Raw genomic sequence first — 71,031 nt, forward strand, 5'->3', positions numbered from 1 at the left:
TGTTTTTCAATTAAAAAAGTAGTTTGTTGTAATATTTTAATTTTTTCAAATATTTTTTTTTCTGATTTGAGATTGCCTTGTAGTAAAGACAACCCACCAGTAAGCACATTTTAAATATAAAAGTAAAGAATAAAACCATACCTGCTACTAGCGTTTTCCAAACTGGTCATTCCTTGAAGAGTATTGACGATGGCTGCCTTTTCTGCGTGACAAACAATCCATTTGTGCATTGTAGATCTGTCTAAAGTAAACCCAATAACTCCACCAGATGTTTTACTATCTCGATAATCCATGGTCTGTGTTTCTTTGCACCGTCCAAGTTGATTCAATGTGTGAATGTGTAACTATATAAAACAAAAAATGTTTAAAAAAAAATTAGGTTATGAAACTAGTGAATCTTTCACAATGAATGATCGTTTCGAAAAAGACATAACTGATGTTGACTTGCAGGAATTTTGACATAGCTATATTGTAAATAACGGCAGAGAGAAAATTGAATATCTTTATTTGAATAACAAAACTCTACTCACAAGGATGTGTTTTGGATAAAGTCTTCATTTCAATCAGGTAGCATGGCAGATGACGAGAATAGTTAGTTTGATCAGAGACAAAGAACCATGGAAGCATCAATCGAATAGTTTGGAGATGTAGATTCCAGTTAGAAGTCCTTGTTGCTTTGATGTATAGCAGTAGCAACTTAACCATAGTGATATAAGACGACCAAAAGTGAAAAGTCGGGTTCAATTCTGATTGCAGATCAATGTAGGAAAGATAGGCGTCCACGATTTCTGTAAGACCATCTGATGAATTACTGGAATAGTCAGCAAAATCTAGAGTTGAAGAAATTTCATTGATTTTCACCTTCATATCTTCTCCAGCTTGATTGATAAAGGACTGGATACGCAAGCGTTGGAGCGCTTCATACATCAATTTATGGGACCTTACACTTCTGTTGTATTGTTTTCCCAACATCACAGTGTTGATTGAGCCGAGAGCTATAACATCTGATTCTACAAGAATGTCCTGAATAAAATAAAGGTTTAATGAATTGAAATTTGTTTCTTTGGCTGGCATGGTCCCAAAAAACTAAAACCTCCATGTTAATTCAATCATCAAGTGTAACTATTTTCAAATAGTCTTCTTGTTTAACAAAATCATTTTACATTTTTTTGGGAGAATTGCCTTACCTGTAAACCAGCATGTTGGAATATCTTAGCAATTGCACTACAAAAAGACATGCAGCAATGAAAATCGTTATCTGATATTCCGATGGCGTATTGGCGGCCGCCCACGCTAAAGCTCTAAAGGAACGGGCCAATATACCATCGGAGAGGAATAGTATTCGTCCATTGATTTGATTTTTAACTGTACTTATCACTCCCTGAATATTAGTTACTTGTAATTTCTGTATGTGCACCAACCCAAAAAATGTGTTTCTACCACAGAAAAGTTGATAACCATAACTTTTGTTTTTGTTTGTTTTGATGGCTGATTTTTTCTGCACTTTCTCAAATTTTATACCACTCAAAGATCAAAGAAACTAAAGCAGGTATGTTCCTATGGGCTTAGGTTTTTATCAGTAACTTTCATGTTGTTATCTATCTTAGACCGTCCTCCAAATATAACTGTTGTCCACCGGCCCACAACCGACTGCAGTGTTCCAGAACTGGAGTTTTTTGGATAAAAACTTTATCAAACTTCACAAAAGTGTTCATTGAGGGTTAGTATTCATTTTCTATAGCTTTAGTTTTTCTTTTAGTGCTATTATAGATGATGATTATGACTTTTCTCTTCTTTCAGGCTTTTTTGTGTACACAATGTTATTTCTATTTTGTTTTTGCTTCTGTGATCAGTTTAAAGAAGGAAAAATACTTATTTGAGTATTTCTATATGCCCTCCTTGTGAAAATAATGATAATATTTTGCATGATTCCTTCTCCAAAAAGTTTTGTATTTGAATTTATTTCATGAAACCTTTTGAAGTTTTTTCTGACCCAAATTTTGTCGGCCATGACACCTTCCCTGTCCAAATTGCACTCGGGCCCATTTTTCTAAAAAATTACGCGGTCAGGCGAAATTCCGTAATGTATTTCTTCCAGATGTTGAAAATTTTCCCGACCTTCAGAGCTTTAGCGTGTCGGAAGAAAATTTCTACATCGGGTGCCAGATAATGAAAATCGCCAAGTCTGATCACAAGTCGCTCTTTCAAAATAGTGTTGCTCCATCTAATCATTTGGGCTTTAGCATATAACGCCTCATCGAAAACAAGTGTGATGTCAGGAAGATTGAGCTTGTCACAGATGGATACACCTGAAGTAACAGCAATGGATATACTATTATAGTAATTAAAAAATTTATCAAATTGAATTCTACCTAGACAACAAAAGTTTTTCTTTTCTTGAGTTTCTGAGATCTTAAGTTCTGTTCCAAAAGGTTCTTCAGTAAAGCCAAGTAGTAATGCTAGAAAATGTTTCAGCTTATTGGGAATGGTCTGTGCAGCATTTTCATATTTCAAATCGTTACTGTCGGGTGGCCAAGTTAAGCCTGTTTCAATTTTTGACAGTATACTTTTTAGAAACATGGCAGAATGGTATAGTTCTCTATTTTGCATATGTGAAAGAGGAGACAGTGTTTCTTCATCCTGTGATTGCTCATCTTGTGATTGCTCATCCTTAGACGATTCTTGGGAAGTGATGTCCTCAGGAACAATAGAAGCTTCAATCACATTACCCGCAGTGAGACAATCATTATATACCAAATCACTTTTAGATTTACATCTTGACTGGTGAAATATGAGTGATGGGTACTTCAGCTGCAATTTCTCTTTCAGTCGAGCTGTTCTTATATTTAAATCATCATTTTCATCATAATGTTTTAACAAATCAAGAAGTTTTTTTAAGGTAAATATTTCTTCACCACCGATGATTCTTTTTTCAACGACATCGATACAAAATCGGTCAAAGGGGGTATCATCTTTCTTTAATTCATTACCTTCTTTTTTGCGTTTTGCTAGCATATTAGAATAGTCTTTAGTATAACTATCCATGCAATTTCTATGATATCTAGCCTCGATACAAGAACAATCCTGTCCACGAATATACAGCAATATGGTTTCGTCTTTCTTGAAAACAGCTGTATCATATAAGAGTCCAGCGGTTGGAGTCATGGCTTTGCTCAAATCTTGACGCTCTCTCTTATTTGTCTAAAAATATAAAAATCATGGTTCAGTGTCAGTTGGGGGTTTGAATATTACAATAACCGGTTTGGAGGTTACAATACCGTATTATGTGACAAAAAATAAGGCTAAATACTGTCACCGTCTGATTTTAAAATAACCATTTTCAAGTCTTATTTTTTCGTCAAATCCTGTACAGTAACACCGTACTAACAAAGGGCCAATCAAGTCACACTGTAAAAGTACAATTTACCCAACCCTCAGTGGCATCACTGCTAAAAAGATATTTTGGAATTTTAACCCAAAAATTTCTATGCCTATGGATTTTGAAGACAAAAACATATATACAGAGTAAAAACACTCGGTCAAAAAAGTAACTTTCATTAATGGTGACTTTCATCTCCATCAAATTTAATTCCAGACCCTCCGTCCTTCAAGGCAATTCAAAACTATATACTTTCGGGTTGGCTAATCCTAACCCCTATGTAATTCTGACCCTCCCTTCCAAATTTATATGTATTTTATATATCGGGCAAGTAGATTAGTTCTTGTTCACTTCATATTATGTAATTAGGTTTGTAAAGTAAAGACAATATTTTTCTGTATATAAATTAGATAGTAGGGGGTTCAGGATGAGGAGAAAGAGCTAGTCAGGATTAGCCAACCTGACAATCTTACATCAAGAATTTTACTTACCCTTTTATTAACCACATATATTGGATCATAACTTTTACATATCAAACATTTCTTTGGTAAAATATATGAGGAAGATGCACTGCGTAAAAGACATCAGATTACTGAGTTGAACTATACAGGGGCAACTTAGTTATCCTTAGTTGTCCCGCCTAATTCTTGTCACTGTTGACAATGCGCGGTCAACCGTGGTCAACTGGTTGTCCGACTGTGGCAACTTTGTATTCCTTATTGACATTTTTCGTCACAGGGAAACAGTTATCCTGTCAAGGTCAACTAAGTTTTACATGTACGGAATAACTAGGTTGTCCTTCGATTACTCGGGCAACAGTTATCCTGTCAAAGTCAACTGAGTTTTACATGTACGGAATAACTAGGTTGTCCTTCGATTACCCGGGCAACAGTTATCCTGTCAAAGTCTCAACTAAGTTTTATATGTAATTTTATATGGTACTTAATAACTAGGTTGTCCTTCGATTGTGGAAAGCTCACTGACCTGTGTTACCCAATAAAAATGCACCAGTTAGAGATTGAGAATCTAAAAATGTTTGTCTTACAACAAAACAAAGGCGCACAAATGACTCTAAAGATTTGGTGGAGCAGAAGAAAAACAAGTTAAACATGATTTGACTTACCTGAAACTTTCTGAAAGCTTGCTTAGGGAACCATGATAAGAAAAAGTCTAATTGCCATACTTATAATGTCTAACGTTTTTTGTTTGACATTGTCAAAGAAAGATTCTTGTCCTATTTTGAGAGCGACCCAGTCTCCCAGGCCGAAAAATATAATTTTGTATTAAAATGAAAACATCCTATTGATATTCTCTCCAAGAAGGATAAAAAATATCCAATTTCATCCGAAACCCATCGAACTTTAGTAGTGATTAATTTTTGCCGTATCGAATAAGATCACGTCATATAAACGACTCCAGTCTAATCGAACTTCGGCTCTCAAGACAAATATTTGATTGATTTTAACAAATATTATAAAAAACATATTTTTAAAGATGAAATTTTCAACTTAGACAATAATTTGTTTGTTTTTAAAACAAGTACTTAATAAAAACATCTAAAATTATAAACTTTAATTTGAAGAGAAATACCCCCTAGATAATCACCAAATTATCAAAGATACTATCAAATTTGGATTTTCTAGAGAATAATTTCTTTCGACAGCATATTCTTATAAAAAGTTGAATTTATGTGTGTCTGCTGGAAAATTTCGCAATGATATTGAAAAAAGGTAATTTCCCGGTAAGGGAATTCCCCTAAAAGTTAAAAAACATCATTTTTAGCCGAATAGATTTTTCTGGGAAAAACCTTTCCGGCCATATTTTAGAAGACCTTATCCTCTAATGTTAAGCAAAAAATCAGGAAAATTAATGAAGCAATTTTGCATAAAGCCCTATTTTAGGCCATTTTTGACCCAATTAATGATAATTCTTTTCTTCAAAATTGGTCTCCGTCACATTTTGGACATTACCATTTTGTGTCTTTGTGCCAAAAATGGAAAGAATCTAAAAGTCATTAAATACATTCTATAGTCAATATAACAAGTAGGATTTCCATTTTCAGTTGATATCTTTAGGATATTTCAATAATAAAATATATAATCTAAAAAACATTGTTATGTTTTAAAATCAAGAAGGTTTACAATAAAAAAAGCAATATTTTTCAAAAATTATTTAATTTTTGCGGGACTTATTTTCGCGAGGACGGAAATTGTAAATTTTCGGGAGAATTAAATTTCGCGATTTTCGCGAGAAGTGGGCATTTTTCGAAAATTAAAAACCTGAAGACTAAAAGATCGAACAGTAGACCAATAAAAAACTTCGAAACAGTTGAGATTTTGTTAAACAATAGAAACTGTAGAGCTCTTTTCAAACACAAATAATGAAGAATAAAGTGTATTTAGATATGTTTTGTTTCTAAAGATGTCGTAGGGGAGGGCAAATACTCAGTGAGAATAACGAAGCAAAAACTTATCTTTCGCAAATTTCGCAAATCCAAAGGTTTTTAAAATTTTCGTGAGGATTAATTTTCGCGAATTTTCGGGAAAACTCGCGAAAATTAACCCCCTTAAGGTACTCAGGCACGCGCTCATGGGGATATTAAGTTGATGAAAAATTCTATACACTCTTAATGAGTGCGTTGAAAGATAACACCGTTTTTAATAAAAACGAGATCTCCACATTGCAAAAATAAGCACAAAATCCCTTATTTCTTAGTGTCACTTCTCGTGGAATCCTCCATAAATTCTAGATATTTTTAGATATTAATGAATGGTATCCTTTTACCTATTGTCTGTCCAAATTTTAAAACGGCCGCTGCTTTAGACATAAAAATTTTTGTGAGTTTCAACTCGCAAAACACATCACACTTTAGTTCTTATATTAAATTTTTGACTGATTTTGCTATCACGGATTTGATTTCAAAGAATGCCGATTTGAATAATATTTATATAGAAGTTAACGATCATTTAGGCAGTTACGGAGAAGTTGATTCTCCATTTAGCCTTAAAGCCTTAAAAAATGTTCTTAACGCTTCCTATACTTTCTCTTTTTTCGACGATATTTCAAAGGCAGAAAAATTTGTTCAGCGGTTTCATAAAAAAAAATACAATTAACTGTTTGAACTAAACAACACCATTCCCTTTGGGACCCTGTGTTAACACATTTATAATTGTGGAGAAATTATGATATATTCAATTGCAGTCCAATTAAATATCTCTTACAGAAAAATTTTAATAAAGAGATTTTAATTGGCAGAAATTAAAGGGGGAAAGAATTTGACTTGACTTGATTTGTCACGAAATCTTGTAACATGCTTTCACGCGAACTTTACAGTAGGCCAAAGTGTGAAACAAAGGTAAGAAGTAAAGACTTGGCGATGAATATGCGTCAATAATGCTAAAGAGGCCCTGCAATGATCATGTAAGTACACTTTTTTAGTTATTTTTGGAATAACCTGTCTAAAACGCATAATTTCTTTCTTTCATCAAGTTATTTTCAATTTTAAATAAAGATAAAGGGCAATCAATCTGTTTGATAATCTTGTTTAAGAAGTAGAGTATAATTTTATCATTTTCTCTCAACAGAAAATCGAAAAACGTATTGCGAGCCCAGCGGACGGAACCGAAACATCAATTCTCTGCAATGTCAAAGACGTGTGGAGAAAACTTATCACAGAATGAACATCGTCTCATCAGAAGACAAAGAAATAAATGGTAATAAGAAAAGGAAATAAATATAATAACAAATTTGTTTCATCCAAACTAGCTGAAAGTCCTACCGGGTCTATGAGAAAGGGGTGTCAAAAATTCTAGTTCTTCTTCTTTGCGAGTGTTTCTATAAAATATGCTGTGTTCAGGAGCTATAAAATTCTTCATTTTTAATTATTTTCTGGTCGGTACATGATCAAATATTTTTGATTTTATAGGATTACTAAATAAAATTGACATAAAATAGCATAATATTAAGACAAATTAGCATAAAATATCATAAAAGAATTTGGAAATTTTGGCTGAGAGTCCCGCATGGACATTTCTTTCCTTCTTCTTAAAATGGTTGGGATTTGTAATTGTAATGAAGTTTTTTCTCTCAGAGCACTAATTCAATTCAATTCAATTTTAATAATTCAAGTGACTCTTTAATAATAACCTATTTTTCTTTTTTTAGCTACTCAACAAACGGAAAGTGGCAGCAATATAATCAACAAACTGTTGCCAGAATGCATGACCGATGAGGAGAAAGAAGATGCGGGTGAATGTGAAGAAGAAGTATATAAGACTCGACCTGTGCCGTGGCTGATAAATGAAGTAGTCGCACAAAGTGCCACGAGAATTTTAAATCGACTAATTTTTCTTTTTTATTTATTATTTTGATATTTATTTTTCTACTAACATTTTGTAAAAATTTTGTAAAAATATTTAACCTACAATCTGTATAATACTTTCTAAAGTAATTCAAGAAATGAACTATTACTAAAATTGACAAACTGACTAAATTTTATCTCAGTGTCCTACTGAAATGATTATCAAAGTAAAGTTGCATTCAACGAGAAAAACCCAGAATAGCATCCCAATTATCCTATGTTCGATTGATTAGCATAAACTGGCACACTAGGTAGTACACCTGAAATTCTTTATTCTTATAAAAAAAATTCCGTAGACTCGACCAATCCATTTCCTCGTTGTATATTGTTGTCCTGCCCACTAAAACACGGTTGAGCATAGTTGACCTGAGTTATCCTGTTTGATCACTCGACACGAGAGAAAGTTGTATATAGTTGACCTAATCTATTTTCTAGTTATAACATGGTTGTCTCGCTTGGATTCCTAAGTTATCCGTGGTAGGATAACTGTTTTCTATAGTTATAACATGGTTGTCCCGCTTGGATTCTTAAGTTGTACGGATGGGATTCCGAAGTTATCCATGGTTGGATAACTATGGTACAACTAGAGTCCGATTTTCGAGGTTGAACAGCTTGTGTTCAACTTGGTTGCGCGCCCTGTATTACCGTGTAATTCCTAGAGTATCCTTAAGATAACAGCGCGTATTCCAATGACTTTTACGCAGTGATGGCTCAGGTTCATTTGCATTGAAATTGGCTTCATGGTCTTGTCTGAGTTGAACCCTCAGGGAACGTTTAGGAGCGGGTGGGTCATATGATTCAAGTGTTTCAGATCGACTGTGAATTTGAACTTGTGGAGGAATTTCAATTGAGCGTCTTGCACGGTTTAGCCTTTCCTTGTTGGTAAAAAGTTGATAACATGAGATGTGGTATACTTTATTTTTCTCATTTAAATCTTCGAACCTTGTATTAGATGGAATGATATCTAGAGTTTTTCTCGCAACAGTCGTAAAATCTTTGTAATCTCTTTCCAGGGACAGCCATTCATCTCTTTTTGATAAAAAAGTTTGATACGAGCTCTCAGTAAATACACGTTTAGGTCCACTCTTCTGATCAAAATGTACGACACAATCTTTTTCTTCAGTCATGGTTTAAACTTTTAACAGCAACACCATAATACTTGTATTTTTGATTATTTAAATCATTTTCTATATATAGTAGGGGGAAATTTGTAAAATCGCTCGATTTTTTTAGTCAAAGCACTTGTTATACATTTTTGGAAAGCTAAGGGGTAGGGGAATCAAAATAACTTAGGTGCCAATTTTGTTTCGGACACTTTGGTATGATTTTCGGACAAATACGACAGTCTCGGGCAAAAATCATAGGGTGAAAAATTAGTGAAAATTTTAACTTGAGAAAACGGGGACCTGTTGTATATTTTGGAAAGCTCTCAAAAAATTAAGATTAGTGATATATTGCGAGTATAGGTGATTTCAGTACCTAACTCGAGATATTGAGCTTTCGAAAGCGCTAAAACTGGACAAAACAGCTGTTTTTAGCTGAAAAAACACTGAAAAAAACACTGTTTTAAGGATTAAAATCTCGAGTTAGGTAAAGAAATCACCTATACTCGCAATATATCACTAATCTTAATTTTTTGAGAGCTTTCCAAAAATATATAACAGGTCTCCGTTTTCTCAAGCTGAAATTTTCATTATTTTTTCACCCTATGATTTTTGCCCGAGACCGTCGTATTTGTCCGAAAATCATACCAAAGTGTCCGAAACAAAATTGGCACCCAAGTTATTTTGATTCCCCTACCCCTTAGCTTTCCAAAAATGTATAACAAGTGCTTTGACTAAAAAAATCGAGCGACCTCAAAAAAACGAACAAATTTCCCCCTACTAATAGATTTAGAAAATCTGTCACAAAACAGCACAAAAAACATTCCTGTATATTTTCAGACAAATTAAAAAAATTACAATAAAAACAAGATTGGTTTTTAGCAAACACAACTCTCACATCACTTTGAGAACTTTATTCATTCATAGATTTAGCTTTGTTTTACGACGAATGTTTCTCTTTATTTAATCAGAATTCTTTCCTTCACTTAAAAAAGAGGCCAGCAGAGGAGAGTAGATGTCTTGAACAATTCATAAAAATAATAACAGACATTATTCATATATCATTATTCAGTTAAAATTCGAAAACCAAAGTCAACAAAATCCAGCCAAACAGCATCTTCCCTTCGCTATCCTCGTTTTTCTCCGCACCTTATCTACCATATTTGTTTATAAACTCTTTAAAAAATCTCAGAACGCTGGTAAAATAAGAGCGCTGTTACGGAATTTGCCGTTCCTCAAAGTAGACTTTTTTCGTTTTTTGTAAAGTCGATTGATTCGATGTTAATCGAAAAGTGTCAAAATTGACACTTTTAAACTCAAATTGTGCATGACTTGCACACTTTTAAGGCGGAAACTTTTTTGATTCGTAATTTACACATCTTAATTTACCAGTTTCCATCAATTTCTTTTAGTTCTAAGAGATGTATCACAAAAGGAAACAATTTTCGACCTCAGCAGCGGGACTATTATGCATCATAGCAATACAATGACTTTGTTCAATGAATGAAAATTGATAATTATGAAAACAACAGCACAATGACTTCATTTTTTTCTTTCTTTGATTGGATGTGACGAAATTATGTAAATTTATGCAAATTTTGGTTACCGCAAATTTGAGGTAACTCTCGGACTAGAATTTCATACACGATACGCATCCCCTATAAAATAAATCCTGGGGATGCGCGCAGCCTACATTCGAACATTCGTAAATCGAACAATCGAAAAAAAAGTGCATGTGAGCTGCATAATGGAAGACAGAAAAAAGAAACAAAAAGCACAAACTGCTAATGGCTGGGAATGAATTGAAGTTGTTCTGTTGTTCTCCTGGAATGTTATTCTAACTTGAAGACCTCTCTATACAGCTCATATATAGGATCTTTTTAATATTAAGAAGGGATCAGGTCCGGTTAGCGTGGTACACGGGTACAAACTATACTTGTGAAAGCTACAACTATCCTTTGTACCCGAAACTATTTTACTGACCAGATCGAATTCACTAGTATACTTTGTACCCATTACAAGTATACTTTACACCCGCGATCAAGTATACTTTGTACCCTGATCAAATATACCTTACACCCGTGATCAAATATACTTTACACCCGCGATCAAGTATACTTTGTACCCTGATCAAATATACTTTACACCCGTGATCAAGTATACTTTGTACCCATGATCAAGTATACTTTGTACCCATGATCAAGTATACTTTGTACCCATCACTAATATACTTTGTACCCCGATCAAATATACTTTGTACCCATCACTAATATACTTTGTACCCCGATCAAGTATACTTTGTACCCATGATCAAGTATACTTTGTACCCATCACTAATATACTTTGTACCCGGCACTAGTATACTTTGTACCCTGATCAAGTACACTTTGTATCCCCAGAATCTGCAATAAATCAGTTATGGTCAGTAAAACTCGAGTGCACCACTTGACAATCGAATTTCTCTCAAACCAGTCGAATCGGTTAAATTGATAGAGCGAAATGATGTTACAAGGTATGTGGCTTGAACCGCATATGCTATTAGCCAGACTTGAGGACGAATCATTGTTTAAGATTTCATTTCATGTCTCAGGTCTTTAATTACGAATTTTTAAACTTTCATTAAAATGTTTGTGAAAAAATAAAATTCGAAGAGATAAGTTTTTAACCAATTTTGCTTGTAATTTTTGGTGTACTATTAGCCGACCGCTATGCTTTTGAATATCCTATCGACCCTTTTTGCGCACGCCCTTGTCTTTTGGTGTAATAAGGATCGGCTTAAAAAAGGTAAAACTTAACGTCATTTTTTTGGTTCCTGAACACACGTCCATTAGGTATACCCTACAAGTCCACTTGGTGCCCCCTTCAAGTTCACATGGTACTCCCTACAAGTCTGCTTGAGACCCAAACACAAATAACTCGGTACCTGAACACAAGTCCACTTGGTACCCCCTAGAAGTCCACTCGAACATGGGTATAACTCGGACAATACAAGCGACTTTCCCCCCGCTTCGTGCGAAAATCAATTTTACGGACCAAAATATTCCCCTTCACTTTCAAATTTTCCGTTTCTAAATTAACAAACACCAAAAAATAAAGCGAAACAATGAATTACTTGGCATGTTTTCTTTGTTCTGTGAAAAAGGTGTTCAAAAAATTCAAAAAGAATCCTTTAGTTATAAAAAATACAAAGATTTACAACGTTGTCTCAACTCTATCATCATTGCGGATAGTCAATATTTATGCAATTGATGATGTGGTCAAATGTGTATACAATAGACTTTTTCATAAATTACGTCACGAACATCACTTGCCTCGTTTTGAAATTATTGCCAAGGTGATTAACTCCCAGCGGATTTTATTGCTACTACTTTCTATTCATAAGAAATCTTTTAATGTCTCAAGGGATATGATCACCATGGAAATTGTTTGAATACGAGGCAAGTGATGTTCGTGACGTAATTTATGAAAAGGTCCAAGAGCAGCCGGCGACTAGAAAGCACAAAATAACTGTTCAGAGGCTACTCCAGAGCTGGAAAAAAAATCTGTTATTTTCACTTTCGGCTCCTGGAAAAAAACATCTGTTCAGTGTGGAAATTCTAGCTCCTGGAAAAAATCATCTGTTATATGGGGAAATTCCAGCTCCTGGAAAAATTCATCTGTTATATGGGGAAATTTGCGGCTCCTAGAAAAAAAATCGAAAAAAATTCGCAGGTCCTGGAAAAAAAAATCGAAAAAAATTCGCAGCTCCTGGAAAAAAAATCTTGACTCTTCTCGCCTACTCCCTCCCATCCTGCCTTCCTGCCTGGAAAAAAATTATTCATCTGCTAGATAAATTGGGAATTTTGCAATTTTGCAGGTCCTGAAAAAATGGACAACTAGTTGATTCCTGGATGGAAAAAGAGGCAACTCACTCTTCATTCCTCTACTCCCTTCCTGGAAACTAAAACTAAACTAAACTCTGCAATTGTTGGAAACGAAATCGTCAAAAATTGCAAAAACAAGTTATGTTTAAGTAATTAACTTCATTTCTGCCCGCCCGGCCCAAAGGTAACGTTCTTTCACGCTCACGTGCGCGCGGCGGGGATTTGATAAGAAACGGGCGGAAGACACAGGCGGTCTATACACACGGACGGGCGGTTCAATCTAATCTACATTGCTGTGAACGACATTCTCGTGCCCATTTCCCTTTTTCATTCACATGGTCGTATGGTCGTCGGCCATTTTGAAAATAAACGAGCTGGATGAAGGATGGGATACAGCTTCGAAAATTTAAAAAGTTGACAAACAAAAAGAAGAAGAAAGAAGCAATAAAACAAACACACGACGACTGTGAAGAAAAAAGACATCAGGTATTTTCTTTTCCTTAACTAGTATGTTCTTATGCTCAGAAACTATTCTGTGGCCCTATTTTGACCTTGGTTTCTAATCAAGTTGATTAAAGACATTTTTTTTCCAAAGGATTTTTTTTCGTTTTCAACTTCTTTTCTTGTCAATTAATAATATTTTTTCGATGTTTACAAGGTTTTTCATCTTCTACAAGGTCTACAGCCTTCGTTCAAAGTTCAAACCAACGGAAATTTTTTAAATTTTGACTTTTGGTGTCTCTGAAAAAAAAAAGGCTACTTTTCACTTTGCTAGGCAACATTACTAATGTATTTTATTGATAAAGGCCAGATTTTTAGATGTAGAAATAGAGATACAAAGTGCAGGGGAGAGGGAATAAGTGGCAAATTTTTTGTCCAGAGGGAATGTCAATTGAAGCCAATCGAACTCGATCGTATAGTCAATCAAAGTTTGATTAGTCAAAATAATCAATATTCTTTGACTGGTTTCGATTGGTATACGATTGAATTTGATTTGCTTTGATTGAATTTTATTGGTATACGATCGAGTTCAATTGGCTTTGATTGTTATAATTTTCAGCTCTAAATTCAATTTGTTTTATGATTTTCAAAATGGTAAAAAAGCATATCAAGAAAAAACTTGCTAACTAGCCTGATATTAAGGAATGAAATATTTTACCGATCAAAGCCAATCGATCTAATACAATCAGCAGAGAAAAAATTTAAATATTTGATTGGCTTCAATTTTTTCGATCAATCACTTCGACTTCGTTGAAATGGTTTTTGTACATGCTCCTGCATGCTCGCATCTTCAAAGTGCATGCAACAGATCCATGCATCAAATTTTTACATATTTTTCTTGATTAATCCGATCACATTCGATTAGTTAGCCCCCCTTTGATTATTTCAAATTCAAGGTAATCATAGTATAATCAAAATTTAACAATTCTGGGTGGGTTCAAATAATTTTATTAATCGAATTTTAATTTTTCCAATGACTTCGATCAAATTTAATCGATTCAACTGGTGTCTGTTGGTTTGTCCGTCGGTTACCAGCTTTTCTGAGTGTTGACTTTTTGCCCCTATTCTCTGTTTCATTATCAATTGCAATATTTGGAACTAGGCCTTCTAGGATGCTCCGAGTATAAATGATAATGTATCTTTCCCTCCTTCTCTGCAAAGAGTACATTTCAAGTTCCTTCAGTCTTTCCCAGTAGCTCAATGCTTTGACATCAGAGATTTGTCTTGTAAATGATCTTTGAACAGCCTCGATTCCTTCCGATTTGGATAGTTGTTGAATCTTACTTCATTCTTTTAGCATTTTTCTTTTTGCTAATCGCTTAATGCTTTCGCCACGTAGAGGCAACCACTGAGGGTTTTAAACGGTGGTAGGATGCTGTCTGGCCATCACCATTGTGTGAATGTCTATATGTGGAAAAGCATTAATTGAATTAGCAAATCGAGCAATGTTATTATAATGATATTCGGCGTCACAGCTAAGAAAGTTTTGTTCACTCCAACTTGGGTTTGTTTTTGACAGTTGTTGATTCTTACTTCATTCTTTTAGCATTTTTCTTTTTGCTGATCGCTTAATGCTTTCACCACGTAGAGGCAACCACTGAGGGTTTTAAACGGTGGTAGGATGCTGTCTGGCCATCACCATTGTGTGAATGTCTATATGTGGAAAAGCATTAATTGAGTTAGCAAATCGAGCAATGTTATTATACTGATATTCAGCGTCACAGCTAAGAAAATTTTGTTCACTCCAACTTGGGTTTGATTTTGATAGTTGTTGATTCTTACTTCATTCTTTTAGCATTTTTCTTGATAGATGCTGATTCGTCCTTCATTATTTTAGCATTGTTCGTTTTGCTGATCGCTTAATGCTTTCACCGTGTAGAGGCAACCACTGAGAGTTTTAAACGGTGGTAGGATGCTGTCTGGCCATCACCATTATGTGAATGTCTATATGTGGAAAAGACTTAATTGAATTAGCAAATCGAGCAATGTTATTATACTGATATTCAGCGTCACAGCTAAGAAAATTTTGTTCTCTCTAACTTGGGTTTGTTTTCTATTGTTGTAGAACGCGTCATATCTCCTTCGTTCAGAGCGTTAACTCCTTTTCTTCTGGATATGCGCTTTGTTCATAAAATGAATATTGAAAATTGAGATCTCTCGCACATGCGCATTAAGATTTCATTTTGAAACAGTAGAAGTAAAACTAAACTTTGTGAGCTAATCAGTTGGGATAAACTTTTTTTGTTTTTGTTCTATATCTATCAATCAAAGTAATTATTACTTCACATTTTATATGAGATTGTTTACAAATCCGGGGGGGGGTCATTATTGGCCAGGTATTTGAAAACCTATAGACCAATAGGAAGGCCTAAAACTAAAAGCTTGGAGCTGTCTATTGTGTAGACTAGATTGTTGTTGAAGTGGACTTTTTCAATAATTTGATTTGCTTGATATTTTAAATTTAAATTGTTTGATGACTGGACTCAATTAAGCATTATCATTATCACAAAACTGGTTGAATGAAACCAAGAAAACACTAAGACAGTTGAATTTTGTGGGATTTTTATCTTAATACTTTTTTGTATTTTAGGCAATGGAATCTCCATTTGAAAATCTTGTTGCTTGGTTCCATGAAAATCTTTTTAAAAAACCTGATAATTTATTATCTCTTGATGAATTGGTGGAATCTTACTCAAAATATGCCTATTTAGATCATTTGGATAAATCCTCTTTTTTAATTGCTTTAAAAGATAAATCTCTCAGCATTTACCCTGAGTTTGTGAGGAAAAAGAAGAGAGGTCAACGATTTACTGCCTTAGAAGGGTTTGAATTTGAGAAAGAAATGAGTTTACCTAGTGAAAAAGGCACAAAAAAATCATCAACAGTTTATAGCGGTAGTGTTGAAAATTTTAATGAGGCAAACCAGCAATCACATCACATTTCTGTTATTACTCACTCAAAATCTTTGGAGTTGTTTTCTGATTCAATGGGTGTTGACATGCCAGTTGACCAGTCAATCACTTTAAATTCCAGTGTTTTATGTAGTGATGAACAAAACAATTCTAATATTGAAGTGCATGAAAATGATAATAATAGTTCCAATGATTTTTAAGATGGCTTTGAAGACTTGATACAAAATGAAAACAGAACAAGTTCACCAACAACCAAGCAGGACGAAAAGTCCCTTGAAGTTTTGACAAAAAATGAATCAAAATCACAAAAAACGTTGCTGGAATTTTTTGAAAAAAAACAAACAGAAACCAGTTACAATGATAAAAAAGCTGCTGTGACTTATTTGCCAAAGAACTTCAAATTCCGTGAAGAATCTAAAGAGTCGCCATATTATAATAATTTGATTTTTTCGCGGCACTTTCAAAACTACAAAAGTTCTACAATTGTCAATTTGCCAAGTCCTCATGATTCATTTGAAAAAAAAATTAGAAAAAAGTTTTGAAGTTACTCATGACCAGAGTAATGAAATGAAAGGTTTGGTTAACAGGGCAAGAAAAACTACCAATCTCTTTGAGCAAAAGCTTACAGCATTCTTGTGCTCTTCCTTTACTCCGATATCAGTTGGTAATGTGGCAGCCTCTGTTTTTAACTATTTAACTGAAGGAGACCACAATTCACTGTTCTTGGTGTTCGAAAAGCAGCACTCTTGCTTTCTGGACCCAGAATTGGCAGACAAGTTTTTAGAAAAGACTATGCTACAAAAACTCAAACTAAGGAACACTTGAACAAACTCGAAACAGAGAACAAGGAGTTGAAAAAAACAATAAAAAAGATGAAAAGAACTAATTTTGAGAAAAAGTCCTGGGAAAATATTTTGTTTGAATCTTGTGATGATAATGATATAACTAAGTTAGCTGTTGACATGGTCAGCTTGGTTCAACGACATGATGGCAAAAACTCAATTCAATTTGAAGTTTGTAGAAATTTAATCGGGAAATTGAAATCAAAAAACAACCACAGGTACGTTGATATAGTCAAGGACATTGGCTCAAATTTGATTAATCATCTGGGACAACATGAATATTCTTTGTTCCAAAATATATTTGGCCTTCCAGGTAAAACCTGTGCAAAAGATCATGTGAAAACCAGTAACTTGAAAATTGGGTTAAATGATTTTTTCGAAACTGCTGAAATGATTTATGAAGGGGGTCTAGTGATCGATTCGACTGATGAAGCCCGTATTTTGAGATATATTTCACCTGTCTTAAATGAAGAAGGGAAAATAGAATTAGTGGGAGAGTCATTTGATCCCGATTATGATCTTTCGGGTAATTGCAATGTTCTTCTTGAAAACATTATTTCTGATCCATCTTTTCCAGACGAATTTTCAGCTTTAAAGTCATATGTTGACAGTGTCATTGATACTAATAAGTTATCAAAGGACGCTGATGTTCATAATTTTTCTGCCTTGTCTGGTGTTTACAGTAAACCCCTGGTCTATCTTGTTTGGCCTACTCCCAATAAGGGCTATCAAGGGAAACACTTGTTAAAAATTTGGGATGTTGTAAATGTTTTTTTGATGAAACAACTGGAAATTTGAAAAATAACCCTGTTAAATTGGTCGGCCATGCAACAGACTCTGCAGGTTTTCAACTTACAGCAGCAGTTTCTCTCATGTCTCCCAACCCAGAACTTTTGAAACTGAAAGTAAAATATTTAACATTGGGTATTGGTGCTACTAAATTTGCAGCTCCCTATCAGGGTCCACTACCTTCAATTTCATATCTAGATTATGATCATTGTCTTAGGCTATTCTTGAAGTGTTTGAAATATCCAACTTTAGACCTAGATTTGTTCCCTTCCAGTTCATCATCCTACAGGGCTTCTATTGACCATTTGAAAGAGTTAAAAGAATTTTGTGATGAATCAGGCTACAAGTTAGGCTTTTCAAATAATGATTTGCTGTTTTCGGTATACTTTGATCAAAATGTTGATGCTGCATTAAAGATCTTCAAAGAATCAGTTGCTGATCAACTGGAAATAAACATAGTTGGTTCTAAGGGCACTGTGTTGTATATAAGAGCTTTAATTGCATTGTTTAAACCATTCTTAGAACCAAGCTCGAATCCCCTTGACATGCAATGTAGTATCAGCAAATGTATAACAGTTCTGAGAATATGGGAAAAATCATCCGACTTAAGGATAAAAGGGTTCACGCTGTACGTTCTGCAGCAACAGATCCTAGTAAGGGTGGTAAGTTTGTGACCTATGGTTGTAATCAAACTGCTGAAATTCTTTTTGCTGCAGCAACATACCACATGTTAGCCATGTTTTCCCACTTCAAGGATTTAACTCCTTCAGTGTTGTCTCCTTTTAAATCTGGGACTAAAACTACTGAACGTCTGATAATTGATTTACAAGGGAAAACAAATGCACTCCAATCTCTGGATGCCCAGCCTGTTTTATCAGATCTTGTAAACAAATTATCCAAAGTTCAAAGCAACCACACAACTGAAGATAGGTTGAAAGCTGCAGGTGCGACGAAACAAAATACCACAAGTAGAAGGAGACTTCAGGATAAGTTAGCTCAAGTTACCATGAGCCCTTACAAATATCCAGCAACGTATGAGGAATTCTGTAAGTCTCTTATTGCAGCTTATGAAAAAGGAAAAAGTGAAGGAATTGAACTGTACAGAAAGTTTTGTCCTGAAGGTATTGCTTTTATTGAATCTAATGCTAAGTCTAAAGATTTTTTCTATGTTTTGATGAAAAAGTCCCAGAGGAAAATCAATTTAAAGCATTTGTGTCATCACAAGCAACTTTAAATACAAATGAAATGGAACGTTCCAGCAAAACGAACGAAATGGAACGTTCTTGAACGTTTAGGAACGTTCTAAGAACGCTAAAGAACGTTCCTGAACAATCCTGAACGTTCCTGGTCATTTCCTTTTATTTACTAGTTTAAGGATGTCTTAAAACGTTCGGAAGCGTTCCTGAACGTTCCATAACGTCCTGAACGTTCCATAATGTTCTCAAACGTTGTTATTGAGTTAATATTAACCTTTGGACTCAAAGATCGTTCGCGAGCGTTCCGGAACGTTCTACAACGTTCTCTAGCGTTCTGGAACGTCTCTGAACGTTCTTGAACATTCAGAAACGTCCCTGAACGTTTTAGAACGATCGAGGACGTCTCAAGAACGCTCCGTTTTATTTGTACTTCAAATTGCTCGTGATGACACATTTGTAGATGAAGAATACAGTCTTAAAATGTTGAGAGACATCAAACCAGCTGAGTATTTATCTAAAAAAACAAATGAAAAAGAAAAGAAAATATCTGATTTTTTTGTTGCTGAAAAAGATGAGGAAGCTACTGCACTACTTGATGACCTTGAGGAAAAAGCAGAGAAGGAAACAGATTTATAACCTTTGATTTAGAATTAACAAGTAATAATAAATCTGAATCTGACAAGTGGTATTACAAAGCTTGAGGGAGGCAAAGTGACAAAAATTCATGTAAGAACTGCACTGAAGATTTTTACACCTCGTGAACATGTTTCTCGAGAAAGGTCTCGTCGTCACATTGCCAGCAACTTTCTGCCAGGTAAAACTGCGATCGATCCTAAACATGTTGTAATAGCTTTTCGTTTTGTTATTGCAAATGTGGCAGGTCAAATAGTTGTTTCTAAAGTAGCCTCAATTAAGAAAAATGGCTCTTCTGTTCCGAGTGCTACAAGTGATGATGACTCAGTCCGGTGTAGATTAATTCCCTTGAAAGAAACCGAAGAGGGTTCTTTTATTTTTGATTTTCCTGAAGCTCTTGTAATAACAAGTGAACTGAAAGCTTCTCACATACTGGAAGAAATAGCTATGAAGCCAGTCAATGAAAATGAGTCAAAAAAATCTTTTCAAATATTACCTCATTTCAAAAAACGTTTGACTGATCGTAGGAATGAATTAAATGAATCAAATGATTTTGCTGTTGCTAAACAGGTTTCCAAATCCTTAGTTCCCTTAGAATTCCAGGAAGTTGAAAATATAACTAAACAAAAACTAGATCCTAAAAGTCATGAGTACTTGTATCATGTTAAATTCAAAAATTCTGAAGAAACGGCCTGGTTGAATTATTCTTGTTTTGATCGACCAGTTCGCTACAGTAATAGATCTGGAATAACCACCCCTCTCTTTGCTGATGTAACTAAAATGAATGATCAAGAGGGTGGTCAAGGCAAAAAGAGGCAAATATCTCTTGAAACTTCAATTTCTTGTAAACCTTCAAAAAACTGAAGAAAGTGTTTCAATTGAGACTACCCCAAAGACAGAGGAAAAAGGGCCACAACTGTCCAAAAGAGTAAGCCTCTAAGTAAAATTATTGATTTCAATGTCCCTGAGAAAAAGAAAAAAGTAACAAACACCTCCAGAACCAGAGCTGCGAAAAGGTTGGCTATGTTTGAAATGTCCAAGGCCAAGTTAACTGAAACAAACTGGCTCAATGATGAAATAATGTCGGAGGCTATTACGTTGTTACGTAAAAACTTTCCACAATTAAAAGGATTGCAAGACACGCAATTTTGTACCAAAATCTCAGACAATGTAAAAAACAATTTAAAAGCAGTTAGTGTTGACTATGATACTATCCAAATACACCATGTACGAGCCAACCATTGGGTATTGTCAATGGGTAGGGATGGCAAAGTCTTTGTTTATGATAGCATTTACTTACAAGCTGATGCAAATTTGCAGAGACAACTTTGCCAGATATACCAGTATTATGTTTGTGATGGTTATCTGGAGGTCACTTTTCCAAAAGTTTTGAAACAAAATGGCTCTAATGATTGTGGCCTCTTCTGTTTAGCTTATGCAGTCGATATTGCAAATGGGGTTTTGCCTGACAATGAGTGTTATCTCCAAAATGAATTTAGAAACCATTTGAAAATGTTTTTGGATGTAAATGATATGGAACGATTTCCTCGGAATAACATAGACCATCTTGATAACATGAATTTTAAGGCAGGGCAAGTGTAACCATTCCTATATTTTGTGATTGTATGACCCCAGCTACTGATGAAATGGTGAAATGCTACTTTTGTAATGAAAAATACCATACTAGATGCCTTGCAAAGATTGAAAATATTGATATGGAAGAAGAGATGTTTGAATGTTACAACTGTAAAATGTAAATTGTTGTTTGATTCAAAAAAATTTTGGCAGATTTTGGCAAATTTTATTTGTTGCTCTACTTACAGGCAGATCACTAAAAAATTATGGAACGACTTCAAGTTCCAGTTCTACTTTAAAGGAAGAAACTTGAGTGATTTCGTGATTTTTCAACCTAATCATGAATATTAAGTTCCCTCACAGTTATTACTTCAAAAAATAATTTTTTACTGAAAATTTTTTAAATAAATTAAAATATGAATGTGTTGCGATCTATTTATTTTTTTTTATTTCCTTTTTTCGCATGCGTAACAGACCTGAACAGACAAAATTTTACAGAAGTGAATAGAAACAGTTTTCTTATAGAGTAATGTTAAAATGTCTTTAATTTTTTTTCATTTGCAGAATTTTGCATTCCTTTTGTCTTGCAAAACTTTATTGTCTCTTCCAAAAGTTTCTTCTTTTAAAGTGTGTTGAAAAACAAAAGCAAATTTAGTTTTATTTAAGCAGGCCTGTAGAGTAAAAAGTTTAACATTTTAAAGCTTGTAAAACTCTCCATAATCTAAACGGTTTGGACATGTATGCAGTTACATATTTTACCAATATTTTGGGGACTTGTCTTTTACTAATTTATATTTGTGTATTTATTCATTAAGAAAAACGATAATTTTTATTTCATTAAATTTTCACGCTGTCCGCAAGGACAACAATCATCGGTTAACTAAAAATCATTTATGTGATTATAATATTTCCATCATCTCTTCTAGTTTCCAAGGAAAACCAGTTTTTGAAATGAATAAAAAATTCAATGACTTTGCCTCTTTTAGATGTTTTTATCACCAAGTAAGACTTATGCATTATGAATATGCATTTTGTGGAATATATGATGCATTTTTGTCAAAACAAAAAGCTAACCTTTTCTTTCATATGCAATCATTTCTTGGAACATTAGTGAATTTAGCTGTTATGTCAAACAATTTCACTTTCATTATGCTGTTTTTATATAACTTGTTATTTAAATTTTTTTCTTTTTTCATTTGGTTGAAACAACTTGCCAGGACAAACACTGCTAACAGGAAAAGCATTCAAATCGGACATGGGACTGCATTTTTAGCCAAAAGCGTTCTCTAATCATTTTTCATGAACCTCTAATGAATGCTTTAAAAACTTCGAAGCTAAAAGCGTTCGTAAAGCATTCGTGAAGAACGCATATGGAACACTTTGAAAGGAACTTTTTTTAAAGCATTTGCAAAGCGTTCGAGGGGAACGCTTCTCGAATGCTTGAAAAAGAAAAACATTTAAAGCGTTCGAAAAGCATTTGTGACAAACACTTTTGGAATGCTTCAATAGAAAAATATTTCCACTCTTAAAAGACTAATTTTATTAAAAACGACTTAGTGAGCTGTAAATATCTTGATATGTTGTATCGTGATTTTGCTGAATTTTTGAATTTTTTCTTCATACATTTCTAAAAATGCATCTCAAATCGTGAAACCCGATACATTAATTAGAACCCTGCACCTTACTCATTTAGCTACCAAAGTATGCTAGATTATAAGTTTTTCAATACCTTAAGGGAACAAATTTTGGCGAAAACCAATCAAATTAGTTCTCGCCAAAATTGAAAAAATCGCTGCCTTGCCAAAGTTAAAGTTTTTTTAACAATTTTCGCTGCTGGCCAAAATAAGATCTCTCCGAAATTTATTATCAAATCAGGAGATAAAAATTGGATTAAAAAGATTTATTTTCGATTTCAGTTAAAAGTAAAATTAAAAGGAAGATGTCAAGGAATGCGAAAAGAATGTTTCTTGCTAATTTGGACATGGATCTCTTTTGATTTGATTTTATGGAAACAACAATTCACCCATAGGAATCGGAAATTAAGAAATATTCAACATTTTGCAAATAATTAGAAGTTAAAAAGGACAAAATCATCTTCAAAATGAAACTGAATAAAAAACCTATCTATCCTACAAATCTTTCAGATGTATATTTGGAATTGGGGACTGTTTTAGATATATCAAGGCAAAGAAACAGAAAGAAAAGATTTTGAAGACAGAAAATTATATCAATCGAAGGATTAAGGCAGGATGTTTCATGAAACTGAAATAATAAAAAATTGTCTAGATCTGCCATATGCTTCATATGCCAGTATCAAGAGTTGCTTTTGAATTATTATAGTAAATCAAAGGTGCCTAAGAAACTGAAGCTTTAAAGTACCAAATTTGGAGTGTAAAGAAATTTTGACACCAAAGGAAAGAAATGGAAACTGAACTCTCCTCTGATTGAAATTAATATATCAAAAATCTGGTTGGAATATGTCTTTTTCAGTTGGATACTTGGAAAACATTTTGGTTTTGTTATAAATATCTGGATACTTGGTATAAGTTCTAAATCATCTTCTATCTTAAAATTAATTTCTTCTTGCTTGTCAGTTAAATGGACATTGAACAAATTGATGTGCAAAAAATTTTGATTTCATGTAAGAATTTTGAGCTTATTTGTACTAATTTTCAAATGTACTCTTTGCACTTTCACTTTCAACTTTTCCTAAAGTGTTTTAAAAAGTAAGAACAAATAATTTGGAGGTGAAAGTCAATAAGTGAAAACTAAAAATTTAATACTTCAAACCAAAATTATGTGATTGTGCAGGTAGGAAATGCATCTGAAAATTAGTGCCAATAAATCCTCTGTGAGTTTGACAGGTCCAAATCCAAATAGTTTTAAGATAAACAAGCTGTAATGTTTGATAATGGATAAATTTAAATTAGAATTTTAAGGATTAAGATTCAAAATTCCAAAAAAATTTAGGGTTAAATTCGTTATCTCAAAGAGTTCTGCCAAATAATTTTACAATGTTTACATTTTCATCAGTCACACAGATATTCTCCTTGAATAAAAGTTGTTGCTTGTGCATTGTAGCTTGTCACTCATGCAATCGAGCTTGTCACTCGAGCATGTGCATTGTAGCTTGTTGCTCATGCACTAGAATTTGTAATTCATGCAATCGAGCTTGTCACTCGAGCATGTGCATTGTAGCTTGTTGCTCATACACTGGATTTGATTCGTGCTGTTGAGCTTGTCACTCGTGCATGTGTGTTGCAGTTTGTCACTCAATGCAATCGAGCTTGTCACTCAATGTAATCGAGCTTGTCACTCGAGCATCCACGGGTCTGTGGTCTGTCTGGTTGTCATGTTGTGTACAATATTATAGAATAGTATTCACTGATTTGCTACTCAGTTACGTTTGAATTTTGGGCTGAATTTAAAGAAAAACTTTTTGGAAATAAAAATATCCCAACATTATGAAGATAAAACGTTAGAAAAACTTTGAATACAAAAACCTTTGAAAAGCTGGTCTACTGTTCTTCTAGTATTTTACACAATGTGAAAGGGTGGTTGGGTGGACCAGACATAGATTTCCGATTTTTTTTTTTTTATATCCAGATACTTTCAGATAAAATACTGTAATTTATTCATGTTCAAATCCTTAAAAAAGAGGTGGTTCTTCTTCTTTTCTCGCTTTTTTTCTTCTAGGTCATTAGCGCACTCTTGTTACAAATTTTTTTTTGGATGGATGGAGGATTGTTCAATTTATCAACCTGACATATAGGTAAGCGAACTATTTTTATATAACTACTTTGGATGTCATTTTTTGTGTATATTTTGAAATTATTTATTCTTTTTTGTTTCAGACAGTCTTTAAGGAAATCAAGAATGAAGATTTGATAGTTGGAATAGTTCTAGTGATTTTGATGATGAATATTTTGTCGTGCTACAGAGAGAACATATCACATAAATTTTTATTAGTGAGCTTTATTCTAAAGAAATACATACGGCTAGTTCGAAATACGGGTCACGGGTTACGGGGCATACAATTTACAGACCGGAAAAAATATAACGATATCATGACGTATAATTCATAACACGTACTACATAACACATATAATAGTAGTAATACTACTAGTATAGTATGTCTGAAACAATTATATACGAATAGTATTATCATGAAAATTTTTCAATAATATGTCACCCACAAATTTTGACGAAATGATATTGAATGACAAAAATATTGTCAATATCATGAAATATAAGGCCTCTGAACCAATTTACAGCAAAATGTTTTTTCATAGTCAATAGGATGCTAATCATGTGACTGGATATAGATTGACATGTTTTAAAATGATTAAATGCTGCAAGATATTGGTTTTAGAGATATGAGTATAATTACGTCATTTTTATTAAAAATTCATAATGGTAGGTGGAAAATATTGACACATTTATAAAATACCATCATTTCGACGTTATTATCCATTAAAATTATATTCATACTCAAGGTGATGGAGGGGATATAATGAGATATGATCTAACAATAGCCGTACTATCATTTTCGTGAGAAAGCTCGCTTTTCGGGCGATGGGAATTGTAATATGTATATTACTTACGTATAACATATAACATGCATATAACACTAAAAGTGTATTATTGATAATATAAGCTTATATGTATGTAATATGTTGCAGTGTTTTCTGGTCTGCATTATGCATGACGCAAACTTCGAAAGCACGTGGTTAGGTTTTAGCGTTTTAAATAGTCATACGTGGATAAAATACCTTAAAATTGATTTTTTTCGATAATTTTTAGTGTTTTTAAAACATTTTCTGTTTGAATTACTTTGATCTGAGCTGCCCCGTCACCCCGTGCCCCGTAACCCGGACCCGTGACCCGTGACTCGAACTAGCCGGAAATACATATACAGTTTGCATATTGTTATTTTTTACCCCATTAAAGATACCTTAAGAGAACTAATTTTGGTAGGAATAATATTTAATAAATGGCCAAAAGCAGGAATTTAATTTTGCAGCTGCTAAAATATTTTACCTGAAAACAGCAAAATACCTTTTGGGCTCACATTTAGTTAAATGTCAAGGTCAAGGTCAAGCATAATCTTTTTTACGACATTTTTAGTCTGTAAACACCAGATAACCAGACTTTGGAAGCTTCTACATAAAATAATAATTTAAATAAAGAATATGGAGTCTACTTTTAAAAGGGGTTGTATCTTTCATTATAGATGGGTTTAGAGAGTAGAAAGCCTTTTTTAATTGGAAATGTCTTGTATCGATATATAATACTATTGTTTCAGGAAACATTTTCTGATTCTTATCTTAACAGTGAAAAAATATAAGAATGGCCGAAAACCTAGAAAATCAAATGGGTCAAATGCTTGAGCAGATACGCTCAATGGATGAAGAAATTCAGTCGCTGAAATGTAAGTTATGAAATTTTTCAATCAATCGCTCTGTTCTATTTCTCAGTCTTTTAAATTTTGTCTTCTCCATCCTGTACATTTTTTTCATATATTTCTTCTGAGAACTTGCTATAATTGGGAATTTGAAATTGAGCAATTCAAGGAGACTTGAATGTTTTAATGTTTTCCCAATTTAAAAATAAACAAAGTGGGTTCTGGATTTGTTTTGACTAAAAACCCAATCAATCATTGAAAAGTCTCAATTGAAATTTTATAAATTGAATTGGACATTTTTCAATATTTTTGGAAACAAGGCCAAAATCCATGAAATCCGCAAAAGCTAACCATTAAACATTAAATTAATATGAGATTGTTTTTTTTTTCAGTACAAAATGCCAAAAGTTCTGAGCAATCCGAGGAAGTGGAGGCCAAAGATATGACTGGAGAGAAATCAGCAGAAGAGAAATCGAAAAAAAAACAGAACGGTAAATTTTTTAATTAGAACTTTTTATATTTTTAGTCAAACACTTTTATATATTTCTAGAAAGCTAATGAGGAATCGAAATCGACATTGGCACTTAAAGGGTTAATAACACTATACTATAGATACCCTTTTGTATCATCATTTTTGACCTTTTGATAAGAAATATAATGTTCTGTAATAAAACTTTCCTTAAAGTGAGGGTTTTTTCCCTCTATATTCAGCTCCCGGACAAGCGATGGGCAGTAGCAGCCATCATGACATATACAAATGTATCGGTGAGTGAATATTGATTTACACTGTCTGTAAAGAAGCGTTTATACATTACGTGCATACATTATGTATAAGAATACTTGATATCTGATAGTTTTTTTATAGACAGTGCACCGTAATGGTTCAATTAAAAGCCCCCCCCTTTTTCCAGTTTTTTTTTTAATAAATACCCCCTCTATTAAACGCCCCCAACCTGAGGGGGCATTTATTCGAGACACACTAAAAACATATAAAACGTAAAAACAAGTAGACTACTACATTGCATTGTTTCAGTTTCACAGTATTTTTTTCGTATAAAAACAAGGAAATTGGCGATAGACACCTTTCTTTTTAAATTTTAGAGTTACAGTGGGAAACTTTTTCTTTCTTTTTTAAAATTCCTGATGTATAAAGGAAAAAAAGAAGAGTTCTACAAAAATGTAATAAACGCCCCCTGGAATAAACGCCCCCTAAAAATTCAAAAAGTTTAATAAACGCCCAGGGCGTTTAATCGAAGCATTACGGTATACTTTGTCTCTCAGTATGACCTGATAGTCCAGAAACAAAACAGCAAAGATCCCACCTTTTACTGGACCTTTGGAGCCACGTGGCTTTTATCTTCCTATGCCTTTATATAGATTACGTTTTAAGCAGGTTGAAAAGGGTTCCGTTACAGGGGGAGGGGGGTTGACGATTTTCAATTTTTTTTGAATCAGGTGGGGGTGACCCTATACAAGTGGGGGTGGAAATTTCCAGGTGTGGGTTGTGGAGTTTTGAGAGTATCTCTAGATCTTTCATATTTGTTATGAGAACTTAACTTGAGTTGAAAAAAAAATAGAAAAAAAATATTCAAGTTTGTTTTACAAGAAACTAATTAATAAATATGTAACTTAGAAGCTTCATTTTGTAATAATATTTTATTTTATTTAATATTTAAAACGTTTCGGTCTTCATCCAAAGACCATCATCAGTTAAAAAACAAGTAAGAAAGTTATGTGCACATATTTATATCAGAGTCGCTACAAGTAGAATAAAAAAGAATGTTAATGCGCTAATTACGTACATTAGAACATTAGAACATTCTGGAAAGGATAATAATTCCCACGTTACCAAACACACGCAACAATATGGGCATGGTGAAATTACGTTAGACAATGTAAAAATACTTAATAGTAATTACAAAAACTACTACAAAAGAAAGGTTTCGGAAGCATTATATATTAGACAAAAGAAACCTGTATTAAATGTGCAAGATATGTCTGTTCCCTTGAAACTTTTTAACTAATAGCATTTTAATTATTGTAACATATTTTAACACATTTATCGACAATTTTATTACTTTTATTATCCTACAATTACAAGTAGAATAAGAAGAAAAACGTGCGTTTATTATTGTACGTAATTAGCGCATTAACATCCTTTTTTATTCTACTTGTAGCGACTCTGATATAAATATGTGTACATAACTTTCTTACTTGTTTTTTAACTGATGATCGTCTTTGGATGAAGACCGAAACGTTTTAAATATTAAATAAAATAAAATATTATTACAAAATGAAGCTTCTAAGTTACATATTTATTATTAAGCTGATTGCCCAAACAAATTTATTTAAGAAAGTAATTGTCTTCCAGTCTCTTTCTCTCCAGTCTGTATTCTTCTTGGCCTTTGACTGGGATTTTAAGTGTTCCTAAAGGGAATAAAATCTCCAAGTTTAGCCAGGTTCTATTGCACCGTTTTCAGGTGAGGGTTGGAAGGTTTTACAAATTCAGGTGGGGGTTGGAAGGGTGTTGCCCACTATGTAGAGATGAGGTAAAGTCTTTTTAGAAAATCTTAATAATTGAAAACGATAGCCTTTGACCCAATTAGCAAAAATATGGTATAATATCAGGGGTTGCCAAGCCAAATTTTTCAGAAATTGACCTAGAATGCTAAGCAACCTCAGGGCTAAGGCTAGAAATCGAGTTACCAATAGTGTGACCGATTAAAATGTCAATTTTAAAAGTTTAAATGGCTTATTTCAATTGTTCCATCTGATAGAGGATAGAGATAGAAAAGTAGATGTCAAAAATGGTGTCATTTGTAAAAGTTCAGATATCCCAAGACTTTTAAACTTTACTAGTCCACAGCATCATCCGAGGTGGGATGAACCCCCTCTTTATTTCTTAAAAACTATTTTGCTTTAAAAATGCCTTTCTCCGCTAGGTAGGCTTTTACTTGACAAGTTTTCCATTTTTATTATAGAGCGCACATACCGAGAGTTCTTGCTGAGGGTGCAAGAACACTCCACGAATGACACATCAGACGCAGCCTTGGGCTTCTGGGTTTGCAACTTGGGGACACAAATCCCAAGACAGCGGCCCACCGGAGGAAAACGAAAACGCAACTGATCATAAATATTGAAATAAAGTTGATTTTCGTACTTAAATTGTGTCGTTTTATTTTGCCTTACCTTAATCGTATTAATTTTTGCGATACTTATTATTGCGAATGAAGGCCGAAAAAAATTGTATTTTTCGATATTTATTTTTGCGAATCATGGTAATCTGAAAAAATTGCGATACTAAATTTTGCGAATAAAAACAAAAAGTTTTTTATTGAACGATTTTTCGTGTAAAACCCGTCCAGAAATCTACAATTTTTGAGATTTTGCAAAGGAAATGTTGTAGCAATTTTAGACTGAATCGTGTAATATTTTTTGCTTTTGCGTTTTTGAAAAAGTTTGCGTGGATTGATTTTAGCGAAAAAAGATATCGACTCGCTAAAACGCTAGAATTTCTCTGATTAAGATAACATTTTTCAAAAAAATTCAATTTAGTGAAAACTTAATCTGGCTAGTTTTGACAAAAACGAAATTCCTCTAAGAAGGTAGCACTGAGTTATGCTTTACCACCACCCCTACTTGCTCTTCCAAATTTCAGTACGCGCATAGCTCAAAATGTTTTGTCCATGTCGCCCATCTAAGGCCGTAGATAGCCCCTTGTGTAATCGAAATTCGTGAAATTTTTAAATCTGAGCAAATATTTACAGTCGAAGCTGTTCGCGAGAAGAGCCGACTCGCCAATATTAATCCCCTTAGCCTTAATTTATTCCGTGTCATAAAGTGGTAAAGAGACTAAAATTTCCTTAGTTAGGTGACTATTTTCCCCGACCAAAACTTTACCCGACTTTTTACCCCGATAAGGGATTTGCCAAAAAGATTGATTATGCTGTTGGAGGAATTTTTTTTCTCATTCCTAGCCCCCCCCCCCCAAGTAAAGTTGCATTTTCGGCCCACAGACAGAGTTTTTACCCGGATATGCGTTAATTTGATCATCCCCGGGCCCCAGACACTCGAATTTATCCCTGGACATTGATGGTTGGTTTATTTCCTGACACCCCCTACCTTTGCACAATGTTCTTTTTCTGGGAAAGCCAAATGTAGGGGGCTCCTGGAAAATTTGATGTGTTTTATTCGAATTTTTTCTGAGAAAGCCACAATGTAGGGGGCTCCTGGAAAATTTGATGTGTTTTATTCAAAGACGCTGCTGGATTTGCCGAACAGACTATTGCTGGAAAATTTGATGTGTTTTATATTCAAACGCTCCTGGATTTTCACGTCTGTTCTCTGAGCATATTGTCCCTGGATTTTCTCCAAAAATTCCCGCTGCTGGAAAATTATAACAGACTTTTCGAAAATATCCGCTGGTGGCTGCTTATGGCGCACCAAAAGGCTTTTTAAAACTAACTTTTTTTTATAATACCAACTTTTTTTTATAATATCAACTTTTTTTTTATAATACCAACTTTTTTTTATAATACCAACTTTTTTTATTATAATACCAACTTTTTTTTTATAGTACCAACTTTTTTTTTAGTTTTCATAACACCAATTTTTGTCTCGCTTACTATGCGTGTATAATCGATCAAGTGTAGAAAGAGTCTTAGCGCGATTACACCTAGCCTGGAGACCACTTAAGGTTTTTTGATAGACTGGATGATGCCATTTCACAGTCGCAAACTGTAAAGGGTAATCAGGGCCACTGCGCGCTGATGACGACTTATTATTGGTCCAAAGTTTTGAAAAAAATTAAAGATTTTTGCGTCTAGCCAACCGGAAGTCATTACTAGAGCGCAACCAGTCCTGATTACCCATGATTCATTTCGAGTGTGAAATGGCCTATTTGTTGCCAACCAAAATCCATCAACCGATCCAGACCCTTTTCAGCAGAAATTCAAAGTTTCCATGGAGACGACAAAAAGTTAAGCGTGAAATCGAAAGTGCCTTCTCGTCTACTTTACTCAACTCAGCGTCATTGAAATCAACAAAATACAAAGTTAAGCCAAAAGTAGACTCTAGTCTAGATTACACTAGGCTCGATGAAGCTCGTGGGCGGCCGCCAATACGCCAGCCAGCCATCGAAATGTTAGACGAGAGTCTACTTTTAGGCCAATTCCCTTCTTGGGATGGTAATTATTATTAGGACTTAGTTTTGGACGGGTATTTACTGTCAGTATTTGGCCTAAAAATGCTGACTTGGGGATAAACTTTTAAATCTGATACATAGATCAAAACGCTACCAACAGCTGGAAACAAAACCTTTAACGATCGATTCACCTATCGACCTATTATCTTAACGCGAAATTTAAGACAATTACTTTCGAAAAAAAGGCGAAAATTTGTACGTATTAAGTAGTAAGACTCCACATATAAACAAAAAAGTGACAAATCCGACAATTTTTAAAATGGAGAGTTTTCGCGGACCCAAAATTGCGAAATTAAATTTTGCAAATACTATACTCGCTTAAATTTCTCCACTTCAGACAGGAAAAAACACAAGTCGAACATGAGATTGAGACAATCTTTTATTTAAACTCAGAAGATATGTATTTTGTGTAAATGCTTCCTTTTTTCTAAATATACATAATATATTACATCTTTGCCCTTGTCGTGCGCGGATTTGTAATATCTGTGCAAAATTGTAAAACTTGTTGTAATTATAATAATATAATTTGTTTGTGTTCAATGTGTTTGTTTGACGAAAACTAATATCATTTCTTGCGTATATTCATAATCACTGTGCAAAAAGGTATCTATCACATCTTTGCGTAGCTTAAACATTACAAATTTGCGCCGCAAGGATCATTATAAAATTGCGCAGTATTACAAATTTGCGCTCACGCTATAGTAATATGGCCCTAACTCAACCTTGGCCCAGCAACTTGATTTCGCTTGACGTCAAATTGCGAACATTGGCCCATACAGTGGGTTCGAAAAAGGTATAAAAATTCAATATAAAATCAAATCGCGTGCTGGTTCGATATCGTGCTGGAAATACCGTTCCGGGAATCTTATAGATCTTTATGAGTATGAGCGAACCTGGTCTCTTTTTCATCAGTTCAAAAATCATCCTAAAAACCTTTGATATCCTTATCCTCCCAAAAAATGCCCATGAAGTCAAAGTAAGAACCAAAAAGAGAGTAAAAAAATATAAACAGTAAAAAGTATTTCAAAATAAAATAGAAAGTTCTGTCTCTGATGCCATTGAAAATAGACCCGCATAATGTTAGATACATGAAAAGATCTGAATGGAAGATCCAAAATAAGAAGAAAAAGAAGAAAAATATAAACAGAAGTATCGCGTGTGGAGACTTTAAAAAAGACTTTTTAAACAGTTTCTAGCCTCTAAACATGAAGGGTCCATTAATGATGGCTTCGTCCACTTTAGCCGTCATTTCTTCAAGGCTATTGACGTGAACGGGCAACTTTAAAACATAACCGCACGTGCTCGACTCTGGATAACAATTGCATGATTCGTTACAAAAGTGTTCAAACGAAACGATTATTTTTGGTTGGAATCCCATGGGAGGGATATTCATACTCCCGGTGATGAACTGACAAACATCACTGAGTGAATGGGTACAATTTTCTAAAAAAAAGGGAAAGAAATCACAGTCTGGTTTGTTTCATTTGTTTCTAGAATATTCTTTTACCTCTAAAAAATACTGTGAAGCTGAAATTTGGCACAGAGGTCCCTTAAGATCTCAAGAATCACCAGAAAAAAAGCGCAAAAAATCGGAGCAATTTTGAACCCTTTTTGGGCTAATTTCCTATTGCGTCATTTTTCAGTACAAAACCTTTAAACCATGATAAAAGACTTCAAAAATAAATTTAAACTGGTTCATTGAAGGAGTAGATGACGAGAATGGGGTTATTTATCAATTTTGGTTCACTGGGGTTCACCCCAGAAATTGCCCCCAAAGCCCCAAAATCTGCCATTTTTGTCGATAACATCATTACTTGTACATGAAGTTTTTCACAGTGGTCACGTTCTAAGATTGAAGATTTACTGATTGAAAAATGATTAATATACAACAATTTTATCAGAAGTTGTTTTTTCTTCTTCATTTTTCATTTTCAAATCTCTTTCAGAAAGTTTTTATGTGACAATGATCTACTCACAAATATCTTTTTAACGAGCACAATAATTAAAATCGAAAAAAGAAAGAAAAGCCTTTTCCTTAATTCCACAGAAAAAGTAAATATCTTACCACTGAAATTAATATTCTGGATATAATCGCAGAAAAATTTGTAGACTGTGTCTTCTTTCATATATTTATTTGATCCTTCAGGTGCGAATTGAGGCTTCAATTGTTCGACAAAGTAGAAATAATCAAGTTTCTTGTTGTATGTGAAGTACTTTGAAAATTCATCTAAATTTTCTTTGATGATTGGGAATAAACCTCGAATGTTTATCCCTTGTTGAAGTTGCCGTATAGCTTCCATTCTTGGCTCCCAGAATTCTTTGTGGTAGACCATTCTGAAGAAAAAAACAAATTTCATCTGATGAAAACATAACAAAGCTTGAAATGTTGCATTACACCAACGTGAAAAAAACCTCCGGTGCCCCTCTTCAAAACCTCACTTTGAAAAAATATTTTGGGGTTTCATTCAGGAGTCTGCAGAAGCATGAAAGGTCCATATTTCATTATTTTCATATTTACTTTTTCCAGGTTGAGGGGATAGAAGTAGTTGTCCAAAAACAAATCTTGAGTGAATTTCGGTGAAAATACAACTCTTTAGGGGAGACTAATTGAATTCGACTTGGATTCTAAGGCCCTCTTCCACTTTAACTTTTCCGAATTGAAAACCTACTCTTGGTCATGCTAGTTTCAATCACCCAATTATAATTAAACTCACTTCAAAAATTCATTTTTGTTCTCAAATTTTGGTGGTAAACCTTGGTGACCGATTTTTAAAAGTAAATCGAATGAATCGTAATTTTCAAATGCCATTTTAAGTTCTTGTTCATTGGATGCAGTAGCAATCTAAATGGATAACAAATAAAGAATTGATAACTAAAAATTTTTCACATAAAATCACTGTCAAACCGCACTGGCTCAACTTCAATATCTTTCAATTCCCTCAAGGCCCAATTTTCAAGTTGACTACATGAAACCTAAAAACCACACTTTAAAAATAAAATTTAAAAAGAAAGAAAAAAAGAAGGATTAAGGGTGCAAAATTTCAACCAAATTGGTCTATTTTTGAAGTCTCCAGCCTGCCTCAAAGTTTTGAGCGGACAGAAAGACTGATTGACTGACGAATAACTGACACACATTCTCAGATTCTTGTCCAACTGAATTTGAGAAAAAAATTGATAGTAGACGTGTACTTTAATTTTAAAAGAATGGTGCTCTAAAATCAGAGGGAAGAAATTTTGGTGAGAATTTCATTTCTTCCCTCAAAGTAAACTTTTTTCAACTTACTGGTTTTACTGAAGGTGATTCAAGAAATTCTTGTGTTGGGTCAGCTGGTAGGTCACAAAGGACTTTAAAGCATTCTTCGCTTAGTATCGAAGGTGATGGGCCCATTTGTAAAAAACAAATTCCCATGATATAACCAGCATATTTGAATTGCTGTTCAAACACGAGAGATACTTGTACTTTTGGCGCACCATTGGATAGCAGTTCCGAGTGTATGTATTTCAAGCAAGCTAAAATAAATTAGAAAACAGGGCATGTAAGGAAAACAAGCAATATGCTAAATGGACCTCTATCTGAGGTAAAAGTCAAATACAAAAAGAAAATTAGCAATAATAGAAATCATAATAGGCCGTAAGGCAGATTGATTTCTTTGACTGATGTTATATACACCATATTCACATAGATCAGAATTACTAATCTGTTTTTTATCCTGACAATTAAAAAAGTATGCGCTTTTTTTTATAAGAACCAGTAAATTTTGGCTCAGGCTGCGCTGTTCTTAATTTTTAGAATTTTTCGGGCCTAATTTTCTTAATACGCTTACTTTCTTTACTTAAGAACTTAAAATGGGTTTAAAATCTGTTAAAATCTATTAAAATCAGTACTTTCTTAGTATCTTCTGAAATCTGAGGCTCAGATTGTTCTTAATTTGTTCTTAGGTTTTGGCCGAATTTAAGCCTTGTGTTCTTATAAAATTGTAGTCCATACAGTCAAATAAAATTAAAGTGTTATTAATATAATTTATTAGTATTATTATTCATTTTGAATGCTTATTGATTTTTATGCTATATATATATATTAAAGGGAATTTCCCCAAATACAAAAATACAGCCAACAAAAATTTCTTAGGAAAAATGGGTTAAGGCAAGGACTCTTAAGTCTTTGCATTAAAAATGACTTTGAAGTTAAGACATGTCAAAATTTTCAAAGGATTGTTTATTGATCTGACCTTCAGCATGATTTTTCTAGTTAGAAAAGCGTTATAGGAAATTCAATTGTGGCTTTCTGAAAATATATACTTTTTTTGTTTAAACTTTAGGAAAGAAATTTATATAAAAAAAACTGACACAATACCTCAAATGTAAAGACAGTTCTTAAGCCACGTTTTAGAGAACCTTGCCTTTTTCTAAAGCTGTGTGAATTTCCTCTTGATCCCTGTTTTATGGGGCAAAATAAATACAGTGACAAGTAAACTTTCCCTTTTAAATATGAATTGACCTCCAAAAGTTTTAATTTGAGAAGCAAACTTTGCTTAAGAGTTTTCTGATACTTACTTGAAAGAAATTCTCTTCTCAATCCACCAGTGTCATGTGCAATCTCTCTAGGAAATTTAACAAGGAGGGTATTCAATGGATTAGTCCATATTTTTTTGCAATGATCCATCCAGTCCTTCCAGCATAAAACAGGTCGTCTTCTACAATGTAACAGGTCAGTTCTTGCAGATTTTTGGATTTCTTGCAATTGCATCAGTTGAGCGGCGTAATCAGAATCTTTGCTTGGACCATCCTCTGGTGGATCACCTTCATATGGTATGGTATCATCATTGTTTTGGATCTCAATACACTCATCACCTATAAGGTCAAATTTTAAGGCACATCTAGCTGCATGTGTCTCGAGAACTTCAAGTGGGAACAGCTCACTACATATAGGACAGCTATCAAAAGCATCAATCTTTCTTCTTTTTGAATCTGCAGACAGTCGGTCTCCAACATTTTTTGAGCATTCAGTACGATCATCCTCATATTGATCATCATCCAAATCCATCTCCTCCAAATCTGAGGAAGAGCCTTTCCAATCACGCGTATGTAAATTGGGCCTTGACCAAACACATGCTTGATAGTTTCAAATTCAATTCTTCCAAGTTGCATTCAACCAAGGTTTTTTCTACGGGCTTTACAAAGGAGAAATTTGGGAGTACTGGAAACTTTTCATGGAAACTAACAGCAATAGCACATCGTAAATCTGTTTCGGACATATTGCTGTCAAAAGTAAAGGCCAAAGCAACAAGTCCTTCTTTATAGTAGCATTGTCGTTTTAACTTCAAAGGAACTTTCGAAATATTTGATGAAGGGATGAGAAACACATCTTTCATGCACTCCTTCTTTGCAGCACTTTTACCAGCATTTTTGTTAGATTTCGATTTCAATTTTGTATTTTGTAACGAAGGAAAAAGCTTGCTCAATGCAGCTTGGTTTTTATTTGACTTCTTGCAACTACATTCCTTTTTTTCAATCCACCAGCCAGAGAGAGAACAAACAACACAAATGATAAAAATAAGCTGAACTACCAGCAGTCTTTGGACCTTTACCCAAGCAGCCAACAGCCAAGTCAAGGACAGGACATCCATGACCATGTGCCTCATGTAGATTTTCCAGTGAAGTAAAGGCCCGTCTACATGGTGAAAAAAGAAAATTGACTAAGCGTGACCAAAAAAATTGATATTATAAAAATGAAAGTTAGTGTTATAAAAAAAAGTTGATATTATAAAAAAAGTTGGTATTATAAAAAAAAGATCTGATATTATAAAAATGAAAGTTGGTATTATAAAAGTGAAAGTTGGTATTATAAAAAAAATTTAGTGTTATAAAAGAAAGTTGATATTATAAAAAAAACTTAGTATTAAAAAGCCTTTTGGCGCGCCATAGCTGCTCTTGAAGGTCTATACATACCAATCTCTTAAAACAACAAGAATACGTTTAAAATTAGTTTGATCAATTCTCTAGACAACTACTGAAGCGCCAACTCTCTTTAACCCAAGGGTAGAATCTAACAAGATCGCTGTTAAATTTTTTGAAATGATTCGAAACATTTTGACTGTATTTGATGAAATCTTAACAAAACTGCTTGTTAGTTTAATGACTTTATGGTGAAACATAACATAAAACCAAGCGAAAACCCGTTCAAGTTTAGGCTGCGCGCATCCCCAGAATTTAATTTGTTATAGGGGATGCGTATCGTGAATGAAATTCTCGTCCGAGAGTTACCCCAGAATTGGGGTAACCTCGCTCAATTCTAAGAGAGTTGAAAAAATATATATTCGAGTTATGTTAACATCATCGTCTGCGATGGAGAGTTTGTTTTGATTTTTATTAAAAAATCAAAATGGGATACAACCTTATCACATTTAAACACACAAATTATCACACAAATTATCAATTATGGAACATGTTTTGGACTTCACAAAGTTCATTTTCAACGTTGAACAGCTACTTCCAGCTCAGGAAAATATAATTAAAGAGTTTTTAACCACTCGAAAGCACATATTTTTCAGTGCACCAACAGGTAAGTTATGAGTTTATGATTCATAAACATTGAACAACATTATTTTCAAAGATATGTTACCTGTCTGTCTATGTGTTTCATCCCCATCATTCCTACTATATCCCCCACAACCGTCAACGCTTTTACTATCCAGAAGAGAATGCCCCGGGGGGGTACGTAGGCAAATGAAGGGTACGGTATGTGCCGCCCTTAAGGGTACCTTTTTTGGACTTCCAAAGTCCCGCTAAGGGTCGGAAAAATCAGAAAATCAAATTTCAGTCCCACTAAGGGTCGGAAAGATAGGAAAATTTCAACTTTTTACCTCCTGAAAGATCGAAATTTGGTCAAAATTGGTCAAATTAGTCCCGCTAAGGGTCGTAAAATTCACAAAATTTTCCTTGGTTTTCTCTTTTCTAGTCCCGGTAAGGGACGAAAGTCGGGCGGCACCCCCCCCGTCAGCTTGCAACCCTAGTACCCCCCCCCCCCCCGGGAGAATGCCCTATGCTTGCAAGACTCCAAGTTGCAGTTGAAGTCCAACTGATTTTTAAAAACCCACAGATTTACCAAAATTAAAGTTTTGAGATAATTTTAATTTATTGACATGATCAGACATGATTGATCTTTGAATAGGTTTTGGCAAATCACTAGCATTTCAATGCCTTCCTTGGGCCTATGATTCATATAAAGAACAAGCCATTGGCACTTCGACAATCATTGTTGTATCACCACTTAAGGCGTTGATTGAAGATCAAGTATTAAAGCTTAAGGAGATTGGTATAACTGCTATCTATCTCAGTCCAGAGGTGATGAAAGATGAAAGTATTGATCAAGTTTTCCAGGGTAGGTATTATTCAATCAACATGACTTTCAGCATTCAGCGATTGATGACGATCATGTATTTATATATCCAATAATGATGCGACCATTTTGAATGGTATGCAAAATAGCAACAATTGCTAACATGACATGCTATTATATTAGATTGGCTACTTCTTGCTAACAATAATTGCTGTTTTGCCTGACGTTCTAATATTAGTCATAAAAATGTCAATGTTTGACAAAATTGAGCGTATAATAAATATGGAATGAATATGATGTAAATCTACCAAAACACACAAAATCTTTTGCGGATTGATATTTTTCTAGAATCACCCTATTTTCACTCTTTTTTGTAACCTATAGACTAGTAATTCACAATAACTCTTCAAATCTAGATGTCCAAGAGGGGTTTTACTCACTGGTATACGCTTGTCCAGAAAGCCTTTTACAGAACAAAAGATGGAGAAAACTAATTTCAAGTGATGAGTTTCGTAGTCATTGTATTGGTATAGTTATTGACGAAGCCCATGTTGTTGTTTCTTGGTTAGTATGTGGTCTTTCATTTCTTAGTTAAACCTGCTTAAATCAATTTAGTGTCCAGCTTTTTATCCACAGTTGAAGGTAAATTCTTTGAAAACCACTAATAATTCCAACTTATTCTAATGATAATCTCAAAACTAGCAATTTTGCTTCAATATTATTTAGAAACATTGCTATTATTTAAAGCTATGAATGTTAATGTTAATGTTAATGTATATATTCTTTAAAGTCGAAAATTGTGTACAAATCTGTACTAGCTTTAAAGCTAATAGAGTTCGACTGCCTATTTTACAAAATAAATCATTCATCATCATCTGTTAATGCCCAATCACTGACGATTTCTTCTGTAGAGCATTTTGGTTTGTAATTTGAAAATATTTTTGTTTGGTTTTGTAATTTTTTAACGAGGCGTAGTTTTGTTCTTGGGCTTCCTCTTACGCACCAGTTGAATCCTTTATTGTTATCGTTTTTGTTGAGTTTCTTTGCTTGTTCGTGCATCTCCTTGATCTTTTTCCGTTCGTTGATTGTGAAATCTTCCGTTATACTTACCTGAAAGAAACAGGTATCTTTTAGCATGTGTAAATTCTTCATGATAAGATCTTTGTCATGTTGACTTTGCAGGGTGACTTTCAGAGGACGGCCATTCTTAGTTTTTCTGTCTCCTAATCTATGGTGAGTAACATTGATTTTTGGAACATTGATGTCATCTAGGAGTTCTCGGAACCGAAATATGTCATATTTTTCCCCATTTTCTTCTTTTTCCTTATCTGGGCCTGAATATTCGAGAAACCCGTGAACGATCATATTCAGTTTTCTAGATTCTATGTCTCTCCTTTCACTTTCTTCCTTCCGTTTTTGTTCTTCGGCAGATTTTATATCTTCTTTTTGCTTCTTGGTAATCTCGGCGTATGTTTTCTTTGATGTTTCCGTCATTATTTCTGCTGTGTGCTTTATTTCCTCCTTTATCATGCTTCTTGTCTTTTCCTCCATCTCTTGTAGTTTTCCTGCCAGAAAGGTTTTGAGGTCATTTTTGATGGAATCACGGGTTTTTGTGTTGGTGTTGACATCATTGTTCAGTTTTTGTATGACGTCGTCTTTCTTTTTAAGTTCATTTTGCATCATATGTTGAGTGTTTTTTCCCACTTTATTTCTTAGGTTTTTCGTTATTCGTACGCAGTTTGAACATAAGTAATGATCGTTGTAGGATGTCACGAATATTTGTAGTTGATACAGGGGTAACTGTGTGCACTCATAATGAACTGATCTTTTACATTTTTTGCATTCCAAGCGATCCAGGTCTTCGTTTTCAGTACATCTTGACGGCGTGCAAGCTTGAGGTGGTGAGGCTGCTTCGAAAGGCTGATCTTTATCCATTTTGATGTTATTTTCATGAATTTTGATGTTTTTATTTGTTTTCAGCCATTTTTTCGAAGAGCGTTGCAAAAGCGTCTGATCTAGTTGACGTCAAATAAAAAACTGCTTTAAAAGCTTTAAAACTTCTCAATATGAACTTTGAATATACTACAGGGGTTTAAGCACTGAAAAGAAGAAGCCATTCAGAAAATGGTATGGAGCAATTCATGAATTTCAAGCACTCCTTGGTAAAGATGTGCGCTATATCCTTATAACGGCAACAGCAACCAAGGAAACAGAAAACAAATTTTTTTTGTTGCTTGGACTAAACCACAGTGACTTTTACATTATTCACAAGCACCCAAACAAAAACAACATATATTATAGTGCCATTGAGGTAGCAAAAGGACAAATTATTGAATGTTTTGGAAATCTGATCAGAGAGCTGGAAGAAAAAAAGACAGACACAGAGAGGACAATTATCTATGATCAAACCAAACACCACGCAACAACCATTTTCAACAGCATGTGTTTTGAACTTGGGGATAATCTTTATCACGAAACAGTACGAACACAGAATAGATTAATTGAAATGTTCCATTCAGTAAACCCGTCTAGTGTTAAAAAACATGTTGTGAAAGAGATGAGGAAAGTCAAGAGTCATCTGAGATGTGTAATTTGCACTTCTGCATTTGGAATTGGTATTGATGTTCAAGAGGTGAATAGGTGCTTTCATTTTGGTCCATCCCTCACCATGGAAGGGTTTATTCAAGAAAGTGGCAGAATCGGTCGCAATGGAAAACAGAGTACCAGTATTTTACTCTACAACAGCATTCTACAGGGTAATTTTTCATTGAATATATATTTCAAAAGATCATAGCTTAAGGAAACAATTTTTGCAGGGACTAAATTTTTAGGTGTCTTAATTTTAAATTTTTTGCAGAATCTAATTTTGTGGATTTTCAGTGTTTCAGAAAATTACTGCCGTTCTGCAAATTGTTAGCCAAATTGCTTTTCTTATTTGAAAAATTTAGCAGTCGTAAATTTTGTGGATAGAATCACGGTTGTTCTCCTTGCTGTAAGATAGGAAGTCTTAATTTCTAAAAAGCTAAGAACTCGCAGTATTTTAAATCAAATGTAACTTCAAATTTAAGGTCACTGCTCTCTAGAAATGAAAGATTTCATTGGTACTAAATCATGTCGAAGAGAGAAATGTATGTCAAAGTTCCAGGGATCCTATTCACCTCCAACAAGAATGTGTCTTTGTTGCGATTTGTGCTTTTTGAAATGTAGTTGTGGTGACTGCTTTAAGCCAAGATTGAAAGCTCCCACAAAGGAATATTCATGCAAACTTCGACCGGTCTCACAGGATGAAAGAAGTCAAGTACGTGGTCTCTTAGAGGATTATTCTGAACAAAATTTTCGGAAGCTCAGGCAGGCAGTTAAACAGGTCTCCCTACCAATAATGTATTTTGAGTTCAGACATTTCCACATTAATCAAGTAATGGAAAATATCAGGAAGATTTTTACAATCAAAGATGTTTATGCTAAAATTGAGATCTGGAGAAGATGTCATGCTGTGGCAATTTTGAACATTTTTCAAAAGGTTTTTGGGGATGTTGAAATGGTGGATAATGAAGAAAGCAAGCAATCGCATGAAATTTCAGTGGAGGTTGATCCCAACTGGTTTTCCATCATAAATGACACTAGTTTTCAAAACCAGATATCAGAATACATGTTTTCTAAACTTACAGTGACCATGGAAGATGAATGTCTTGCTAGTTCAAAACGATCGTTTGATGAAACTTTCAACGAGACTAATGATGATGAATTTAATGATGAATGAAAATATTTCAAAGACATTTGAATTTAGCTGGAAAATCATGAGTTACATCAAATAATCTTGGTTTATTTTTCGCCTTGCCTAACAGTAGCACTATTTTTCATTTTTAAAAACGAAAAAATTTATATTTTTTAACTGTTTATTTTGGAAGAGGTTTATTTTAGTTATATACCATTTATTTGCTTTGGTGTTATAATAATAATAAAACATAATTATGAGAAAGTTTCTATTGTACAAGCATACACAAAATTTAAAGTTTTGTGCATAATCATAAAACAGAATCTTTGTTTTACACTATGTAAAATAAAAGCACTTTAAAAACTAATAATGTGTAATGTTTAATTTCAATGAGTAATAATTTTATCTTGCAAACTCTGTTGAACACTGTATTTCCCTCTTTCCATCTTTTGGTCAAAAACACCCCCAGCTAGGTAGTTGCAGCTGAGTTCAATTCTCAGCCTGGGGAAATGCTAAATGCACTAAATTATGTCAAAAACGTGAAAGATGACGAAAACTTTTTTATGGCCACTGGAAACCAGCAAGACCAAATTGGAAATTTTCAAAATGGTATGTATTTTTTTAAATTTTGTCACTCCTTTCCCTTTCTAACGTCATTGTTTGTTGGTCTCCATCCGATTCAAAATTGTCCCCCACCCTGACCTTGAGGAGTTGCTGGCTGTTAGGTGGAAAGTGCCAATTAATAAACTTACCTGTTAAAGTGCATAAAGCAAATACCTAACACAGGTTTGACCCTGAACATTCCTCAATTTGGCCAAAACCCGTTAAATAATATATTATGGGATTGGGGATAAGGGGTTGGGCAGCATAACATAACATGTTGAAACAATATGGACACCCTTGTCTCATCAATGACCTTCCCAAGTTGTGTTTCCAAGTTTAAAAATATATAATGTTTATAAAGGTTTATGAAAATAGTTTTCTAATAAAAAAATAATATAAAAAATGATAAAAAAATCAAAATTACTTAAATGTTTACAAAGTTTTATGAAAAGGTTGTCAAAAAAAAACAAACCAGAATTACAAAAATAAAATGAAAAGTCACTCTTGTTTTCCTACAGTAAAAAAACATAACATATAAATAACAATAATAATAGTAATAATAAGATGTATCAGAAAATAATCCTAAATAAATCTCAAGAAATTAATATGTAACCAATCTATCTAGGTATTAAAGTGTTAATAATAAATCCTCCAAATCAAATTTTATCGACAGCTTTTTGTTTTAAGCGTTTTATCAACACGTAACGCGATATATTCAAAAAAACCATGAATGTCAAAGTCTGATAAAAGGCTTTCGTCCATCGCAAAATGATTATATGTTCTTCCAGCCTTTCTTTGGAAAATGTCATTGCCAACCAATTCATTGACAAGCTTTCTAAAATCCGCCTTATCGTTTGTTCGTGTGTGCTTACCTGATCTCTTCACGATTCCAACCATCAGGTCAAAATTGTGACATAGAACTTTATTTACATCCAGAGCTTTGCAATATCTATCCATGATCTTCAAATCCAGTGCATTTGGTCCAAGTCGACGTCGAATATTTTTCACAAGTCTAATATAATGTTCCATTTCAAGGTCGAGTGGGATGTTCCCTCCTGAAATAGAAATAAAAATAAAGCACGTAGTATATGTAGCATGCACATACCTCATATATCAACATAGGAAAAGAACCAACCAAGAAAGAAAGTATTGAATAATCTAAATATATTTGTGTGAAAGTTTTTTTTGCTGCAGAAAACAGTGCAAGATAGTTTTGGTTTTTAAGCACCTTTTCCACCTTTGTTCTTGACGAATCGGTTCCAGATCAGTGAGTGAGCTTGTCTCTGCGAGAGGAGACTGTTGACTTGAATGATCAGGTAAGCAGCCTCAACACAATATTTTTGGCTGTGCGAGCCCTCGTTGTAGAAATAGGGTAACACAAATTTCCAACATCTTAGAAGTCGAGGTCAGGTAGTCAAGGTAGTTCAATATTGATCATCAGAAATCTGAAATTATTTTTAAATGGACAAAAAGGTGTAAGAAATACTTTCAACACACTTTTCCATCTCGAAATTCAGTATAGTTCAATAACATTTTGAAAAACACAGGCTAAATAAAAAGTTGTGTAAATTATTGTTCTTTGTCTGAAACAAAGAACTTTGCTTTAGCCAGTGTTCTAAATATTTCTATCCGATTTTGTCTGAAGTCAATTGAGAATAAAATCATATTTCCTAAAGGAGTAAGTACTTACATTTTCACCCTCGTGTAGACCGTGTACTGTTTTTTCATGGTTGAATTTAGCTTTCCCATTAACTAGAAACATTCTGTCACATTTCTCAAAGTTGCATTTAAATTTACCATCAATCTTTTGACTTTTGGCTTGAATAGCAGTTAAGAAATTCTCCGTGTTCGAGGAAACGAGAACAAACTTGTCAACAACCTCTGCACAAAGGTTCTCCAGGAATCTTAAACAATAAATGTACTATGTGAAAGACCTCATTCACAATTGTTGAAATATATGCCCCTTTATTGTTTCATCATTTCAAAAACTGAAACTCAATAGCTTGAGCAGTAAGAAGCAAGTAAAAATAGTGAGAAACCAGTACCTTTTTCGTTCTACTTTGTCAGTGGTTTCAATTTGAGAGATTGAATCTGGGATTGGATCAATGTCGTCGATGCCAAGGCATTTCATTGTTGCTGCAACTATTCTGGTTCTCAGTTCTAAGTGTAGAAAATTCTTTGTAGCTGAAACACGTCTTTTGACCTCAGTCGTCAGATTTCGTCGATTAATTAATACTTTGTCTGCTCCGAGGGTGCAAACGTCTTGCGATGACTGTTTGTAAAATCGATCATAACAAAGCTTAAAAAAACATGTGTTGATTACAAAACATTTAAATGATACTTTCAGGGTTTTTTGTTGGAAATCACCCAAAAAATATTACATCATAGACACCCCATTTTTGATCCCATGCAATTAAAAAAAAAATTTCAAATCCTAAATTTTTGGGATTGAATTAAAATCCAATTTACAAATATTAAACCTGCATTAGTTTCATGTCACTGTGAAAATCAGCAACCACAAATTGAAAACCATCAAATCTTTCATCAGGTTCAAACCCGTTACTACACTGGAAGGCAGCATTCACACATCTTTCGATGGTTAATTGATCTCCTGCCACTGTCTGGGAATAGTTTATTTTGTCTTCTCCTTCGCCATACGACGGTTGATATTGCTGCAAGTCTTGAAGAACTTCATGATACCTTGAGTGGTGTTTTCATTTTCATAAATTAACCCCAAAAATATCTAATAAACAATAATCAATAAAAGTGTATACAGCCAAAAAAAGTAGAAGACAAGTCATAAAGTGTTCAATAGCTCAATAGCATACTCTAAGGCTATTTTCTTAAAACATTTTCTTTAAAAAAATCATATTACATGAAACTTTTCTATACTATAAGTGAAGAGCTATGTTTTTGAGAGGATGGTTTGGTTTCGAAACATGCATAGAAAATTCTAATATAAAGGATATGACGGTACATACACTTTCGGACTTTTTGCTCATTTCTTCAGCATATTGATGAGGAGTATGGTTAACGACAAATTTTGAAAAGGGCTCTAACGCAGGAATTGAAGATGTTATTATTCTCGATATCAGTGTCATATAGTTCAGTCGTTGCTTTGTATGATCACTTGCTTTGCAGATGAATGCTTCATGGTCTAGTTCTGACAGTGCAGTGGCAGGTTTTGTATCATTTAGGTGGTTGCAATTAACACGATGCATGACAGCCATTTTTGCAGTGTGGTGGATGTCAATATTCTGGTGTTCTTCCGTCATATCACTTACACGAACCTTTGTATCCACATTATCAATGACAAGTGTTGAACCATTTTCTGAAAAGAATATAATGCATATTTTATTTTATTTTATTTTACATGAATTCAAATGACAAGAGTCATTCAGAAACTCCTCATTAAAATATGGATGGACTAAGAGCATGGCACTCTTTCCAATAAAATATCAAATAGAATCGCTCTTAGCAGGACTCGAACCTGAACGTATTTTAATGAAGGTGTTTCAATTGAATGACAAAATCGAGAATTAAGAAAATTCCCACCTGGGTTTGAGAAAACTCGTGATTTGCCTGAGGGTAGAATTTTCTCAGCGTGTTTCAATGGCGTTGAAGTAACTAAATGAAAAAAATATGAAGAAACAAAATCAGATATCAATCAATAAGCAACCACAATTAAAGCAAATAAAACTACAAAATAGATGGAGTGAGAGTTGTGGACAAGCTGATAATAATTACCTTTAGCTCTTTCAATAGAAAATGATTTTGATAATTTATCAGAAGCATGGAAATCTTGAGATTCAGGGTCGACATGATCTGAAAAATTTGATTTTACCTTTATTTTGTAAATTGCAGATAAACTTATGTGCTTTTTTTAATTGACCAAATTTTTCAGACTAAAATGTTCACAAAACATGGTTGTTTAATTTATGACACAATAAAAAAAGCTGCCATGACTACTTTGTAATTTTCAGAATTTTTTTTTTGATGTAAATCTTATACCAAAAATGGGGCTGTGATTAGAACAGTGATAAGGTATACCTGATGAATCTTTTTCTCCGATACGAGAGCCTCTGCTTACATCTGATCTTTGAGAAATCACATTAACATCTGAAAATTAAAAAAAATGAGATATTCAATTTGGCAATTTGGCAAAGTGTTAACAAAGTATATATTTTTCTATTGTGCAGGTTACATAGATCTACATGAAAGATATTGAATAAACTCACATTCATTGCTTGGTTCCATAGTTGTTTTGACCTCAGGTGTTTGAACAAAGTCATCTATGGGAATCAAAGTTAGTAAACTGTCATTATCAAATAGATACTAAAATATAGTTATTAGGTACGATCAATACTGAATACATATCTCAAATTACCCTTTCACGGCGATCTGTAATCGGATTTATCGGATTAAAAAGATGACCATTTTTGGTCGTAAAGAGAATGGACGATATTTAACGACAGGATCTTTCTTTCATCCGATAAGGAAGATAAAAACGAATATCCAGTGAAAATTTGAGAACTCTAGCCCTTCCCAATCGGGAATTAATTCGATTCCGATTTTGAGGGATCTAAAGCGGGATGAAGCGGGATTTTGAGGGATCTAAAATCAAACTTTTCAAGAAATTCCCGATTCTGAATAGTTTTTATCAAAAAAAAAAAATTAGTTTTCAAATTTTACACATATGGGCTTTATCGACTCAAAAATTGGGGCGGTTTTAAAGAACAGTTCTTTACTTATACAAAAATAAACTTTTGGTTTCCCCGATTTTTAAACATTACTCTAAAGATCGCTGTGTTTGATGGTTCTGGTATAGGTTCTGGTCCTCTTTCTAATACTTTGCTTTTAGGACCTGAAAAAATTGGCATTTAAAAAAAACTTTAAACTTAAATCAAGGAAGTTCAGCAGTAGGGTATCCGAAAATGAGTTTTTTTAGACTGTTGTTTATTTAAGAACGAAAAATTGAATAGTTTAAAAAATTGCAAGTCCCATTAGGAAACCCCTTACTGCACTCATTTTCTACCATATTAAATCCAAAATAAAAAATATATGGTTCAAAAAAATTGTTGGTGTGATATCATCAATGGGATTGTATTTCCTCCATCTATCACTGTCATTGGTATTTGGAATCACTTTGTCCTGAAGTTGTCCGGCAATTGAAGTGTTAAATTCAGGAATCGGTACAGCAATTGGCTCATTTTCTGTTTTCAGTCTATCTTCAAGATATGCCTTTGCATCCTTCAAAGGCTGGTCGTGGTCTTTTCCAAACAAATCCATGACTTTGTTTAGAAATTGTGTGGAAACAACAAGTCGAAGTGCCTGCAAACGTTTCATTGACGACTAGACATAAGAAAATAGAATTGGAGAATTAGAATTGTAAGATTATCCTGTAGAGGGTATTGTTTGCGATCATATATGAAATCTATTAATGCAGAAGTAAAATAGTTTTTATAGTTTTCAAACGTTCTCTTCAGAGCCAAAAAACTAATAGAACAGAGCAGAATAATTTTCAAAAATAAATAATACAAACTGTGTATGATGAATGGTTGATGATGAGAGAGACATAAAGCTGCAATGATGTCATTTTGGCAAAACGGTTTTTAAGAAGAATCGAGGCTGCCATGCAAATTGTATTGATGACTTTGTAATGATTGCTATTGTCAACTTGAATGCTGGCTTTCGTTTTCTTTGCAACTGTTATTAGAATGGAGCTCAGCATCGGAAAGAATTGTTTTAATTCAGCCATCACTTTATCCAATGAAAAGTTCATCATATCTTCCTTGGAAGTTTTTTGGAGAATGCTCGGTGAAACAGTTTTCTTCCCATCAACAATTTTCTTAAAAAGTTCAGAATACCAGTGAAGCTCAACCTTTCAAATTTAATGAGATTTATTTATTTTTCTTAGCAATAAAGTTTTTATAGAATAGCTTTTTGCTATAAGTGATCTTTTTAATGGTCCAAACAGGTCCAAATAAAGCAAATTTGATTGGTCCTTTATTTCTAATTATGTCAAAATGCCACCATAATGAACTTTTATTAATATTATCTCAATGAAAAACCCTTATTCAACATTCTAAAATCTTTTGTTTTCTGACAAAAGTGACGTCAGAAAAAAAGACTTCTAAATTGTAAATTTATTTTAAAATAGATTCGGACTATTTTACTGTTGGACTAGAAAGTGTTGGACTAGTGACATGCACCCAGTTAAATACCTTTTTCTTGCAAATCATCACTGTTTCATTGTCGATATCTTTTTGCACCAGTTTGAAAATCTCTTTCTTTAAGACCTCGTGTTTCCAACACTTTTTAGCAATGTCACTGTAAGTCCCTCTCAAAAGACAGACAGCTAAGGGGTTTAGGTCGGATTTGATCTAGAATTGAATTAAATTGAAATAAAATTGAAATACTGTAGTATGTGATAATAAATCAAATTAGAACTTTAAAAAAGACTTTTTGTCTCAACGTTAATATATGTAACAATAACATGATATATGAGGCTGTCACAAATGATTTTTACTGTCCTGTCCCATTATTGACCCAAGGTGACTATTACCTCACGATTGCGTTCACCAGAAGGCCAATGAACATGTATGAATGCCTTCGGAGTTTTACATTTTTTCATCTCCAGAACTGACTCATTTCCACCATTACTTGTTTGGGCATCACTTGCTGGTTCAACAGTTGTCTGTCCATTATTTGTCTGTGTGTCATTTTGATGTGTGTCACTTGTTTCTTTGTCATTCAAAAGTCTATCGTCATTTATAACCATGTCAATTGTCTGTTCGTTACTTGTCTCGAGATTACTTGTACTTACTTTGTCCAAAGTGTCCATGTCAATTGTTTTTGTGTCACTTGTCTGTCTGTCACTTGTCTCTGTGTTAAACGTCTGCCTGTCACTTGTCTCTGTGTTAAACGTCTGCCTGTCACTTGTCTCTGCGTTAAACGTCTGCCTATCACTTGTCTCTGTGTTAAATGTCTGCCTGTCACTTGTCCCTGTGTTAAATGTCTTCGTGTCACTTGTCTCTGCATTAAATGTCTGCCTGTCACTTGTCAGTCTGTTAATGTTACTGATGTTTCTTGAGCTGTCTAAAGTTTCTGTATCAGTTAATAGTTCCATTTTTGACAAGAAATCTTGTATCTCAACTTTGAGCTTGGTCATGTTCTTTTTCATCTGTATTGTAAAAAATAAGCAAGTAAAATATAAAATAAAAGAATAAAAGGAATTAACCTGAACTGCCATAACTTGCAATACGGACTTAACTTGCAATACGGACTTAACTTGCAACAGCTTTTATGCAATTCTGCTCTTGGCAATCACTATGATTTCGCTGCTTGCATGTTAAAAGCACATCAATCAATGGCGTTTGAAGAAGTCAATAAACAAATGACAAACAAACTTTTAGAAATTTGAGTATTGTTTTATAATTCCAAACAAAATTTAGGTAAAAGGCATCGAATTTCCATCAAATTAAACTCGCGTTTGTTTAGGATTATGTTTCAAACAAGGCTTCAATAAAGTACAATAAAATTCAATTTTATAATGAATGCTACTACCTACCCTAACAATTTTCTTTTTGCACTTGTTGCAGATTCTGCAACTGTCGTCGGAAGCAAAGTCTTTTGGCATTTTCTTCTGTAAAATCCAGCAAAATGCAGACAAATCTTCCTTTAGTGGCTGTGAGATGCAGTTGAAATCATTCTTATTTCTATTATCATTCTTGCACAAAGTGCATGTTCTTTGTGCTTTCACTTTGGAAGCCATTTTGTGTTCAATGCCATCACACAAATTTGTTCTAAGACTGTAAGACTCTTTGACTCTCCTTCTTTTTTCGAGTTAGACACAAAAAGAGCGTAAGACCAACTCAGCCGGTTCGGTAAAATATACCCCTTAAAACACACAAAGACGGGGGTAATTCTCGGACGGGAAATTTTTACATGATACGCATCCCCTATATCAAATTATATCAGAGGGGGTGCGTGCAGCCTAGTTCAAGTTTCGCATAGAGAAGGATGTAACAAAAACGCATAAAACCTCGATTGTTAAACGCTAACAACTGTTTAATATTAAAATATGGGTTCCGAAAAAAGCTATTTTAATGCAAATAAAATCAAAGAAGCTACCTCCACATAAATTCCTCCATGTAGCTAGTTAGGAATTGGAGCTGGATTCCCTTCATTGCCTTAAGCTTCAATTTAAATCTGTTCCAATATGATTCGATGAAAGTGAATACATGAGTTTTGAAATTAGATTTTTATTGCTATTTTTAATATATATCTAGAAAAACACCAGCACCAGCACTAAGAAGCCTTGATTTCATTCCCTCTAAAGGACAAAAGTCGGGCGGCACATTCCTGTCATTCCGCAAACCTAGTACCCCCGGCCCGGGTTATGTGAAGAGATAATTGATTTTGTGTTGAAAATTTAGACTAGGCACATGGTCTTACTTTTGTGTGTGCACCAGTTTGAGGATCCACAAAAAGGTAGGTGTGGTTGACAGTGTCGTGTTGTACACAATTTTTGATTGTGTGTTTCTTTCTGATGCCGACGATGATGGTTGTTTTGGTCATTTAAACTTTGTTGGCCCACAAATAAATGGTAAAAAACAGGTCCGAAAGAGATACTCTTCGCCAACTCGCAAATATTGTGCCTTCTCTCAGCCTCATGGAATCTCTACAAGGACGGCTATTGCATCTCCTGCAAGAGAAATTTGTAATTCTGAGATTCTAGCACAAACTGAACTAAAAAAGTTTGAAGTTAAAAACATATTCCGACGTCAGTACAATCAAGACAAGATTTGACGTCAAATCACAGTACTGTAGAGCTGACAGGTCACTGGTTTTAAAATGGCTGTATTTCTTTGTGTGGTTGAGTAAGAGATCATTTGTAATACGTTTATTTGCTCAGAATTTTATGCTCTTCCAGAATATACCAATCAATTTCGTTTATTTTGACTTTTGAAACTCAGCTGTTTTCCTACCCCTCATTCATTTTCCCTTGCAGTTTTGCCTATTGCGTCACTATTTTGGTCATAAAAAGTTTTCCTGGGCCTTATCCGCATCTTCCCTCTCAAAATATATCATAATACAATGTTCTTTGGGATAGACTAAAAATGGCTAGGTCTGGCTAGGTCCTAAAAATATGTCACGGAACTCCAGGCTTGACCCCTACTATTATATGAAATTCTTTTTACTACTCTTTCTATTTCCTATGGGAGAACTGTATTCAATATCAGATATTATTTGTAGGCGATTGCTGCTCAAACCCTGCAAACAGAGCTGGTAACGGGTGATCATGTAAAGCATTTGAGAGAACAATGCCAAGCGTATTTGGTGAGACATCCTCCAATCATCGGAGGCCCTGGAATTCATGTGAAAGTTTCAACTCTAAAGAAATGCCAGAAGAATGAAAACCACAATATTTTGATACTAACGCAACCAAACAAACGCACAGGATATCTTCTCCACAATAAAGAGGACCGATACTCAAATGCTGATAGAGCATGGATTCTACCCATTGCTCAAGGGAGTATGGTCTTCAGTGAGACAAATTTTAATATTCAACCGAATATTGCGGTATCCAATACTGTTGATTTATACAAAGGCAACAGTCATCTAGCTGAACAGCATGCCCAAAGATGGATTTGTCAGAAAAAAGGAATTCGCTGCAATAAAGTGGGAGGGTACTTGGCCGAGTACAATCTCTGTTTCTATGAGGAAATTGCAGAAGATTTTTTCGGGGACTGCTTTTTACAAGCTATGGTTGCAAATTATGCAAATGAACTCTAAACACGCACATGTTTGATTATATTGTTTTCTTCTGATATTCGAGAGCGTGCTTTCAGTGCAAGTTGTACTCGAATACTTCCTTGATCTTTCTAGAAGTTTTTATAAAATATATTTTTTGTGAAAAATAGGACAAATCCTTAACCTATGAAAACATACCTATCTTTTAGTTTTTCTTTACATAAAGCCCATTCGCTTTAAATGTGCACTATTCCTGTTACCATACTGAAACTACTCTCACGGGAATCATTAATTTCGCCTAGCGAAAGTATTACGATAGCCTTTCGCGGCGGCGGCGGCGGCGGTGTCATCGGAAAAAAAATTTAAAAACGAAAGTATAACTAACACGGCGTAGAAACGTAGAAACTTCTAGAATATTCTCGAATAGATTCAAAAAATGGACTCACTTGCTAAGATAAAACCTAGTGTTTTGAGACCGCAAAATGCACAGTTAACGTAACTAAGCATTTGTAAACATTCCTCGTGAGAGTTTTTTTAATGGCTGCTCGAGCTTGAGTTCAGTGGTGTATCATTATAATGTTTTTTTAGAGTATTTAAAGAGATTTATATTCGTTTCAAGTTGTACTTAGTATTTTATGTTTGTGTAGTTAGTGAATGCACCAATTAACTATATAGTGCTAGGGATCTTGACATAGATTTAAAGTATACTTTTCGAAAATCTCCACCACATTACACTACACTTCACTACAACAACTCAGGTATGATCTTCTATTTTTGTAGGAAAGAATATGTAGTCTATCGAAGTGATAGAAGAAACACCTTTTGTGTAGGACGCAACGTTCTCCGTGTTGAATACTCCTTTTGGGGAACGCAACGGTCTAACGACGGCCTTTTGCATGAATAATTGCTCCACACTTCAGTAAGTCCATAGATGCAGGTAAAACAAGCAAGCACGCAATTGGCACGCTAAAATTCTCCTAAATTAGCACGTCATAAGGCTGCGAATCCTCTTGCACATTGCTCAATAAAATATTAGCTCAAATATTAGGGTTTTATTTTTGTAATATGGAGCAGGTACCGTGTGATCGGGTAACTTGCATCAGTGGAGGTTAACATGCATAGCCCTCAAATGAATGACTCGGTTGGTCAATAAAATACAAAATTAAATCAAAACAAAAATGGTAGAGTAGAGCTGTGGGTTCATTTGTTTTGAAGTTTTGCCGCTTCGATTGGTCAGTCATTTGATGATGGCTATGCAAGTTTCCCTCCACTGATGCAAGTTACCCGACTTTACGGTATTTTCTGGCCCGAATGGTTGGAGTTATTCGATATGCGGAATTGAGTCAATAGGTTGTCACGTTATACCAGACAATTATATAATCAACAACTCCACTGAATCCAGCATTAAAACAATACCGTCAACTGCTCCAACTTGGGACGAGTGTACGCAACATGGGACTTGATATCTGGTCTGTATTTTCACTTACTGTTAAATCTCTTTGACAACAAATTTGTTTTGATAACTCCACCAAGTTTATCAATCATACTTCTTCGTTCCTCTTAGAGTGATCAAACATTGCGTGTGTTCCGGTACGGATTTTTTTCATATTTCGATTTAAAAGCCTACTCGGTGCAAAAGAGAAATCGTGTATTGTTTAATACGCGGTTCATTAAAATCAAATCAAATGACCTTGGAGGTTGCGTAAGATAGTCCCAAGTTGGAGCAGTTGACGGTAATAAGAAAATATCTAGTTACACGTGTTTATACTAAATATGCTTTTGTGTGTTACCATAAGCTAGTCTATTGTGTCGACACCCCTCATCTAATTCTGTCACTCTTCTTTGAAGATAGGAATAACAGGAAGGTTGATTTGTCTGATAGGTAGTTGTTTGGAAAAACGCGTCAACCTATGACCTATTGACCCAATTCTGCATATTAAATTACTCCAGCAAATCAGGCCAGAAATTATTTACTCTGTACGGCAGAAATAAAACCCTTATACTTCGGGTGCATGTCACTAGTCCGACACTTTCTAGTCCGACAGTAAAATAGTCCGAATCTATAAAATAAATTTACAATTTGGAAGTCTTTTTATCCGACGTCACTTTTGTCCGAAAAAACGAAAGATTTTAGAGTGCCGAATGTTGAATAAGGGTTTTTCACTGAGATAATAATAATATAATAAAAGTTCATTTTGGCGGCATTTTGACATAATGAGAAATAAAGGACCAACCAAGTTTGCGTAAAGATAATTTATAGCAAAAAGAATGCACCGCCTTTAAGGGTCCCTTTTTGCATGTTCAGAATTATGCTATTATATAGGTTGTAAATCACAAAAGAAGGGTCGTAAAAACAGCTAAATCCAATTTCTTGACTCTTGAAAGCCTAATACTAATAAGCTTCCCGAAACTTAAGAAAAGTCGGGTTTAAGGGCCTAACCTCAAAGTCGGAACTTTGAATTTTTATAAAAGATGTGCCTCCTCTTCCGCGATTCATATTTCGTTTTTTATATGTTCTTTTTTTACTCGTTGTCGGACAAAATCTTTGTCGAAATACTGACGCATTCGTCAAATCCAACGTCGGACATTTTTACTGTCGGACTAGAAAATGTCGGACTACTGACGACCTCCCTATACTTCATAGCCAATATGAACAAAACTTATATATCAGGTAATATCTAATTTCCTGCTGATTTTACTAAGTATAGAGGTATCCTAAATTTAAGCTTTCGTAATAAGTACAATAGGCAGTCGTGTAAGTCATTTATTTACTTTATTCTTTTTCTTTTTTTTTAATTGTTTTTATCTGTATGTTTATTTTCAATTTTCTTGTGTTCTTGTCATTTCTTCTCCCTCCCTCTTTGAGACAGCCGCTCGGGCACAGGACGCCAAACCGGGTTCTAGGCCAACTTTTCAGTCTCTCCTTTTCTGCAGGACTTAACCACTGCCTTGTCCGCAGCAATGACATTATTGTTCACCCTCCTTCCACCATTAAATGATTTTTCGTAGCATTTTAATTGCATTTCTCATCAAAATACACTTATCCAATTCCCAAATGAGACTTTAATTTCTCCTCTGAGATCCAAACTCAGAGTTAATTGGTCGCCTCACGAAGTGAAAGGAGACCATTAATCTCGGTGTTTCTTCAGACCAAAAATGTGAAAGTTTGGTCGCCCGACTCGGAATTAAATGTTCGGGGAATCGGAAAATTATTTCCCGCGTAAATTCTTGCATAAGCCGTTTTATCTCCGTTATATTGCGCCACGCAAACTTATCAGACAGTATTTGCGGTGGTTAGATTCTAATTAGCTCCGTAGTAGTTAGCGTACTTGTTTAATGAAATCTAAATAACGGAGATAATTAAAAGCCTCGTGAAAATTGTCGAAAGTTTCTACTACAAAAAATGCAAGCAGCAGATAATTCTTGATGTAGATTTTAAATCTACAACTACAATAATGATTCTTCAAAATTGAAATTGAAATTTATGGTTCTTCATTGATATTATTCCATTCAAACTGCCACACTCGTGATGTTGTTGAAAACAAACCTCCTTTCACTAGAATCGCTTTTGAGGTTAAAGATTTGGAAGATGGATGTGTTTGTCAGTTTGTGTTGAAAAGAAAAATAAGATAGATAAGAAGAAGTTTATTATTGTTTCAATTACTCGAAATCTATGATAACAGTTGATAGTAGTACCAACCACGATCACTCACTGCATATGGCAACCTAACCAATGTATTAATTGCCAGATCAAGTTATACCATGAATTTCTTTAGCTACAATTTTAGCAGATGAAGTGAAGCAAGAGAACATTTATCACATAAACGCTAAAGCAAGATCTGATTGATGATTCACCATTCCAAGACGAGTAATTTTGTGTAACCATTGCGAGTATTGACTTAAAATTTCTTGAACAAACATACAACTGTCGGCTGTCCAGTTGTCAATTGCAATTATTGGAGTGTATGCCCGGCTGAACAACTGTCTCTATGTAGGTTACTACTGGCATCTAGTCAAAAATGGGAGTGACGTTATGTATCCTTTCTCTGGAATGGCCTATGGCTGGCCGCATGTAGCAAAATTCAATACTTTTTTATTTTTATTCAATATCCATATTTATATTCAATTTTCTATATTTATATTCAATTTTCAATATTCATATTCAATTATTTCATATTTTCATTCAATAATTATTGTCAATAAAAAAGTATTTGCCAATAAAAAAAATATTTGCCAATAAAAAAAATATTGCCAATAAAAAAAGATATTGCCAATAAAAAAAGTATTGCCAATAAAAAAATATTGCCAATAAAAAAAGATATTGCCAATAAAAAAAGTATTGCCAATAAAAAAATATTGCCAATAAAAAAGTATTGGCAGTAAAAAATTATTGCCAATAAATTTTCTCATTCAATAAGTTTTCAGTAAAGGTTGAATGAAGGTCTCCACAATAGATATATCACGTGATCACTTAAGGAATTCGTGATTGTTTACTTGGAACCTCAGCCATACAACAATGATTGAAAAGCACACAGCGCGCTAGATAAAGCGTAATAAAATGCGCCAAAGCGAATTTTCTACCTCATTTCATTGCTCGGTCCGCATGGTTTTCACACAACCGACGGATTGAAGGTAAAATCGACTATTAATTTGAAATATGTGCTACTGGAAAAGAATGAAACCGCCAGATTCAATCCGTCGTCATTTGGTGCACACATTGAGGTTGATTTCACTACCTTATAACCCTGGGGCACTTCATCATTATGGTCCGACCTACGGCATGTGCCGCCTAGGGTAGGTTTTATGAGGTTCTAGAAGTGCATTGTAAGGGTGTACTTGTGAGGAAGGTTATCAAGCAAGTTTACCAACAGCCCGACAGCCAACCAGCCAACCTCCTTCAGTCCTCTTCTCAAGTTTTGCTTTGCAAGAAACTCACATGTTTATTTTTCGTGCGAAAGAATCACGAATTATATCACGTGACCGGTGTAAAAAATGTTGTCACGTGATTTTTTTGAAGAGACAAAATACATTCAACGTTTGCTAAAAACTTATTGAATGAGAAAAAAATTATTGGCAATAATTTTTTTATTGGCAATATTTTTTTTATTGGCAATATTTTTTTATTGACAATATTTTTTTTATTGGCAATATCTTTTTTATTGGCAATAATTTTTTTTATTGGCAATATTTTTTTATTGGCAATATTTTTTTTATTCGCAATAATTATTGAATGGAAATATGAAATAATTGAACATGAATATAGAAAATTGAATATAAATATGGATATTGAATAAAAATAAAAAAGTATTGAATTTTGCTACATGCGGCCAGCCATAATGGCCCTTTTGATTATTGTTGTTGTTTCTGTTGCATCCATTGAAACATGGATTTATCAAAAGATATTTGCTGGACTTTTAATTACACAACGTGACATTGCAGCTACATTAAAAGAAGAAATTTTGACGGGAATTTAATTTGGCGGATGGCCGAAAAAGTTTTTTCAGAGGGAATTTGATGATCAGTGAAAGTTATCGTGACAGAAAGTGTGGTTGATAAACTTGGTGTGGAAGTATCAAAACAAATTTGTTGTCAAAGAGATTCTGGACGCACCCTTTTTAACTTTTTTGTTTTCATTCAAAATGACAGGACGCCGATTGGATAATTAGAGAATTCCCGCCGGCTAACCGCCCATCACCCGATGGGATTAACAATTAACGATTGTGTAACTTGCAGCGCGAGTGACGTCAAACTCTCCATCGTTTGGCCACTAATATGGTCTTCTTCGTTCCAGACATTCGCACGTGTTCCACTACAGATTTTTTTCATATTTCGATTTAAAAGGCTACTCGGTGGAAAAGAGAAATCGTGTATTTTTTAATACGTCGTTCATTAACTCAAATCAAATGACTTTGGAGGTTTGGTGAAATGGTGGCGGAATTGCCGTCCCATAGTCAATAGTGTTTTGTCAGATAGTCCCAAGTTAGAGCAGTTGATGGTAAATTTAGCGGAAATTTAATTTGGTGGATTGGGCCAAAATCATCCAAATTTAACTTTTACTGCCCTCCACCGCCAAATTTAGATTATTATTGTTTTCTTCCCCATGCCAGCAGCTACATTAAATTCCCTCCAAAATTTTTACTTTTGTTTAAGATTACTCCAACTGTATTATTATATAGATTTACTATAATAATTTATTGAAACTTTCTAGCAGCAATTTTTTATTGTATACTATACAAACAAGAAACATTCATTGATATAAGTTAAACATGATATGATTAAGTCTTCAAACTCGAGCCCTATAACTTGAATGTGTCCTTAACTCGAACTGTTTTTTTAATCTCTTCAGAACAAATTTAGGGTATTTTCACCTTTATCCCTAATGTTAGTTGTGAAAATTGATAACTTTATGAAAACCTTTAAGATTTTAGGGATGACAGAAATAATATTATATTACATATTTGTTTCTGAAGAATATTTTTCAGGTTGATTCCAATCTCGTTTTATCTTTTCTAACATTAACTTAAAATCAACTTCAGCTATTTTGACATCAACGCGAATCAAAAGCACGTTGCTTTTTAACGATTCTACACATTAGCAAATCACGTGTTACACTATTAAGCTTTTCATCTTTTACTTTTAAGCTCTTTAAGCTATCAGGCGACCTTCCAGCGCAGCTGGTTTATTACTAATTATATGACGTTATGACGTTTTAAATCTCGAGAAAGATGCAAAAACATGCTATGTATAAGATATTGAATATTGACACCAGAATTTTTTAAACTTCAACCTCGAAAAATTTCGTGTCGTTATAAGCATTTTGTTTGATTTTACTCCTCTGATTTTTTTTTTCTCAAACCAGATTTCATAAATGTATTCGTTTGGTATTCTAGCATTTATTTTCAAAAGTACAAATAGAAAAAGTTAGAGAACTTTTTAGAAATAAGAGTAGGGTGGCCAGGCCAAAATTTCAAACTCGTCAAATCACTTTGAAAATTGGTTTATCTGAAAGAGTGCAAAAAAAGAAAAAAAATGAGGGGTCATTGAGCTTAAACGGATAAGGGGTTCCAGAGATATCATATTTTTTCTGGAGCAGAAAACAGCTCTTTCGGTAACAAATGGCCTAGGCTAAATGGGTAAGAGCTGACGGCACCAAAAACAGTGAAAAAATCACTTTTTCAGATTCAAAATTTAATATCTTTTCAACGGCTTATTCAAATGTTCTGAAATTTTCAGGAGAGTTGGACATGTAAGCTTCCAAGTTTTGAAAGAAAAAAAAAATTATTCTCTGGAACATGTGTATTTTACAGACCCACCAGCTAATTCAAAGACCAAAGTAATTATTTGGTCAAAAAAAGGTGATCCCATGGTCCGATTTACCTGAAATTTTGCACACAAGCTGGGATTCATGAAACAAGTCAAAATCTGAAATTTCAAAATTTTCGGAATGTCTGGCGGTATTTTACAGAACGGTCTGTAAATTACACATACTGGTAAAAAAAAGCGGATTCTGTGGTCCGATTTACCTGAAATTTTGCACACAAGCTGGGATTCATGAAATAAGTCAAAATCTGAAATTTCAAAATTTTCGGAATGTCTGGCGGTATTTTACAGACCGGTCTGTAAATTACACATTCTCGTCAAAAAAACTTTGCAATCCTTCCATGTCAACTTGATAACCACTTTTTTCCAATTGTCTTGCCAATTATTATTTTAGTTTTCCTGTCAAGATAAAGGGGAAAGTAAAATATCAATAGTCTGTCAATTATAAGAAAAAGTTGGTATTGATTATGATTGGTATAATGTAAATTTGCAATTGTAAAGGTTTTGAATTTCCTGTCTGTCCGAAAATGTTCTAGAGAAATAATACACAAGTATGTCTATTTCTTCCATAGGGACAACTGAAAGTCAATCAACACAACCAGAAAGGCAATCGACAGAACACACTACATGTTTAAGATTGTTCAAAAAGTTGATTTTTTCATTTGTCAATCCAAAAGAGACATCAAAAGTAATTTAAACTTTTGCTAATTCATGCTTAGTTGAGGGTTGAAATTGCAGCTGAGTTGTGTTGGCATTTCAAACAAAACATAGCAAGAGAGAGAGAGAGAGAGAGATCACGATCGTGTAATGTTTGTAACAGGATGTTGCAAAATAAGTGAAAATATGGTACAAAAAGTAAAAGCAATAAAATAACGAAAAACAAATAACGATATAAACAGGTTTTTCCAGGTTTTTCCACAAACAAGAAAGTTAATTGAAGTTGTTCAGTGTTTCCAGCAGATACATAAACGAGTTCACAAGCTGGCCATTGAAATTACCATTTCGATTCGCACGTTGGTTCACATTACCTCCACGTTGATTCACATTACCTCCACGTTGATTCACATTACCTCCACGTTGATTCATATTACCTCTGCGTTGATTCACATTACCTCCACGTTGATTCACATTACCTCCACGTTGATTCACATTACCTCTGCGTTGATTCCAATTACCTCCCCGACCATATGGATGTCCACGTCCACGTCCACGTCCACGCCCACGCCCACGCCCACGTTGGGGGGCTGGAGGGGCTGGAAGCTGTTGAGGGGCTGGAGGGGCTGGAAGCTGTTGGGGGGCTGGAGGGGCTGGAAGCTGTTGGGGGGCTGGAGGCTGTGGCTGAGGGGTAGGTGGTAGTACTACTAGCTCATCCTCATTATGCTGTTCCTCAACTGACTCGTTTAAGTTATAGTCTATGTCTATCACCGTCTCCGCGGTGACACCTTCATTCTCACTCTCAACTGCATCACCCTGAGAAAAAATCCTAGACTTTGAAATAGCTGGTTCACAAATAGAGAAAACTTATCAAACTAAGTGTATCTAGATTAAGAACAAAGCAGTTAAACTGTTAATAATTACCTAGTTAACTCAACCTATAACCTCTTTAACAAACTTAATAATGACTGAGTTTATACTTAAACTTTTATACTTAAATATAGCAAAACCTTACGTATGCAACAGTCGAAGCTGGTGATGCAGGTGACTGTGGCGGTGGTGGCTGGTTCGACAGCTCGTCAAGTATACTGAAATTAGCTGATATTGACATTTTATGTTACACTGAAAATATAAAAATAACATGTTAAATGAAAGACAAAATACTCTCCTGTCTTGACTGGAGAATTGACACACATTCAAGACATGATTCACGTAGACAATAAAATGCAATTTTCGAGGGTTATCTAGAAACGACTATTTTTAGTAAGAAAATCTGTGGAAAGACCTGTAAACAGCTTTTATGTATATCATTTTAATTAATTTTTAGAACATTTTTGAACAAGAAACTGATCTCTCCAAGCAAAAGTTCAACATCAAAATAGTTTAAATCAATCTCTACCAGCAATGCTTCAGGCTCTTCAAATGGTTGTTTTTTATAAGAATTTGCTTGACATCCAATAATTTAGGGAAAAATTGTAGGCTAAAAATTGGCATTTATCTTTGTAAAAACAAAGAATACAGTGTGAGATACCGCCCCACCACGCGGACCTCGAGTCCATCACTTCCATAGTAATATTGATGGTCCTTTTATATCATGTTGCTATATTTAAAACATGCACAATAATAATGAAACAAAATTTCACCTTTCAATACTGAAATTGTCAAAAAAGCAAACTCAGCTATTACAAAATTCATGCTGTTACAGAACTCCTAAATTGATTGATGGTATAGATTTGGTAAATGTGACTTTTGCTACAAAAAAGAAGAAAATTTTATGAGTTGACTCAAATTCGACTGAGAGATTGTTTTTGGGTTTCCCTACATATCAGGAATGTCTAAAAGTTTTACTTGTCCTTTTAGGTAGTTTTCAATCAAAGGTTCATCGAAACACACATAAGTGTCTGTCTTGGTGTCTTTATAATATACATAAAATACTGGGTTGTTTGGTTCGCTTTCTTCAACGATACCATCAACCCGACCCTTCCACCATATTTCAAGACCGCTGTCTTCATCTGCGTAAAGACATTTCACCTTATCAGCATTATTAAAGTCTTCAGGTGTGACTTGGATCAATTTTAATTCATCATTTTGGAAATCATCATACAAATGGCACACAGATGTATCAGAACCTTCATCGTCTTTGGAAAAATATTGTATGAGAAACTTAGGCGACTTTTTTGAGCCCCCTTTTATGGAATGAACAAGGCCTTTATGCCATTCCATTTTATTTTGATCAGGTATAGAGCGCTGGGTTAGATGTTCGACAAGTTTTCCTAATAAATCTGTTGGAGAAGAAACAATGGGGACACAATTTGCCTTAAACAAATTTGTTTTCCTCTTTTTGGAAGATGGTTTATTAGATTTTGACTTATTAGAACCACTTTTTTACGTTTCAGTGTTTGTTTTTGATTTTGAGAAGTCTGGGAGCTAGACTCTTTTCCCCCTTTGAGTGAATCTTTTTTGGAACTTTTCTTACATTGTGCTTCTTTTGTTTCTTTTGCTAGCTCAAGAAATTATTTTTTCTCTTGTTGCACTAAATCATCATCTAGGACAACAGGAGTACTGAAATCTTTTTCTTCAGATTTTTCTGTAAGATCAGGAATTTTCAATCACTTCAATCAAATTCTCCCGAACTTCCTCTACTGGTTTGTTTTTTGAATCAACAGTCATGTAAAATAGAGACTTTTCAGCATTGCTATTTATAACTTTTTTTCTAAATTGCAGCTGACACTTTAAGGCCTCTCGTTTCAGTTTATCAGTCTCTAATTTTTTTAAAGCAGTGTCTAGTTGTTCTTTGTCTATCCATAAGCCACCATATTGCTGAATAGAAATAGTGAGATTTTCTTTGTCCGCAATAAGTTTAAGTTCCTTTCGGGCTTTATCATCCGCCATGATCTTCAGATTTCCGGCTCGTTTTTCATGAATGTTATTTTTACGTTCGAAAAAATCAGCCTTCTGTTTCCTTTTGGAAAGTCTAGCTATTTCCATAACTTCAGCTAATCTAGCAGGGCTCAATTTATCCCTCCATTCTTTGGTATGATTAGTAGTATACATTATGATACCCTCATAGACAAGGTCAAGCGCTTTGGGCTTGGACTTCATAAGTCGGTCCAACTTCCCAAAATCGCACTCTGCGGAAGCATTAGTTGTTGGAACGTTTTTTGCCTCCTCGACCAACTTGGCAGAAGGAGATTTGTAAGCGCCATGAAGGTGATCATAGAGCATACGTTCACTAATCATAACAAAGGCTCCAAATATAATATTGAGGAGCTGTTTCAATAAATCAAAGTCTGTTTCATTAGGTTCAATCAAAGCTTCAAAAATATCATCTTTATGGAGAAGATCATCAAATAAGGAATCTTTCCCTAATATAAAATCATCAGGATTATTAGCCCACTTTTTGAAACACATGTACATGTGCTGATAATGTTCAGACATTGAAATAGCAGATTTTTCTTCTACCATTTTACGCCAGAGAGGCCCTGTGATTAGCTTGTTGATCAATCCTAGTGCTCTACATCCTACTTTGAAATTACGAACATTGAGATCACGTTTAACAGCAAGAACAAGCAGATTTTCATTGTCTTTATCTAAGCTTTCAAGGAAAGCAATCAGATGATCATAAATTTTAAAGAGCCCACCTCCATTAAGAAAGAGAATATTAAATCTGTTTCCTAGAAATGGATATAGAGGAACACAATCTATATTTTTCTCTTCTTTCAGCCAAGTGGAAAACTTAACATTTTCCCACTTTTTTCACACCCTTGGGTGGATTGAACTAGTTTACATGAAGTTCTCACAGTCCTTGTGGTGCCACTCTCCCCGATGTTTTTTGAAAATTAGAAAATTGTTTTGAGCCAACTTTCCCATCAGGAAAACACAAATTTTCCCACATTTTTAAAGACGAATCTGCCTGGTCTGCCAAGGCTACTTAAAAATGAAGCCCACAGAAAAACTCGTTGACTTTTGCGAGATTAGCTCTTTCTTCTTCAGTTAGACTTTCCCAAAGTTCTTCAACTTAGGGTAAGATTGTTTCACGCAAGGTAATAAAGATATTATTGAAACACTTCTGAGTATTACATCGATCAGACATCAAATTCTTTATTGAAACAATTGTTTGGTTCACAAAATTTGAATTATTATTGAGTTGACCTATGTCATTCAAAACTTCCAAAACACATCTAGCTGTGTTTTTGCATCACTTGTGGCACTTTCCCGGAGACCCAGAACTAAATTTTCCCACTCTTGGTACAAATGTCATATGTCTGATATGACCTCCTTTGTTTACTGGTACCGTCACTGTGGAGAGTATTGTTACTCGCCACAAGAACGTCAATTCCATCCCCAGATAATTCATCAGCTATTTGGAGCTGTGCGAGTGTTCTTGCTTCAAGAAGCATATATTTGGCAAAAGAGGCTTTGGGAAGCCTGCCTGCATTCATTCCTGCTAGTTTTGTCAAAACAGTTCGAATGACAGGTTCTATATTTCTTGATCCTAGCCCATAACATAACAGGTCTTCATAGACTTGCCTAATCTCACCAGAATAATTACCCTCTTGGAAAACTTGAACCTCGTGATCTTTGAGGAAGGAGTTAATTTTTTCCTCTAGTTTAAGTTTTTCATCTTCTAAATATGCAATTTGGTCTTTTAATTAAGTCTTTCACATAAGATTGAAAAACTGTTTCTTCTTTAGCATTCTCTTGTTCCAATGAAGCTCTTGCTTTTTTTTCCAAACACACAAAGATTTTCTAGATCTTGAATTACTTTTAAGGGCTTTTTTGAGTTTTGAGTCAAGATCTTCTTTATCTTCTTCAAGCCTTGCAATGTCTTCATCGCATTGTTTTAATTTTTGGTTAAGGACACGATTGTTATCTTTTTGACGATTCACTCTTTTATTAACATTGCGAGGTTCCAATGAGGGCAGAGAGATGACTTTTTGGAGATCTCTAGATAGAGAATTATGCTCTTTCTTGATTTCTCTTAATTCAATTTCTAACTTAGCCTTGTCTTGGCTTTCTTCTCTTAAAGACTCGATGAGATAGAAAGTGTTTTCTTCAAGTTCTTGAACCATTTTTAAAAGAGTAGAAATGTCTATTGATTCTTTGAGTTGACTTTGATTTTGAACATAATTTTCAGATTTTTTCTTTGGATTTGAAGAAAGTATAAATTCATTTCTTAAAAAAATGTCTTTTTTTTCTTGCCTCAATTTGGAAACTTCAGCAGTTAGAGAATCGATTTTCAAACGCAAAGCCCGAACTGACACGTCACGATTAGTAATTAACGGACACAGCATTTCAAGAAATTTTTCGATAGCGTGAGGCATAGGAGATAAAGACTTAAAGATTTCCAAAACTATGCCATTAGTTAACAACAAGTTTTTCCCACTTTCTTGAAAAAAAATTTGCAAAGCAGATTCATTGAGATTTTCTTTTCTTAGAAAAATTTCCTCGCAGAGAGGTCCAATAATAAAATTTGAAACTGGCAACACATGATACAAAATTTCTACAGGTTGATTAAGTTTGGAGAAGTTTTGCTTCTTTGAAATGAAAGTTTTCATTTTCCTATGAAAATTTGAGGGCTTTCCTATTTTGCTAGAAACATTTGTCTCGGGAGGACACAAAAGTGTCAAGGCAGTAGCAAGAGATTGGGAATTTAGAGCAGATTTATCCACAAAATAAATAAGCTGGGACAAATCATTGTATATTACTTTGTTGGAGCAAAAATCTGGAATTTTTTTTGCATAAAAAATTTCTGTAAGCTGAGATTCAGTTAGTTTGTTTACATTTTCAGCCATTTTTGAGAAAAAAAGACCAATCAAAAGGCAGTTCGAACGTCAAATGACGTCAGATACAAATCAAAAAATTTAAAAAAAGTTAATGAAAAAATTTGTCTTACCATACCATAGAAAACTGACTCATACGTTTGAGCAGGATAAGTTTTGGAAAAACAAATTATATGGCTGAATAGCAGAAGCATTCAGCTTTGATTTGATACCACGCACTAGTTAAAATGTAGCCTGGAAATCCAAGCGTTAAACTTTTTTCACAGTCTAGTTTATGATATTTTTGCTGCTTGTTTAACGCTTGGCGCAGGTAACTCGCCTGCAGGGACATTTTTCCCTGCAATGCAGGTTCTGCCTGATTGGCCAGCTTTTGGCATATTACTTAGCAGTACTTTCGCGCGCATTTTGATAATTTCGATGGGCGCGCATAATTTATGAAAAACGCTGACTCTGCAGAAAAAAGGAAAACAAATGAAAATGAAAACATATATTCATTTCGAAACAAAATGGCTGTTGGCTGGAAGTCTAAATACATGTGGCTGATGTTTTGATGTAGTTTTTAGTAGTTTTGAAAGTCTTTAGAGCTTGTGAAAGAGTTTTTATGGTAAGTTGATTATGTGTGTTTGCCTGGGTTTCCAAAGTTCAGAAAGTCTGTCAACAAGGGTTCACACACAGACTGTTTATAACATTCTGTGTCAGACTAATCTACCTGCGCCAAGCTCTATAATTTTAGAACTTTGTGAGGTGAGGTATTTTTGTTTATGAGATTATGAGCTTGGATTCCCTAACCTGATAACAGATTGTGTATTTTCTGGCCCAGTAAGCTGAAGCTCTAAAGACGTGGGCGAAAATATACAATCTGAAGAATATGGTCGCGCGCCTGTACGCGGACCGCGTAGAATTTTATTAAAGAGGAACAGGTCAGAGTGCAATGTCGACAGGGAAGGGTGTCATGGCCGACAACTTTTGGGTTGGGAGATATGTTAAGTTCTCTCAAAGCAAATTCAGAACTTTTTTGGAAAAGAAGCATGCTAAACATTATTGTATTTCACAGACAAGGTTCTTTAATGGATGAATATATGCTCTAAAAAGAATCTTTTTTGCTTTAAACTAATCACACAAGAGAAAACAAAGCATAATAACATCATACACAAATATCACTTAAAAAGAAAGGAAAATCATAAACAAACATCTTTATATTATCAGTAGAAGAAAACTGAAGCTAGAAAATGATACAAACCATTACTGAATACTTTTATGAAGTTTATAAAGTATAAAGACCAAAAAACTTGAGTTTCAAAACAATAACAAACATCCATTTTCACCTTCCGCCTCCAATTTGAAACCTTTCCACTCGCAAAGCATTGTGGGACAGAATTTTAATTCCTATCTATAAAACGCACTTTTCAGGGAGCGCCATTTTAATTTTTAAGTTTTCGGCACTAAACAAAAAGTTGACTCAAAATTTCTGTAGAGATAGGGCCATTTTCCTCAGATGTTAGTTTTCAGCGATCTTTAGAGCTTTAGCGTGTCGCGTAGAAAACTCCACAGCTGCTATCAGGTTAGGATTCCCAGGCTAGGGTTATTTAGACTAGGAAACAAAATATTTAATTTTGGCGGGAACTTATTTTGGCGCCAAAATAAGTTCCCTTAAGGTAATTTCTGGTATTATTGCTTGAAGAATTTGCTGGTGGTTCCTAAAGGATGGGTCCTAAAGGATGACAAAAAAACAACAGAAAAAAACAATTTAGTAATGTATATAATTAGCAATGTATATAATTGGTAACGGAACTATTCATCTTCTGCTTTCAATTTCCCCGTGCGGCCGTCCCGTCGCGGCACGCCGAAACCGGGTTCTCGCCCAACTGTTGATTCTGTGTTTGACAGTTTTTTGTACTTCTTTCAATTCAATTTTTGTGTGAGATGTTGTTTGCTACATATGTTTGTTTCACCTGTATTGTATGTTGTAATAGTATGTCTTTTTGCCCTTTGGTACTGTATTTTGTGGTAGTGTCTGTTTGTTGTCTGTTATTTGTTTGAAAGCTGCTGGTCGTTTCCTTTTTCTGTTATGTTTTCTGAAGGCGGACTGAGTGTGGGCCCTTAAACACGTGGAAAGTCACTATGCCAGTCACAAGTCAGGGACTTCGGGTTGTGTTTTGTGTTTGATGTGTTTGCTTTTGTATTTGACCCCATTTTGTATGTATTTTTTTATCTTCATTTGGATTAGGTTTTTCTTTAGCATGCCACTATTTAAATTCCCTTTAACTTTTTTCTAAATTACCCTCTCTTTCGGAATGATTAAAAAATTAAAAACACCAAAAAATCGTAAATATACATAATTAACAAAATATTCTAACTTTTTTCGTTTTTATCAGTTTGAGTTATTTATATATCAATACTTTTCTTTTTCTAAAATGACATATATTACATATCTTCACTATAATATATATATATATTAATAGCGGTGCTTTGTGTGTCTGTGTGTCACCACTTTTATTTTCGCTTTGTTTGTGTTTCAAAATTATGACTGTTAGTCCCTTGCTCCACAAATTTGTTCTATTGGATTCGCGCCATTTGCAAAAGATCGGATAGAGCTTGGTTTAGACTTTATTCAGCCTTTGTTTTGAAATTTAAGGCCCATCTACATTTAGTAATTTTAATTTGTGCCAAGACTTGCCTTTTCTCTCTTCTTTTGTTTAAAATGTTTTCGAATGTATTTAACGATCGTATTTATTAATGACATTCGAATTCTTTCCAAATACTCTAGGGGCTGAGTTAGGTCCCGATATTGATCATGAAAGTATAGTCCTTGAAGAGTCAGAAAACGTGTCTGGCGTTATTTGGATCAGGCTCAAATTTCCATAATGGCGGATTTTAGATTTCAACCCTTTTTAGCCCTCTTTGCTTGAAAAATTTTTTGACTTTAAACATAGACATATTATATACCAATCGATCACAAATTTTATGCTGATTAAGGAAAAGGTCAAAATCATGGTCTGAAAATTTCGTTATCTGGAGATATGAAGCACTTTCGATTTCAATTTTTTGAAATGACTACTTTTGGTTCCAGATTTGCGTGGCTGTAACATTTGATTGGCTTACTTAATTTACTTGAAATTTTTGGAGGGTCTTGCCTACCGTTCAAATAATAAAATTCAGAAAAAGTTTTTTTTCTACATGAATTTCGAAATCCATAATGGCGGATTCAAAATTTTCTTCTTTTTTGTTCATCTGATAAAAACAAAGAGTTGCAATATTCTTTCTAACCTTCCCACTTTTTCCTGAAAAATTGTCATTTAAACTGGACATATTTGACGCGAGCGGAGCGAGAAAAATAACTACCAGCAGAGTCGTTTCAAACGACACTCACTGGTACAGTAAACGATGCTCTTTCTGACAACTTTTGACCTAAACAAAAAATTATGTCACGGGGGGACACGATCCAAATATGGTTAAAAGATAAGACACGCGGGGAAGGTTAGAGTTAAATGTTGTAGAGATTTCTATTTTTTATTTGATCGCTTTTTTAAGCCAGCTTCAACATCCAAAGGACTTTTAGTGCGTTCAGCTACAGCTTAACCGGCGTGCGACGCCGGGTACCGGCTAGTTACATAATAATTCCGTAGAGACATGAGAATCTGTTTAAAAAAGTGGAGCGTTTTAAGCTTCTTTAAGCTAAACCTTTCTAGACTTTCTAGCTACCTTATTGGAACTAATTTTCGCGGGTTTTAATTTTAGCGTTTTTCGCGGTTTTTCGTCAAAATCGGGAAAATTTGATCCCACGAAAAATTTTGAGAGTTGAAAACCGCGAAAATTAATTCCCGCGAAGTACAATTTTTTCCAATTTTATCGAAAAATTTGAAAAATCCCTAGGAAAATGAAAGAAATTTGTCCAAAAAAGGGCAAAACCGCGAAAATTAAAACCCGCGAAAATTCGAAATTTAATGATAGGGGCCATCCGTAATAGTACGTACGCAGTGAAGGGGGAGTGGAGGGGTTAGCAAAAGCGTACATCTATTGTTTAAATGACATCATTTCTATTGTTCTCTGCGTACAAGGGGGAGGGAGTATCAATTTTTTGGAAAATCTTTGCGTACGTAC

At 34.3% G+C, this 71,031-nt stretch overlaps 5 protein-coding genes and 2 long non-coding RNA genes across 7 annotated transcripts; 4 read left to right on the top strand and 3 right to left on the bottom strand.

Annotated features, from left to right (window-relative positions):
- The first annotated feature begins 6,664 nt into the window (after positions 1–6,664).
- LOC136822707 (uncharacterized) lies at positions 6,665–7,848 on the top strand. Its single transcript, XR_010848934.1, has 3 exons — positions 6,665–6,799; positions 6,964–7,092; positions 7,544–7,848. It is a non-coding gene; the product is annotated as an uncharacterized lncRNA (long non-coding RNA).
- A 5,201-nt stretch (positions 7,849–13,049) lies between these two features.
- LOC136822683 (uncharacterized) lies at positions 13,050–29,684 on the top strand. Its single transcript, XM_067078974.1, has 6 exons — positions 13,050–13,191; positions 24,850–24,925; positions 26,488–26,584; positions 26,950–27,048; positions 27,269–27,322; positions 29,539–29,684. The coding sequence occupies exons 3-6, from the start codon at positions 26,503–26,505 to the stop codon at positions 29,682–29,684; spliced, it is 381 nt and encodes a 126-aa protein (XP_066935075.1). The 5' UTR covers positions 13,050–13,191; positions 24,850–24,925; positions 26,488–26,502.
- A 2,771-nt stretch (positions 29,685–32,455) lies between these two features.
- On the bottom strand, positions 32,456–34,886 carry LOC136822693 (uncharacterized). The gene is made up of 3 exons (XM_067078983.1): positions 34,475–34,886; positions 33,826–34,094; positions 32,456–33,203 (listed from the first exon to the last, which is right to left on the bottom strand). The coding sequence occupies exons 1-3, from the start codon at positions 34,567–34,569 to the stop codon at positions 32,953–32,955; spliced, it is 615 nt and encodes a 204-aa protein (XP_066935084.1). The 5' UTR covers positions 34,570–34,886; the 3' UTR covers positions 32,456–32,952.
- A 3,294-nt stretch (positions 34,887–38,180) lies between these two features.
- On the top strand, positions 38,181–39,818 carry LOC136822701 (uncharacterized). Its single transcript, XR_010848932.1, has 3 exons — positions 38,181–38,322; positions 38,932–39,141; positions 39,516–39,818. It is a non-coding gene; the product is annotated as an uncharacterized lncRNA (long non-coding RNA).
- Positions 39,819–41,169: 1,351 nt separating this feature from the next.
- LOC136822702 (uncharacterized) lies at positions 41,170–42,983 on the top strand. The gene is made up of 2 exons (XM_067078984.1): positions 41,170–41,855; positions 42,168–42,983. The coding sequence occupies exons 1-2, from the start codon at positions 41,540–41,542 to the stop codon at positions 42,857–42,859; spliced, it is 1,008 nt and encodes a 335-aa protein (XP_066935085.1). The 5' UTR covers positions 41,170–41,539; the 3' UTR covers positions 42,860–42,983.
- A 740-nt stretch (positions 42,984–43,723) lies between these two features.
- Positions 43,724–48,072, bottom strand: LOC136822711 (uncharacterized). Its single transcript, XM_067078988.1, has 10 exons — positions 47,656–48,072; positions 47,468–47,536; positions 47,165–47,242; positions 46,973–47,044; positions 46,399–46,748; positions 45,898–46,160; positions 45,463–45,716; positions 45,108–45,321; positions 44,646–44,862; positions 43,724–44,472 (listed from the first exon to the last, which is right to left on the bottom strand). Exons 1-6 carry the CDS (start codon positions 47,672–47,674, stop codon positions 46,050–46,052), a joined length of 699 nt encoding a protein of 232 aa, XP_066935089.1. The 5' UTR covers positions 47,675–48,072; the 3' UTR covers positions 43,724–44,472; positions 44,646–44,862; positions 45,108–45,321; positions 45,463–45,716; positions 45,898–46,049.
- A 104-nt stretch (positions 48,073–48,176) lies between these two features.
- LOC136822710 (uncharacterized) lies at positions 48,177–51,369 on the bottom strand. The gene is made up of 5 exons (XM_067078987.1): positions 50,988–51,369; positions 49,983–50,600; positions 49,642–49,800; positions 48,960–49,265; positions 48,177–48,769 (listed from the first exon to the last, which is right to left on the bottom strand). The coding sequence occupies exons 1-5, from the start codon at positions 51,189–51,191 to the stop codon at positions 48,449–48,451; spliced, it is 1,608 nt and encodes a 535-aa protein (XP_066935088.1). The 5' UTR covers positions 51,192–51,369; the 3' UTR covers positions 48,177–48,448.
- Positions 51,370–71,031: the final 19,662 nt, after the last annotated feature.

This window comes from Clytia hemisphaerica, unplaced genomic scaffold (genome assembly GCF_902728285.1).
Source record: "Clytia hemisphaerica strain Z4C2 unplaced genomic scaffold, Clytia hemisphaerica genome assembly, whole genome shotgun sequence".
Classification (NCBI taxonomy): Eukaryota; Metazoa; Cnidaria; class Hydrozoa; order Leptothecata; family Clytiidae; genus Clytia; species Clytia hemisphaerica.

What these genes read in the sequence shown, in the direction of transcription:
- LOC136822683 (XM_067078974.1), top strand. Translation starts at nt 26,503, where the DNA reads ATGGCCGAAAACCTAGAAAATCAAATGGGTCAAATGCTTGAGCAGATA. An exon ending in ATCGAAAAAAAAACAGAACG is followed by an intron (nt 27,049 to 27,268) that starts GTAAATTTTTTA and finishes CTCTATATTCAG; the next exon opens with CTCCCGGACAAGCGATGGGC. An exon ending in TGACATATACAAATGTATCG is followed by an intron (nt 27,323 to 29,538) that starts GTGAGTGAATAT and finishes TTTTTATTATAG; the next exon opens with AGCGCACATACCGAGAGTTC.
- LOC136822693 (XM_067078983.1), bottom strand. Translation starts at nt 34,569, where the DNA reads ATGGCATTTGAAAATTACGATTCATTCGATTTACTTTTAAAAATCGGT. An exon ending in AACAAAAATGAATTTTTGAA is followed by an intron (nt 34,095 to 34,474) that starts GTGAGTTTAATT and finishes TTTTTTCTTCAG; the next exon opens with AATGGTCTACCACAAAGAAT. An exon ending in CCAGAATATTAATTTCAGTG is followed by an intron (nt 33,204 to 33,825) that starts GTAAGATATTTA and finishes CCTTTTTTTTAG; the next exon opens with AAAATTGTACCCATTCACTC.
- LOC136822702 (XM_067078984.1), top strand. Translation starts at nt 41,540, where the DNA reads ATGTGTTTTGAACTTGGGGATAATCTTTATCACGAAACAGTACGAACA. An exon ending in CTACAACAGCATTCTACAGG is followed by an intron (nt 41,856 to 42,167) that starts GTAATTTTTCAT and finishes TTCAAATTTAAG; the next exon opens with GTCACTGCTCTCTAGAAATG.
- LOC136822711 (XM_067078988.1), bottom strand. An exon ending in ACGAGTTTTCTCAAACCCAG is followed by an intron (nt 46,749 to 46,972) that starts GTGGGAATTTTC and finishes TATTCTTTTCAG; the next exon opens with AAAATGGTTCAACACTTGTC. An exon ending in TGAGCAAAAAGTCCGAAAGT is followed by an intron (nt 46,161 to 46,398) that starts GTATGTACCGTC and finishes ATTGTTTATTAG; the next exon opens with ATATTTTTGGGGTTAATTTA.
- LOC136822710 (XM_067078987.1), bottom strand. Translation starts at nt 51,191, where the DNA reads ATGGCTTCCAAAGTGAAAGCACAAAGAACATGCACTTTGTGCAAGAAT. An exon ending in TGATGATTTGCAAGAAAAAG is followed by an intron (nt 49,266 to 49,641) that starts GTATTTAACTGG and finishes GAACTTTTTAAG; the next exon opens with AAAATTGTTGATGGGAAGAA. An exon ending in TCAACCATTCATCATACACA is followed by an intron (nt 48,770 to 48,959) that starts GTTTGTATTATT and finishes TCTTATGTCTAG; the next exon opens with TCGTCAATGAAACGTTTGCA.